Source organism: Gorilla gorilla, chromosome 3 (assembly GCF_029281585.2).
Source record: "Gorilla gorilla gorilla isolate KB3781 chromosome 3, NHGRI_mGorGor1-v2.1_pri, whole genome shotgun sequence".
Classification (NCBI taxonomy): domain Eukaryota; kingdom Metazoa; phylum Chordata; class Mammalia; order Primates; family Hominidae; genus Gorilla; species Gorilla gorilla.
In genome coordinates, this window is record NC_073227.2 from 146,706,627 (window position 1) to 146,778,715 (window position 72,089).

Consider the following 72,089-nt stretch of genomic DNA (forward strand, 5'->3'; position numbering starts at 1 on the left):
ATAAAATAGTTACTGACTTAGTATTTTTATAGCTTAATAAACAATTATCACCACCTAAGAAATTGGTGTGTTCTGAACATAAAAAATAAAGCATTCCAACAAAATTATTTTAAGCCTTCTTGAAACTATTTTAAACTGATAAATGGTAAAATTCAGTTTAATAATTAACCGACATAATTTTAAACTAATCCAGTATCAGTTTCTTCCCAGAACATTTTTGAGGCTATTATTAAAAAAATTTATCAATTCTGAGTTACAAAAATCAAGCATAAACATGTAACCACTATGTAAAATTAGTTTTGCATTTATTAGTTTCTAATATAAAACAGTGCTGAAAATAAGTGAATAATAACTGAATGTGCTATTAACAAAATAGCCAACAGTTGATGTGGTATCAAATAAATGCTATAAATTGATTAAGGTGGTGAGATTATTATGATATGTAAAGTGATGTTTTTCTGTTTTTTTCACTAGCTAGGAGGATTTCTTGAACACTTACTACATGCCAAAACTCTTCACTGGTCTCTGTCTTGAGGAGATTTTAGTCAAGTAAATTTAAAAACACTGCAAAGAAATTTTAAAAAGCATTTTAAAAGCATGGAGAGTGGGGGTTTTCCATTTAAATTTTAAAATTTAAATTTTCCAATTTAAAAGCATTATATTTTATGTAGATCTTTGAGTCTGTTTAGTTTGGCGACAATACAAATCACAATGTGGCCTACTGGAAACCATCTATAGACCTGTGCGAAATATTATCCATCAACTATGTAGAAGGTGGATTGCATTCTTCAACTCTTAATTCACAACTCAATTTGGGAAACACTATTGAAAAGGTTCAGAGGGAGCTGACCTCACACCCCTGAACTGAGGAAACAGGGCCTGCATTCAGCAAAGTGGAGACTCATGCACATCAAATTACAGAGTTTTGGTTGGAGTTAGAAGAATTGTTATGTGTAATATGCTAACTTGGCATATGGAGAAATATCATTTCAAAGTCATTTAGTGAATGGTTCAGATATTTGCAAATATTTGCATTTTCATTTGACATTTTTAACACTCTGTAAAAACACAACACAGTTGAACTCGATTTGCTTAGTGCACATATCAATTCATGAAAAAAAATTGAAAACTACTAGTTTTATATTAAGATGATGAAAATGAACCTACATTGATTAAATGCTTAAATAAGTTTGGAACGAGTTTAACAAAAGCTTTCCAAACATTTGTGAAACTTTTTATAATCTTCCTTACATGTGGGATTGGTAGTAAAATCTGATACGAGGGTTAGCTTTTCAAATACATTTCAAAAATAATAAGACCTGTCAGTATTCCATTTGAATCATTAACTGTATACGGTCCCTTCCCATATGTACCAATGGCTTCCTCACACACTTGTGGTTACAACATTACCTCCTACTGCTAAATGCATTCTCACCCCAATACACCTGCCTGCCTATTGTATATTTTGAGTTTCCTAGAAAATAAATTTAAAAGAATAAATGTAGTTTAAGGACTTTTTTTTGCCTTTTACTAGTATTCTATTTTTGTTCACACAAGATTATTTTTCCCCCAGATACTGGAAGAGAAAGAATACTAAATTCAGACTTAGAAAACTGTAGATATGATCATAGATAATATTTTGACATGGTAAGATTCAAATAAAAGTCTCAGGCTTTCAATGTTTGTCAACAGAAAGAGATGGACTGAAACTCAGAGAGGGATGGACTGAAACTCAGGGAGGGTTTCATCTTGGTGGCAACCTTAATCAATTTGGTAGTGGACGTCTGAGAGCTGTTCTGAGATAGATTCTGAAAACAAGCCCATTCAGACTAAGAATCCCAACTCCTAATGTGGATGAATGCCATGAACATGGGCTCATGATACTTGTGACAATGTTGCCATGTAGTTACCATATCTGCCCAAGATAATGTGCTAGGTTGTTTCCAGCTCTAACAGCCTATGATTCACTTATTCCACTCCCCTAAATTACTTCTATCACCAGAGGAAATAAGTCAATTCTTATTTTCACAGCTGGGGAAATTACTGTCAAAGTAAAATTTGGAAGTTATATAAGTACCCTTTGTACCCTTTCTTAACTTTACTTTTACTGATAATGTTTATACTCAAATAGAAGAGTGGACTAGTCATAAAAAAATAAAAAAACAGATGACTAAAAGGCTTTGCCAATACATGTGCTCAGATATTATTTCCAGTTTCCATAATACAATTTCAGTTTCTTACACAACAATTAAAACATGACGGTGCTCACCAAAACTACTTTCATCTTGCTATAGTGTACAGCTTTGCCTAGGTAAGAAAAGCATGGTAGGGTTGCTGAAAGTAGCTCAATGTGAAAACCATTGAATCTTTTCCTAAAGTCTTAATCTTGACTCATTGTGAATACTTATTAAAGGATAATTATTTGGCAGACTTCTAACAATATGGAATCCTCAGATCTAACTTTGAAGTGTTGATATAAGAAGCAAAAATTTATTCCATGACAATAACACTAATACTGCCATTAATCCTGATACTAATGTAATAGTAACACTAGTAATAGATAATATTTACCATTTACTTTATGCCACTGTGCTAATGGGTTTACAAGTATGAATCCATTAAATCCTCACAATAGCCTCCCTTATGTATTATCATAATTTGAGATAAATATGCAGCACATAATTTGTCTAAGATTATTTACATGGTTGAGTCCATGATTCAAACACAAGCATTCTAGTCCTATGGTGTCTTTAATTGGAAATTGTCACAGCAGAATAAAGTTCTTCAATTTATAACTAACAAGATATTTATTAGATGGCCATTGGAATAAAAAACTTCAAGAGCTTATAGGTCTTGGTTTACTTTGTCATGCAACAAATATTTCTTGAGTGCTTACATGCACCAGGTAAATGCAATGATGAGAAGATACAAGTTTCTTCATTTCACAGTATCTGGAGTCTAGCCTACTTCTGGACATAGAGGTCAAACCAACACCTGTGCTATGCAGGTAAGGAACATTATAATAAGTATAACACAGAAGAGGCTACTGAAGCAACCTGATATATAATAAATTATACACAGTCTTACCTGAACCTACAAAAATTGCAGTTTAAAGACTTTGTACATTAATAGAAAGAAGAATGCACAGAAACTCCCAAGAGCTTCCTCTGCAGAACTAGCTAACATTTTTTCATTGCTAGACATGTCAGAGTCTTAGAAAGGAGCAACTGGAATTCCATTTAACAAAATAGACATAAAAGGCAAAAAAATAGAGATGGCAGACTAACAGTCTGGTTTGTCCGCTAGTCAGTAATGTGCTGCCCTCATTCAATGCCTGAATTGAGCAATGTTCCCATTGTAAGCTAAGGTTCTTTCAGAGCTGTTGAGGTCTTAATCTTTCACTCCATTAAATCCTATTGTAAATAATAACAGTAAAGCTACCTCATTGCAATACATGGTGTATTTGGCTTTCCTGAATCATCCCTGGGTAGGGAGTTTCCTGTATACACCTAATTCAATCATGAATAGCAATTACTGCAGATAATAAAATGGGGTTTCTGCTGCTGCAGCTTAAATAACATGGTTGGGGTGTATTAAGCAGATATTTGTATATTAAGGGTTTTGCAATCTTGGTTGTAATATTGTGATATTACTAACACTTTGCAAATATTTACTTTAGCAATGTCACTCATTTTGAAGTAGAAATACTCATATAATTTATGAAACAATGTAAATCATCATAGTTTTCATTTATGAATGTGTTTTCACAGTGTAGGCCCTAAAAATGGTGGTAATACAAATGTGCTTCAGTGCCTCTGTATATATCTTTCTCTTAGATATAAAATTTAAGTTAGAAAAAAGTATATTGCAAGCATTAGAAACAGATGTTTTTATGCATACTGATTAGACCATTAATTGGTTTTCTTTTCAGTTCTTCCATAATTACTCATGACATGTCATTCACTGGCACAGTGCTACCCTGTCACTTTCAGTGACCCAAAACTAACCTTTTCCAAAGAAGTGCAGAAAACTCTACTTTTTCCTTTGGGAAAGTTGGAGGTCAACTGAAAGGTTGCTTTGGTGGAGAAGGGTTAAAATTCTACTAGCTAAAATCTCCGGAGGGATTACGTAACTCAAAACAAAGGAAGTTAAATGCTCAGCTTACCAAAGTATGCAGAATGACAGAAAAAGCATCTGTCTAGAGAGAACTTCATCCTCATGACTATAATCTACCTCTTTTTTGCTGGCTGGTGCACTGAATACCTTCTTGTAGCCTTTAACCCACCGGGGCTAAGAGTGGCCTTGCTAAGAGCCCAGACTGCACAAAGGTACCTTGAAAGTTGGCTGAGACAGAGTGTAAATCTCCACTTTAGCCCACCAAGATGACACCATACCTTCTTCCAAGTCTCGGAATCCCAAGCCAACATAGGAGATGAGTAGGAATATAAATTAAAACTCCTTCATGCTTAAACTCTTTCCTTTATGGTTCTTATTCCCACATATGGATTAAATTTTTACTTTCGCAGAAGGGCATTATTTTCTAGAAACATGCTCGTGTAACATAGTTCAAGTCCCATTTCTCTTTCATTTGAGCTTCAGGGTCTCTACTGAATGTCCACTGCTCTCTATTAATGTGACTTTAGCAAGTTTGTCCACTTGAGTAAATTTGGGTTCCAGGAACACCAAGGGGCTCTTTGCCCTTGTGTTTACCTTCAAGGTCGAAGCCATGGAAAGCCTGTCACACAGCTTCTTTCTGAACATGTTGGCTCATTTATTTCAAGGGCTCCATATTCCCTGGGAAGTTCTTTCCAAAGTCAATTTTAAGGTTAAACAAATATTAGTGCATCTAGCAGTGTGTCCCAGTGCTTCCTTCTTTGATTTCTTTTACATGCAAAATTCTAAGACAGTGTCATGAGTTCTTTAGAGAAAAGTTTCTCTGCACTTCTAACAGGTCAATTTTTCTTTTAGACATATTTTTCCATATGCCATAGTCAATGGATATTAAAGATGCCTTTAGAAACCTATAATTGATGAAAACAGAATCCCAGGTTTGTGATATCTCTCATAATAACATAAAGATGGAAAGCTCTGTATCTCTCATTTTCTATTAAACACATACACACAGAAATGGTTATGAAGTGTTCATAAAAATAGAAGACTATGGAAAACTTTCTGCCCAGCATTAGCTCCATTGGAATATCTATGAAACTTCATTCCATAAACTTGGTTTGTCTGGCCTCTTATCTGCATTTTGGGCTTTTCAGTTGACAATAAAGGCAAATTAACTTGCATACAAAAAGGGATTTTCTTTACTGAAAGGTAGTTAATACTTTATTTTAAAATGTGTCATAGATCACTGCATTTTGAAATTAAGGTCTCCGAAGAAAACCAGTTGAGATGTTAATGTCTTTGTCCATTTAATTGTCTGAAATGATAATATCTAGAATAGTATTTAGTAATTCTAAAACATAAAGAATGCTGCTTGCAACAGTAAATATTTTACTTCTTCAGGTCAACAACTTTTACACTAGAAGAACATACATACATATATATGTGTATAGAATATATAGATATATATATCCATATGCATGTACCTATGTATTATTGAAGCACATGTTTCAATTTAATTGATAGTTTAATAAACATGTTTATTCCATTTGATGAATTTATGGTGAATATCACCTTACTAAATATTTTTCCTTATGTAATTTTACACATATAAGATTGCATTCAAAATTGAAATGCTTTCAATATTGAAAGTTAGATGACCAAAGTTGAAGTCTTCATACTGCTATTTATCACTTTTCTCTCGGCATTCCTGAGCCTCATTTACCAGCATCACATTTTGAAATGTTGTCACTGTTTACCTCCAATACATTAAAAAGGTGCCTACTGTACATGGTTGCTCAAAGCCCCAAATAAGATACCACTTGGAAAAAGAATTAGTAAACTATAATGTTTACAATAACCTCAGGAAAATTAATTAATATACAACATTTGGCAAGCATATTTCATATTTAATTATACTGCTGGTGGGAATGTAATTTAGTACAGCCACTCTGGGAAACAGTATGCAGGTTCTTCAAAAAACTAAAAATAGAACTACATATTACCTAGCAAGCCTACTGCTGGGTATATATCCAAAAGAACGAAAATCAACATATTGAAGAGAGATCGGCACTCTGATATTTATTGCAGCACCATTCACAATAGCCAAGATATGGAATCAATGTAGGTGTCCATCAGAAGACAAAAGGATTAAAAATGTGATATATTTACTCATACAATGAAATGAAATCCTGTCATTTGCAGCAACACAGATAGAACTGAAGGACATTATGTTAAGGGAAATAAGCCAGGCACAGAAAGATAAACATTGCATGTTCTCATTCATATATGGAAGCTATTTATAAGGAAGCAGTGAATAGAATGGTGGTTACCCAAGGCTGGAAAGGGAAGTGGGTAGAGGGAGATGCAGAAGGGTTGGTTAATAGGAACATATACACAGTTAGAGAAGAAGAAATAAATTGTAGTGTTCAATAGCACAATAGAGTGACTATAGTTAAAAATAATTCATTGCATATTTCAAAATGGCTAGAAGGTAAGATTTGAAATGTACCCAACATAAATAAAGAAATGCTAAATGTTTGAGATTATAGATTTTTCAATTACTCAGATTTGATCATTACAGATTGTATCCTTGCATCAAAATATTACATGTACCCCATAGATATGTGTAACTATCATGTATAAATAAAAATAACAAAAACAAAATAATATAAATTATGTGCACTTGTGATGTGTGTAATATTTGTGTCCCCCTCCAACAGATACATATGTTGAAATCTTAACTCTCAGTGTGATGGTATTAGGTGGTGGGATGTTTGTGAGGTGAAAAGGTAATATAAATGGGGCCCTCATTAATGAGATTTGTACCCTTATAGAAGGGACCCCAGAGAGCTCTCTCACCCTCTTTTTTTATTTTTATTTTTTTGAGACAGAGTCTCACTGTATTGCCCAGGCTGGAGTGCAGTGGTGTAATCTTGGCTCACTGCAACCTCCGCCTCCCAGGTTCATTCTTCTGCCTCAGCCTTCCAAGTAGCTAGAATTGCAGGCATGCACCACCATGAACAGCTAATTTTTGTATTTTTGTAGAGACGGGGTTTCTCCATGTTAGCCAGGCTGGTCTCAAAGCCTGACCTCAAGTGAACCACCCTCCTCGGCCTCCCATAATGCTGGGATTACAGGCATGAGCCATGGCGCTCAGCCTTACCTTCTTTTTTGTCATGTGAGAGCACAGCAAGAAAATGGCCATCCATGAACCAGGTGGCAGGTCCTCTTCTGGTGCCTTGATCTTGGAGTCCCCATCATCCAGAATTATGAGAAACAAGTCTTTGTTGTTTAAACCTCCTAGTCTATGGTATCCTGTTGTAGCAAAGTGAACGAAGACACTGACATTTTTTGCATTACTTGTTGAATCTCTCTACTTTGATAGCAGTTCCTGAAGCATTGAAACATTTGTAAAACAACATTTTTCTGAGTACTTTTATAGCCAAAATGTTAGCTCACCATATTTTTATACAAAGGAACAAAATGCAGTTATTAATACCAGTAAACAAATTGGATATGTTTTGAGGATCTTGAAGGAAAATTAACTAAAAATGATAGAAGGCTTATTGATCCATTGACTCAAGTACATTCTTTTCAGTGAACCCACTGGAAGAGACTGCTTCCAGGTCCTATAGGCCTGTCCACCAAGTAAGTATTATGTATCTCAGATAAACCTACTCTTCTTACTATTGGCCTTTTAGTTCCACACAGCAGTAGGAAGCCATGGGCAATGTGGAAGGTAGAATCTCATAAGAAATTCATCTATTAGTAAAGGAGTTTGGAGTATAGAATCAAGCTAGACATTGGTTATGGTATATGAACTAATATAAATAAAATTCCTCTGTTACTGGAAGCAGTAAACCACGGGTCAGCTTTCCTTTTACTTTCTCTAGTATTCCTCAGGCCAGTTCATTTTTTTTACCATTTCCTTCTGCAGTAAGCATTGCTATATTATGCCTAAGCATAAAAATGAGAATCAAACTAATTAATTTGCTTAAGTTTCCTCAGGTTTTCTCCCAAGTCAATGACTCAACTTAGTTCTCTGCACAATGGCTAGCCAGTCAAGTCTCATTTTGTTTTTACCTCTTTCTGTTGCATTAACAAATGGTAAGGTTTTTACATGAGTATAGTATTATTTTGAAATTTTATGTGACCATATGTGAGGAAATTCAAATTTATGATTCCCTCATCAGTAAGCACAAGCTGACTGTATTCTGACAATCCATATATACCATAACAGCTTCTGTAAAAAGAGACTTCAGAGACTCACATTTTTATACTTTGGAAAATTCCAGAACCAACTCTTGTGCTAAAATGGTAGCTATTATTTTTGTTTTAATCATCATCATCAACAAAATATTGTTCACTCTCCAAAATATTTGGAATGTGACCCATTGCAGACTTACGGTCAAGTTTAAGGGCCATAATGACGAAAGGAACTACTTATTGGTATTAGGTCATTTCATCTGGGTTGGTGATTAGTGTGCTAACCCGGATCTGTCATTGCCTGAACAAATCTCAAAAACAGAGAACCAACATGAGGGCTTTGCTTATGAAGAATCACCATGCTCTTCTGTTCCGGTCATGGATTTATAGCCTCACAAACTGTCTACCCTCTACCGACTTTTGATGAGATACACAGAATAAATGTTTTTTCAGATTCCTTCCTTCTTCCTCAAATCCGTTAATTATTTTTGGAGTTTGTATCCTGCATGGAAGTCCATTTCAGCACTTCTTATTTTTGATGCTGATTGTTGCACATGATGCCAACTTGACCTGCTGTATCCCATATATTCCAGATTCGCAGCTGTGAATGGCTGGTTTTCAGATTAGGTCTTACAAAGTTCCTAACCTTGGTATCTCTGTCACTCTGTATGTGACCTTATCATGCAGAGTAAACACATAAATATGAGGTTCTCATGAGTTTATAAAGCCTTTTCCAAGAGGTCTTAGTTCAACCCTCCCCCTTTCTTCTCTTGGGCTCATACTCTTCTCCCTTTAGCACTCTGCCCTATCAAAACACTTCATGAAAATATCTGCTTAGCCCATCACACTGTGATTTATAAAGCTTGGTGTATTGTCATTCCCAGGTGCATTTGAACTTTAACCCCAGACAAGGAGCCTTAAATCAAAAAAATGGCTCTGTAATTAACTTTAATAATTTATGGTCTCTGTGAGCAAGTGAAAGATGGACTTGGGAAGTTAGGAAGTGGGTTTCTATTTACCTCTGAAACCATATATTAATTGATATGCCATGTCTGTGATAAGGACCATTTAGAGATTAAATCATTTACACATTCTTCTATCTGTTATGGAAATATAGAAATCTTTGCCTGAGAATTCATAAGAGGTGATGAAAGTAATAAAAAAGTTTTATATAATGGTCAAGTCAGAGTGAATCAAAGAGCCAGTTCCCAAATTTGAATATATTCTTGAAACCTCAGAGTCTTAAAGCTCACATGCTCCACTTCACCAAATCCTAAGTGACTATGTTTCTTATTCTACAATTTCCCCCACTAATAAGAAATCGAAAGACATGGAACTAAAGGTGACTATCTTAATACCTATTCCCAGGGAGGCTCCCTGCTGGATCTGTTTTCTGCATGGATGACTAAGTAGAATAACACAGAAGGGGATCTCTTTAAATTGGTGGTTGTGGAGGGTTAGAGAGTCTGGGTATTAATTTCTTAGTGTTTGAATGTGTCTGTCTCGGATAGCTGAATAAAGAGGTTATGGATACTTCACTATAACTTGTTTATAAATCTATGACTGATGTTGTTTCCGTAGATTTGACACTCTAGAGTTGTATGAAGCAATAGTGTTGCCTGTGGCAAAAAGCGATGAAACAAAACATTACAAATTAGGAGGAGCCCTTGGATAGCTGTTATTAGTCCATTCTTGCCTAAAAGCCTCCATTCTAGAGGCAGAAATGTGGTCCAATTTCCATAGAAGGAAACTGAGTTGTCTAATCAGGAAAAGACCAGAATTCTCAGTTTAGCGAAGTTGTCAAGTGGAGGGACTTTCAAATAAATGCATCTTGGCCCCAAATAAACTATGTTAAAATCAGTAATCATCATTTACTGCTTCTGTGACCATGAAGTAGTTATGTAACAGTGTAAAGACTCAGCTTTGTCCGCTATACAATGGGGATAATAATGATATCACCTACCTTAAAAGATGGTTGTGAAAATAAAATGAGGCAATACTTGAAAATTTCCTGACACATTTTAAATGTTCCACATTATTCTGTTGCTGTTGTTGCCATTTTATAATCCTTATCTCCAAGGATAATATATTGGCAAAGCATCACTTATCAACAACAGCCTTGAAGGAGAGAGTTGAAGAGAGTAATTTTTTTTTTGACATCACAAGGGTAAATATAAAGCTGTGTCATTAGTTCAAGTTTAAGCTAAGACTGCTCCAAATTTCCACACATTGAATGTTGAAACCATACTTGACTTTGGCATCAGGCAATGTCATTTAATATGTTCATATGGCTTTGCATGCCGTTAAGCATGCACTGTGTATTATTTTATGATGTTTGAGTTGGACTCATACTTTTTGGGTGCACGTATTTGTGTTTTTTCAGATTCTTGTGAAAACCTGGAGAAAGCCTGTTTCCAATTTCATGACTGTTTATCACTAATCTAAAATGACTGCAGCATTACCTACAGACCTACAGACAGGAAGCTCTAAGAAATGGATCCATCATATATTTGCACAGAAGCTCTGTTAAACCAGTTTTATGCTTGCATAGATGAAAGTGACAGTCTGATGGGAAAGAGGACAAAGTATTATACTTAGCTACAGAATGAAAAAATAATAATTTATGTAATTCAACAAAAGGTAAAGGAACAATGATATTGGTGCTTTCAGTAATTGCTTGATCACTGGAAACTTACTGTCTCTTGAAGTTTCTAATATTCTCTACAGAATCACCCTCACCTGGAGTTTTCATTCATGAACAAATTTAAGAGAAAGAAAGCCAAATCATGGTTTTCCACTTGGGATAGTACCCTTAATCAGGCATAAAGTGCACTTTTCCTGGAAAATCTTCAAACAAGTTTGGAAATATTGCAGCTGTGAAGTAATTAAGGTACTTGGAGCCTGTAAAGCAATTTATGTGACTATAATCACAAATGTCATCATGTTAGGGTACACTTAATGCTCAAAAACAGCTTGTGCTATCCCTTAAAGATTCCTCCTTCTAAACAAATGATCTGTGGTAGTAATGCAAACTTTCCTACTTCAATGATATTTTCATACGCTTGGTCTTTCACAAAGATATTTGATACAAATCTATAAAAATGATGCTATATTTAAAGCAACTCATTTAAGAAAATGATTATATTTACTCTATGTTTAAAGATGTTCTTCATTTTGTTTTACAAAGCAGTTTTGCCTTTAAATTCTTAAGGTCTACAATAAAATATTTTTAACAATTTAGCGTTTTGAACGTAAAAAAAGCTTTTGTGCAAAGATGTTCATAGTATCATTATGTAAACCTGCTAATATAGAGAAAGTCAAATAAAACTTTAGAAAATAGTTGAAAAATTTACAGAGAATACACTCATTGGAATACTATGTAACTGAAAAAATGTTTATAAATATTAGATAGGAAAAATAATTATAATGACAACGAGAAATACCATCACAAATTTTACTCTACATGATAATAAAATTTAGCATTAAAAATTTAGAAATGAGGCAATTAAATGCTATTTTTTTGTGGTAGAACTGTAAGTCATACAAAATAATTCTCCTATATAAATTGTTTCAATAGCACTCTATTTCTCTTAAAACAATTCCATATTACTAACCATTCTTCCCTTATTCTCTAAACTCCAGTCATACTGGCCTTTCAAAAGTTTCTTCTTGCTTGATGATTTCCATTTCAGCTCTTTCTTCTGCTTGGAATGCTTTCTCCACTCTGACCTTGACTTCCTTGAGTATTTAACTTGTGATAACTTTAAAATATTAGTTAATATTTCATCCTCCTGGAAGCCTCTAATTCAACATGGGAAGTAAGGTTGCCCTGGTATGTATTTGCATGTCCCCTTAAAATTCACTTTTTTATCTCTTCTGGCAATTGCAATTAATTATTTGGGTGATTATTTAATGTCTCTCTCCCACAGTGGAATATATCTATATCTATACCTATATCTATATCTATATCTATATCTATCTTCTATGAGATCAGATACCATATCTATTATTATCACATAGCAGAGTATATGACACACAGTAGATACTCAATAATTATTTTTTGTCTGTTTGAATAAAAGTTGTGGTTCTCTTATGTACATTAACTTATATCAGACAAACTCTCCTGCAGAAAAGTTGTAAACATTGGACAAGCTTGTACAAAATATATGCATACATATGTACACACACACACAAACACACACACATCTCTGAAGGCAAATAAGAAGCAAGCAGAAACTGGTGAGAAGTAAACAAGTTGGCAGAAAAGAACCACACTTGTCTACTTTCCTCGGTTTATATATTTTTTTTTCCTGAGGGAAGTTTCAGTCCCCACTGTGAAGGCCAAATCTTTCATAGAAATCTGATCTCTTACCAGCTTGAGGAATCAGAGGAAAAATTTCTGGGCTCCCACAGCAGCAGGAGAGTAAAGAGGAAAATCCCAGGAGACAGCAACAGAGGCTGAGCCTAAGTTTCTGGCTGTTCTCTGAACCATGCAATTATAGGGCAGACTTGAAACAGTACAGCTAAGGTTAAAGAAGGGAACGTAAGTTTAGTTGCTGCACACTGCAGAGGCGTACAACTTGGAGTTCAAGTTCAGCTAAGTTAATTGCCTGCTAACACAAAAAATCAACACTATTTTGGCCTGGGATTTAAATTCACACAAAAATGTCTCTGAAGAGGCAGTATTTCTGTTCATACGTGAGAGATTTGTAGGAATTAGGAGGAAAATAGAATAAAAATATTTTTGCCAGAGAGAAGCAAAGCATGTGTGAATGTCCAATATTGGAAAAGGTGGCACATTTTGAGACACAATAAAGACCAATGTGGCTGATGCATAAAAGTGACAGGGACAGAGAGCGGTATGAGAAGGCTCTGGTATGAGGCAGAGGGAGAGTAATTTGAAGTCTTATATGTTAGGTTACTTATTCTTCCTTTGTTCTGAGCACTCTCAGAAGACTTCAAAGGGAAATTAGCCGGGCGTGGTGGCGGGCGCCTGTAGTCCCAGCTACGCGGGAGGCTGAGGCAGGAGAATGGCGTGAACCTGGGAGGCGGAGCTTGCAGTGAGCCGAGATCGCGCCACTGCACTCCAGCCTGGGCGACAGAGCGAGACTCCGTCTCAAAAAAAAAAAAGAAGACTTCAAAGGGTTTTAAACAGTGTAATGATATAATCAGATTTTGTTTTTAAAGATCATTCTGGTTATACAATACAAAAGCAGCTGAGGGCAGAAGTGGATAGAGAGAAAAACAGAATCTCTTGATATTTTCCAGCTATAATCTAATGTGATGTGGGAGTTGGTTAGGCAGAGGAAAATGTAAAGATTGACACCCAGGTTTCTGTCACAAGCCCTGGTAGTTCTGTTTACCAAGATACATAAGATTAGAGTTGAAGAAAATGTGGAAAAAAGATTAAGAATTGAATATATATGATGTTGATGATGTCACTTGAATATAATTGGGCTGGAGTTCAGAAAGGAATTATAGTTTAACAATATAAATTTGGAAGTCTTCAACCTAGAAATGGCATTTGAAGCTATAAAAGTGGAAGAGAGTGTAATGAGAAAGGGTACAATGAGAAATAAAGTGGACTGTGAACAATCCCTTAGGAATTTCACTATTTAAAGTTTAGGTAGAGAAGAGCCAACAATGAAACTGAGAATTAGGAGCTTACAGGGAAAAGAGAATAGAGCCAGCAGGATGTGGTGTCATAATACCCAGGAAAAGACCTGCTTTCATGAAAGAGCAAGGGATGAGAACAGAGTAAGTGGTGAACTAACCCTTCTGGAGATGATGATTATAAAATCTTGAAACATTATTTTTTTGCAAATTTGAAGGCACAGACAGTAATGCAAGGGTTCAACCCATGAAAGGTGGGAACTGAACCTGTTGAAGCTGGGTGAGAGGTTCCAGGTTGTCTATTATACTTTCTATATATCTGAAATATTTAGTAATATTCATGTATGTTTATATATTATTTTAAAAGATAAAATTATCTCAAACATGTTTTAAAGCTGATCAAATCAAGCCCTAGAGTACTGAGTTCAAGATAGAGGATGAAGAATGAATAATGGAGATTCTCTGAATCCAATGCTAACTAACTAAATTTTACCATGCAATGATTACATAATGCTTATTAAACCACTATATTTCTAGTTATATTAAGATTTCAAACTATAGATGCAACATACCAGCTCAGTATCCAAACAGAGACCATAAAATAGAGTTTAGATAATAATAGCAAGACCATAGGCCAGTTTGATGAAGTGTACAATGCAAATGATCAAGATTTCAGAGATTTTCCATATTCCTTTAAATAAATGTTTATTGAAGATCATCAAAGTTCTTAAAAGCACAGACTCCAGACTTAGACTCTAATAGTTCCATCCTTTAGTGTCACTTGGGCAAATTTATTTAATCTCTTTAAGACTGAATTTACTTGTCTCTAAAATGGTGATAATACTACTGCTTATCCTATCTAAATTCCTGACCACAGTGCTTCATACATATTTCAACAATGATAAAGATAGTCAATAATCATAGTTCTGAAATAATCAGAAACTAAGAAGAATACATTTCAAAAATGTACAGATACACACATGTACACACATATTCACAGAAAGATTGGGAGTAGCAATGTAGTAATAAATAACACTGAAATAAAGAACAGTTAAAGAATCCATTATTTCCCTGATGAGTTTTTAAAAGTATATAACCTTGTCTTGCAGATAAAAGTATTTTATGAATTAGGTGACATTTAATTTGAACAGTATGTTCATATAAATTAGAAATTTGACCTCTGAAGACAATTTCACTGGCTTTATTTCTCAGCTCTACCTTTTACTCCTCATGAAACCTTGTGATATTTATGAAACTCTTCATGCCTCAGCTCGCTTATCTGCAAAATGGGGATAATAAAGTCCCTATGTCATGAGAATTAAACAAATATATATGAATGTGGCACAGGCTAGCGAAATGTTCACCAGTCCCATTGTTTCTTCTCAGTCTTGGAAGATTGCATCTCCTTGTTTCCCTTTCAGTGAGCTTGAGGTAACACCACTGTGTTCCTGCCGGAGGTGTACGGTTTGAAGTGATGTCTGCCCTTCCATGTCTGCCCACAGAATATTTGGCAGAGTCTTTGTTCTCTCAATTTGCTTGTCGGCCATTTGAAGTAGAATTGGAAAGAATCAGCATCCTTGATTAACATGTGGAAGGCTGCCTCTTGAAAATCCAATTAAATGAGACTTGGATCAGAAATAGACCTTCACTGTCTTAAGCCACTGGTTTTTGGTGAGTGCTTTATACAGCGCTAGCTATGTTTTTCCTGAGTACTACTACAGCACTTAGAGCAGTGGCTGGCCAGCTAGCTAGTATTCAGTAATTGCTAGCATTTAAAAATATTGCCAGACCACCATGAGGCCCAATTTCAGAAAATACATTGAGTATGGAAAAAGACTCCAAATATCACAAATAAGATTTCTTAATTATAAAAAGAAAACTTGAACTTAAAACCTAGCATGGAAAAGATTACATTCTGTGTTAACATCTAATATCAGTAACAGATTATATTTATTGAAACAGGGTTCCCACCAAATTTAGAGAGGTAAGCTAACAAGCTAGCATTGTTAGATAAATGGTGTTATTGCCTCTAGCTATTTGATCTCTGCTGAGTACCATATTACCTACTATGTGGATTGTCCTTAATTCAATGGCACTCTAGATATTGTTCCCAATTCATTAACTAATTTTCTTTTTCTCCAGATAGAAAGAATATGGTTTTCATATTTTTTACAAGTGCTGTAAATTGTATTGACTACATGTATAAGTTAGAAAAATATGAAAATATATCAAAAGCACAGAAAAATGTGCTTCTTTGTGTAACATTTAAACAATATATACCATGGTGGAACACCAGATATTTAAAAATAAAAATAATTACTCCATTTGGTATCATGCAACATCTTTCAAAGCACCATATAAATTTTAAATAAACAGCTGAGCAGAAATTTTCAACCAGCACAGGAATACACAAATACTTATATTTTTTCCATATGGGAAGAAATTATCTACATTACAGTCATTTTATTGTTCATTGCAGAGGGTTATGTGAAGCAGATTGAATTGAACTTTTTTATTTCCTTTAGAAAACCAAACCTGGAGTTTTGTTTTTTTTTTTTTTTCCCTGCAAGAAATTGCGTATAGATTTAGCACATTCACTGAACCCTATTACAGGCATTTTTTAACCAGAGCCAACAACTGCGAACTTCTCTTAATCGCTCACTGACTACAGGGTGTGTGTTAACAGGAGACACACAGAAGCCGTAAAGGAAATCGCCCCCAGCTGTCTATGACCTTAATATTCAGATATCCATGTTTCCATATCCTTTCCCAAAGCGGGGGTGCATGAAAAAGCCTCTAGTTCTCATGTGTTTTTATTCTTATTCATGGAAACACCTAAAGTAGTAACAGAATCTTATAGTGATGTTCAGGTAATCACCAGCTTCCTCATTAAAGGGATCCCTCCTAGTGTTATAAGCATTTCCATTCCCTTTCAGGACTTTTTCCTCTTAGTGGAACATGTTAGAAGTACTCTAAGCACACAGGAAAAACTATTCTGGGTAATTCTACTTCAAAATCTAAGTAAGGCTTTTTTTTTTAATGAAATCCCTTTACCTCAATATGATTTTTTCCAATTCTAAAACAAAAGTTAACAACAATGATAGAACAAAAAACAAAACTCAAGATCAGAACCGAATCTCCTTTATCTTTTTTATCAAATATGTGCTTTGTGCACTGTATAAAACTTGAGTTATTAAGAGAGGAGACCACCCCTCATATTGTCTTATGCCCAATTTCTGCCTCCAAAGAAAGAAAAAGTAAAAAGTAAAAGGCAGAAATGAAATCCACAGGCAGACAGCCCGGCGCCGCGCCCTGGGCCTGGTTAAAGATCGACCCCTGACCTAACGGGTTATCTATAGATTCCAGACATTGTATGGAAAAGCACTGTGAAAATCCCTGTCCTGTTCTGTTCCATTCTGATTACCAGCACATGCAGCCCCCAGTCACATACCCCCTGCTTGCTCAATCGATCACAACCCTCTCACACAGACCCCCTTAGAGTTGTAAGCCCTTAAAAGGACAGGAATTGCTCACTCGGAGAGCTCAGTTTTTGGAGACGTGAGTCTTGCTGAAGCTCCCAGCCGAATAAAGCCCTTCCTTCTTTAACTCGGTGTCTGAGGGGCTTTGTCTGCGGCTTGTACTGCTACAGTATTAGTTGTTTAACTTCCTCTCTTATTGAGATTGAATGGCCTTTATATTTGGGCACAGTGGTAGGTTCAAAATACACAAATATGAAGACAGAGTCTGGCCCTTCATGGAGCTCACAATTGAATTAGTAAGAAAACCAATGAGGAAATACATGATTAACAATATTTTGATTAATAATCAGTGATAAATAATATTGTTTGATGAGAATTATAATGAATATATAGACACATAGATGTATTTTGTGTCTACCTTCTGGGAAGACATCTTCCTCTTACCTTCTGGGAAGAGGAAATAGGAGGTCAGACAATACTATGATTCTTGAGACTTTGAGATTAAAGTTGGAGAACAGAAAGGCATTATAGCTACAGGTGAAAATCCATGTACAAATGTATGGTAATGCAAACAGGATGACCCTCAGAATCCTGAATTCAGGATGGTTGGGTTAGAGTAAACAACGGGTATAGCACATACAAAAGGAGATAGACGGGGTTTTATATGACCTACATATATTCAAATTTGTATAAAAGGTATTCTCCCAAATGATTCATATCCATTTCAGTTTTATATGAAACAAAACAAAATAAACAAACAAAAACACACCAAAAACAGCAGGAATGAAACAGAAAAGCAACTGTATTTGATGAAATAATTCAGAGAGGAAACATTGGAGCAAATATCTGAAAAATGGCACCCATTTCTGAGAATAAGTGAGAGAGGCAGCCAATATCTTTAATTTTTTTCTATTCCTCTATTTCTCTGGGATTATGATACCATAGAGAGAGAATTTGTGTAAGTTGCTTTCAATTTCTAATCAATGGCTTGCAGTTAGGGTTTGTTTTCATAAGTAACTTCCACTACTTAGAGTGCAATTGTGGAGCTATACCTCCTTGAAACTACAAAACAGCTGAACCATTCCTATCCTCATCCAAGTCCTCCTTTGAACCCCAAAATCCAAAGAAGTCCAAAGTTCAAAGAAATATGACCACTAGTATCTTTTCCCACATGGTCAGTTTGTTGACTTTAGTCTTTGTAAAATAAAGCAGCCTCAGGGTAAAATGGTATTCTCAAATTAGCTTTACTATTTCTAGATGAATATATTACTTTGGGTTTATTTTGTAATGAAAAAGAATACAGATTTAATTATGGTCATAGTCAAATGTGTTCTCTGAGAAAGATACGGCAGTGTCCTTGCACATATTTGCTTATAAAGTTGCCCAAGCTGACTTCATTTGCAGTCCCTCAGCAGCTTCCTTCTAACAGTCAAGTCAAAAATCATGAGGCTCAGTTGCTGTGGCAGTCTGCAGAACAAGTATGGTGGCAGTACGGCTGTAGAAACCACAAAGTATGCTGATAAAATGAGTTATTTGCTCAGTAATCTTTCAGAAGATAAATCTAGAACAGAAGATATGATACTCTACAAATATTATTTCTTTTCTCCCATTGTATAAGGTCTCAATCCTTAGAAAATTTTTAAAAGGTTTTACTAAAGATGTCTTGTGAAATAGGTATTGTTATATCCATTTTGGGAGAGGGCAAAGCATGCATCCCAAATACATTTACAGAACTGTAAGTTTGGAAAGGATATGAAATACATTGGCTCAACTCTTTTCTATGCCCCCCAAAAAAAAATCTAGCTGTGAGAGATAAAATGGCTTTCTCAAAGTCACATAGTGAATAAGCAGAGACGATCAGAGAATGCAGGTTCTTCTTCCATGCTCTTTCCTAAAGCTTGCAGCTGCATTGTGCTACTAAATATTCAGAAGAAAATTAAAATAATTTTAAAAAACTTATACCTTGGCCAATTTGAATGGTTTCCCACACAGATAAAGCATCCCCCTAGGTCATACACAGTATCCTCTTAGGCATATACTTGCCCGCATATATGCAGTCCTCACAGTAGAGTGTACTGCATAGATGAAGAAATAATTATACCTGCATATGGTTTATCTATGAATAGAAGAGCATTATCTCTAAAATTTTTAAACAAAGACTTTCATTTCTTTTGTACCACAAAAGCATTCTAAAATTTAGATTCTGGCATCAGAGCATGGGACTGAAAAGAATATTTCAGAGTGCACATAGCCAAGTCATCTCACTTTATATATGAAAAAAAGGCTGAGGTCATAAAAATAGAAGTGACTTGCATATGATCACACTCAGCCAAATTATGCCTGACAAATAATCTTTACAAAGTATTCATGTACTATAGATCTCTTGGATCCTAATCCAGGGATTTATTCCTCCATGGAGTTTTAAATTGTGTTTTCCCTTGCAGAGAATACATAAATATAAAATAAATAAAATTATTCAAGTGGAATTTAATCAAACCTAAATCAATTTTCTAGGTGAAGAAAATTAGTTCCAAACATTTGACCCTTGAAGCTCATCAGACCATGGCTTCTCTGCATGTTACATTTTCTAGACTCGGCATATTTTTATGACAATCAATAGCACTTCTAGAGTTTCCAACATATATGACATTTTAAGAATGCAAAATAAACACACATACACACAAAGCAATTTCAAGAATGGAATTCAATTTTCTTCTGGTTGATAAATAAATTAATCTTTCTGAAATGAAAGTTCTGTAAGAGATAATATTGTAATATCTTAATATTAATTAATATTAATAATAATTAATATAAATAATATTGTCTATTTTTATTTCTGTAATATACACAGTGTCTAGAATAGGGTTGGCACAAAGTAGTATTCTTAAAAATGATTACTGAATGAAGAATAGAATTACTGGAACAAAATTGCTGTTACTACACAGGAAGATCACATAAAAAAATCATAGAGTAGGGAGGTTTGATTTATATTAGCTTTCTCTAAATGTATTGAGAAAAACATAAGATCTACTTATAATATTAATTACTTAACACAATCCTTAAAAAACATGCTCCACATTTGATAAACTGTTCTGGATACTCACAATGAATTTGCCTATCTGGGAACCCACATTGATAATAATGATAAGGAAAAAAACTTGTTGAAATTATTTTAACTAACAATTTTCCTAAACTCATTTTACCACAGAATGCTCTTCTTCCCTAAACCTGGTATCAGACACCAATTGTGCTGTGGAAATTGTGATTGATGGAGTACATGGAAATGCCACAGAAAGAAAATGTAATACATTGGAAATTTTACAACTGTCAAAAACTATAAACAATTTAATTTTGTAAAGAATATTTTTCAAGCCTCTTTAACTTTTCTCAAATTCTTAAAATATGTATAGAGAAGTTTTAACCATAGTTAATCAAATGCCTGAAAGATAGAGTTCTTAACTCACATGAAATGTAAAATAAATTTCCTCAACTTGAACCACAATGAGATACCATCTCACACCAGTTAGAATGGCAATCATTAAAAAGTCAGGAAACAACAGGTGCTGGAGAGGATGTGGAGAAATAGGAACACTTTTACACTGTTGGTGGGACTGTAAACTAGTTCAACCATTGTGGAAGTCAGTGTGGCGATTCCTCAGGGATCTAGAACTAGAAATACCATTTGACCCAGCCATCCCATTACTGGGTATATACCCAAAGGACTATAAATCATGCTGCTATAAAGACACATGCACATGTATGTTTATTGCGGCATTATTCACAATAGCAAAGACTTGGAACCAACCCAAATGTCCAACAATGATAGACTGGATTAAGAAAATGTGGCACATATACACCATGGAATACTATGCAGCCATAAAAAATGATGAGTTCATGTCCTTTGTAGGGACATGGATGAAATTGGAAAACATCATTCTCAGTAAACTATCGCAAGAACAGAAAACCAAACACCGCATATTCTCACTCATAGGTGGGAATTGAACAATGAGATCACATGGACACAGGAAGGGGAATATCACACTCTGGGGACTGTTGTGGGGTGGGGGGAGCGGAGAGGGATAGCACTGGGAGATATACCTGATGCTAGATGATGAGTTAGTGGGTGCAGTGCACCAGCATGGCACATGTATACATATGTAACTAACCTGCACAATGTGCACATGTACCCTAAAACTTAAAGTATAATAATAATAAAAAAAAGAAAATTCAGAAAAAGAGTCAACAAAATAACTGAAGGTGTATGTTTGTTAATATTTGATTTGATTTAAACATTAGGTTATTATTTGAAGGATGGCAAACAAACCACTGTTAAACAGAAGTTATTAAATAAAATTCGAAGTGGCATATGGCAAAATTCTATACTTCATGGAGAATTTCAGGTGTGGATCTCATTTAAATTTTAACTATTTTAACTGAATTTGTTCTACAGATTCAGATCCAAATAAAAGACCTAATTTCTTAATGAGACAATTTTCTCTTTAATATAACTGTTCTAAATTCCACTATTATTATAAAGACATAACTGTAAAGAATTAAAGTTCCAAAGACATCCAGTTCACTAAATATTGACAAAGAAAAACTATGCATTAACTAGAGTTATAGATAAAAAAAAATGAACCCAGTAAATTGCAAGTCTCTCAATTCTTCTATGGTAAAAGCAGAAGAAGGATTTGAGGAACATCAATTCTTCTATGGTAAAAGCAGAAGAAGGATTTGAGGAACAGCATCTTAAACATGGCAATGGTAATGCAGTATCTTATTTACAAACAAGTTTTTAAAAATTACACTTTCCCCTAACACAGATTATTCCTAAACAGGATTGTTTATCAGTACTTATTCTGAGCACTACAGAAAGAAAGACACAAAGATGAAAAAGACAGCATTTGACGTAATTATCTAGTTGACAAGTTAAAAAAAAAAAGAAGAAATACACTATAAAATGAAACGTAATGGAATAGTTTAAAAGAATAGCAGGTGTACACAGAGCTCGGAGTTACTAATTTGGACTAGGAAGACAGGGAAGCTGCATAGGCACTGATACTTGAAATGAGTGTTGAAGGAAGAAGTTCCAAGCTCCCAAGTGGAGAAATAATAGAAAGGAATTCAATGTAGAGATAATATAATTCCAGGAAAGACTGAAATATAAAATACAAGACAAATTGAGAAAACAGAAAATGATGTGTGTTGCTGGATTCAGGATTACAAAAGTCGAGTACCAGAGGACAAAGCTGCAAATATAGGTTCAAGTCAGATAAGACAGAATCTTACATGCCATGCTAAGGGGATATATATTGAGAAGCTAAGGACGCACTTTATTTATAACCAGTTAACTTGTCCTTCTCTAATTACTTAAGTATATCAGAGACATGGGGAATTCAGTTAGGTTGATGCTCCTTTCCTAAAGTTTCTTACATTCTTCTTTCCCTCCTGGCACCACTCAAAGTCTATTAATCAGTAGGATGGGAGAGGTGCTATATCCTTGCCGTGCTTTTTAGGCATCAGAAAGTCAGAATACCACTCTGAATAGTGTATTGAACTTTTACCTCCTATAAAACATTAGAAAATCAGAATCCTTTTTTTGAAGAAACATAACAATTAAGTAATCAAAATTTAGTACTTTGGTATTAATAATATTAAAAGTTAATAGACAGAGAAAAAAAGATAATGCCTTCCTTCTAGAAAAGCAAAATGTTATAAAGCTAAAAATAGCTTTAGATTTAGATTTCAGAATTCAATTATTGAGTTTCGGAAGTGGAAAAGTTATGATATTTTATCAATATTATTCAAAGACCTTGGAAAAGCTGCAAACGTCTTTAATTCCTCTTGAAATTTCCTCTTTAGCTGCAATAATATAGAGCCCTGAATTTTCCCATTTTAACTATTGCCAGGTCTCCAATCAATTCTTCCGTGCTACTTTAAATTTTACCAAATCTTTTGGGGCTAGATCTGGCTAGAGTCTTGTAAAATGTCTTTATGTGCATTGCATTACTCTTTCACAGCTTTATATTAAGTTATTTTCCTTTAAGTCTGGGCAAGGAGACTGAATTCTTTGAATCATGGGGACAATTGTATAAATCTGGCATTGTATTAACAACAGTGCTGAGCTAGTTCCAATTCTGTAAGTAGCAACATCTCTTCAGCTCAATGGCACAGGGCCTAGGTCTTCAGCCCCAGAATCTTTTCCAGTATATTAATAACTCAGATATTCATACATCTACTTATTTTAATAAAACAGATTGAATTAGAGGCAAAAACCCTAACAGCCTTTCAATAAAAGATCTCACAAAGTACCCTAATTGTGGCATGTAATTATTGATAATAAGATGTAGATTCTATTTCATAGGGTATCTGACCATATATACATCAGGAAACTAAAAAGTTTGTTCATTCTTTACAAAGACAGTGTGTAGTTACTTGATGGGCTTTGCTTAACTTGAATTAAATTGAATATTATATTTAACATTTTAAAGAGAAAATGAAAAATTCAAAGCAAATAAAACTAGTTTTTCTACTATTGCAATTAGGTATTTACTGCAATGAATAACTCATGTCTCATGAGCTATTCTAAAAGTAAAAATGTACAACTCTTTTGTTGTTTCCTTGAATATTAAAATTTTTCCAGTGTTGGAAAGATAATTGGGTTAATGTTTTTGAGAAAACTTTGAATATTATAACTATTCAATTACTCAATTTTGATGACTAATTATACTATTCTGCTGAAGTAGTAGCTATGCTTCAGGAAATTGTAACTATTTCCCAGTGAGTGATGAAGTGAGATTTTAACAGCAATGAACTCTGTCTGGACATCACACAGAGATTTATAATGCTTCTAGATTCTTAAGTTTGCTTTTCTGCATCTCTGTTTTTGTTTTACAAAGTTCTTTTACCTCCTGTCACTGAAGGTTGATAATATCTACCACAGTCTCCATGGTGCAGGACAGTTCTCTCGGTGGCCTTGGACTGAACCAGTTCTTTCCATTTGTTTTGCTTGTAGTTCTAAAGAATAAGTGTAGAATACACTGAGAACATGACATCCAGCGATAGGGAGGGGCTGGTCAGGAAAGCCCAGGTTCAGTTCCTGTACACCCCTAGAAACAGGATGTCCTTCAGTGCTTTAGCCAGGATAGTAGTGTGTCCTTTGTGTATAAAACTATGACAGGCTGCTTTTCAGGTTACCTGAGCTGCAGTGCAAATGGAGCATTCACAGATGAGACTGTGGATAAAATACATGAGGAAAGGTGGAACTGTCACATTTATATTCAAAGAATAATATAATAAAATGACTCTGTGCTGTCTCTCCAAGCCTGCTAATAAAGACTATAAGAAAAGTTACAACCAAAAGTACCAACTCTTCTCTCACCTCCAGCATGTATGAAAGGAACAGAGGGCTTTACACTAATCTTCAGAGAGCCACATTTACGCATACCATGGACCTGATTATTGAGCAATTGATCACAACTTTATTGGATCCTTCTTTTAATTTCTAGCACAGCAGAAACTGCATAGACTTCTGTCAGGTTTTTCCGGTGAGCAAGCTTATACAAAAATATTGTGTTTCATGACCTGAAATAAGTATATTGGCACATTTATTAAGTATATAATTCCTTATGCCTTTAGAGAGAGTCTAGATTGAAACAAAAGGCCTCCACATGAACAATGGAAAACATATATCTTGTAGGTGAATGCCAATGAATAAAATAAAAATTTCTACTAATTTCCCAAAGCAGGCATGAACAATGATTACGTCCTGTCTTTCAAAAGACCCATATTGAAATAGCAACATTACAAATGGATTTACTATTGGGTTTTGCTGCTGGTGCTTAAATTTGCAGAAGAACAAATTAGTGTTTTATAAAAACTGAACTTAAAGAAACCCCTCAGCATTTAGTGCTATAAATTTCCCTCTACACACTGCTTTAAATGTGTCCCAGAGATTCTGGTACATTCCGTCTTTGTTCTCACTGGTTTCAAAGAATATTTTTATTTCTGCCTTAATGTCATTATTTACCCAGTGGTCATTCAGGAGCAGGTTGTTCAGTTTCCATGTAGTTGTACAGTTTTGAGTTTCTTAATCCTGAGTTCTAATTTGATGGCACTGTGGTCTGAGAGACAGTTTGTTGTAATTTCTGTTCTTTCACATTTGCTGAGGAGTGTTTTACTTCAAATTACGTGGTCAATTTTAGAATAAGTGCAATGTGGTGCTGAGAAGAATGTATATTCTGTTGATTTGGGGTGGAGAGTTCTGTTGATGTCCCCATAAGAGAAAGCAAGAAAGATCTAAAATTGACGCCCTAACATCACAATTAAAAGAACTAGAGAAGCAAGAACAAACAAATTCAAAAGCTAGCAGAAGGCAAGAAATAACTAAGATCAGAGCAGAACTGAAGGAGAAAGAGGCACAAAAACCTTTCAAAAAAATCAATGAATTCAGGAGCTGCTATTTTGGAAAGATCAACAAAATTGATAGACCACTAGCAAGGCTAATAAAGAAGAAAAGAGAGAAGAATCAAATAGATGCAATAAAAAATGATAAAGGGAATATCACCACCGATTCTCATAGAAATACAAACTACCATCTGAGAGTACTATGAACACCTCTACTCAAATAAACTAGAAAATCTAGAAGAAATGGATAAATTCCTTGACACATACAACCTCCCAATACTAAACCAGGAAGAAGTTGAATCTCTGAATAGACCAATAACAGGTTCTGAAATTGAGGCAATAATTAACAGCCTACCAACCAAAAAAAGTCCAGGACAAGACGGATTCATAGCCAAATTCTACCAGAGGTACAAAGAGGAGCTGGTACCATTCCTTCTGAAACTATTCCATTCAATAGAAAAAGAGGGAATCCTCCATAACTAACTTTATGAGGCCAGCATCGTCCTGATACCAAAGCCTGGCACAGACACAACAAAAAAAGAGAATTTTAGACCAATATCCCTGATGAACATCGATGCAAAAATCCTCAATAAAATACTGGCAAACTGAATCCAGCAGCAAATCAAAAAGCTTATCCACCACGATCAAGTTGGCTTCATCCCTGGGATGCAAGGCTGCTTCAATATATGCAAATTAATAAACATAATCCAACACTTAAACAGAATCAACGACAAAAATCACATGCAAATTAATAAACATAATCCAACACTTAAACAGAATCAACGACAAAAATCACATGATTATCTCAATAGACACAGAAAAGGCCTTCGACAAAATTCAACAGTGCTTCATGCTAAAAACTCTTAATAAACTAGGTATTGATAGAAAATATATCAAAATAATAAGAGCTATTTATGACAAACTCACAGCCAATATCATACTGAATGGGCAAAAACTGGAAGTATTCCCTTTGAAAACTGGCACAAGACAAGGATGCCCTCTCTCACCACTCCTGTTCAGCATAGTGTTGGAAGTTCTAGCCAGGGCAATCAAACAAGAGAAAGAAATAAAGGGTATTCAATTAGGAAAAGAGGAAGTCAAATTGTCCCTGTTTGCAGATGACATGATTGTATATTTAGAAAACCCCATCATCTCAGCCCAAAATCTCCTTAAGCTGATAAGCAACTTCAGCAAAGTCTCAGGATACAAAATCAATGTGCAAAAATCATAAGCATTCCTATACACCAATAACAGAGAGCCAAATCATGATGGAACTCCCATTCACAATTGCTACAAAGAGAATAAAATACCTAGGAATCCAACTTACAAGGGATGTGAAAGACCTCTTCAAGGAGAATTACAAAACTGCTCAACGAAATAAAAGAGGACACAAACAAATGGAAGACCATTCCATGCTCATGGATAGAAAGAATCAATATTGTGAATATGGCCATACTGCCCAAGGTAATTTATAGATTCAATGCCATCCCATCAAGCTGCCAAAGACTTTCTTCACATAATTGGAAAAAAATACTCTAAATTTCACATGGAACCAAAAAGGAGCCCACATAGCCAAGACAATCCTAAGCCAAAAGAACAAAGCTGGAGGCATCATGCTACCTGACTTCAAGCTATACTACAAGGCTACAATAACCAAAACAGCATGGTACTGGTACCAAAACAGAGATATAGACCAATGGAACAGAACAGAGGCCTCAGAAATAATACCACACATCTACAACCACCTGATCTTTGACAAACCTGACAAAAACGAGAAATGGGGAAAGGATTCCCTATTTAATAAATAGTGCTGGGAAAACTGGCTAGCCATATGCAGAAAGCTGAAGCTGGATCCCTTCCTTACACTTTACACAAAAATTAACTCAAGATGTATTAAAGACTGAAATTTAAGACCTAAAATCATAAAAACCCTAGAAGAAAACCTAGGTAATACCATTCAAAACATAGGCATGGGCAAAGACTTCATGACTAAAACACCAAAAGCAATGGCAACAAAAACCAAAATAGACAAATGGGATCTAATTAAACTAAAGAGCTTCTGCACAGCAAAAGAAACTATCATCAGAGTGAACAGGCAACCTACAGGATGGGATAAAATTTTTGCAATCTACCCATCTGACAAAGGGATAATATCCAGAATCTACAAAGAACAAATTTACAAGAAAAAAACAAACAACCCCATCAAAAAGTAGGCAAAGGATGTGAACAGACACTTCTCAAAAGAAGACATTTATGCAGCCAACAGAAACATGGAAAAATGCTCATCATCACTGGTCTTCAGAGAAATGCATATCAAAACCACAATGAGATACCATCTCATGCCAGTTAGAATTGCAATCATTAAAAAGTCAGGAAACAACAGATGTTGGAGAGGATGTGGTGGAATAGGAACACTTTTACACTGTTGGTGTGGGTGTAAATTAGTTCAACCATTGTGGAAGACAGTGTGGCGATTCCTCAAGGATCTACAATTAGAAATACCATTTGACCCAGCAATCCCATTACTGGGTATATACCCAAAGAATTATAAATCATGCTATTATAAAGACACATGCACACATATATTTATTGTGTCACTACTGACAATAGCAAAGACATGGAACCAACCCAAATGTCCATCAGTGATAGACTGGATTAAGAAAATGTGGCACATATACACCATAGAATACTATGCAGCCATAAAAAAGGATGAATTCTTGTCCTTTGCAGAGACATGGATGAATCTGGAAACCATCATTCTCAGCAAACTGTCACAAGGACAGAAAACCAAACACCACATGTTCTCAGTCATAGGTGGGAACTGAACAATGAGAACACATGGACACAGGGTGGGGAACATCACACACCACGGCCTGTCACGGAGTGGAGGGCTAGGGGAGGGACAGCATTAGGAGAAATATCTAATGTAAATGACGAGTTAATGGGTGCAGCAAGCCAACATGGCACATGTATACCTGTCACAAAGCTGTACGTTGTGCTCATGTACCCTAGAACTTAAAGTATAATTAAAGAAAAGAAAAGAAAAGAAACCCCTCAGCGTTATGCATTTAACATGAATATCATGGAAAACAGAACAAGTAGGAGAGGGAAGAAGATAAGAAAAAATAAAGAATTATTGCTGCCCAGATGGTTTCTTCCAACCACAGATAGGCTTAAAGAAATATAGGACAGGAATTTTAATTCTTATCAGACTCAAAATACAATAGAGTAAGGTTTTAAAAGTATTAGGTTAGTGCAAAAGTAATTGCGGCTTTTTGCCATTACTTTTAATGAAAAAAAAAAAACACAATTACTTTTGTATCAACCTAAACCATATAAAGCACATAAGAAAGTGCCAGTTATTTTTTGTGCTAAAATGTTTAATGATGTATTTTCAAGAAATAAATATACACACACAGATAAATTATAATGCTTTCACAATCTTTTGGAATAAGCTGTCGGATCAAAACAGACATGTAAGTAGAAACAACAAGAAATGTAATTATCAGCATTAGCATATTGTCAGGTATAAGGCTAGTTGAACCAACTATTACCAGTGAGAGTTATAGTCAGTCTAGTTGAATTATCAGCAAAACCAGATCTTACAGTATAATCATTGATTTAAAAGCAAAGTTCACTGGGGATCAAACCTGCAGGTCCTGAACATGTATCCCAGAACTTAAAACTAAATTAAATTAAAACAACAACAACAACAACACAGAGGCAGAGTTACAAACAGGGCCTGAAAATATGAGATCGATTCCAGAGGTAACCTTCTGAAAAGGAAACTATTGCCTTGATAACACATGCAGAGCACAATGGAAGGTAACTGCTATGGTCCCAATGCTTGTGATCCCTTGTAATTTGTATATTGAAACCTAATCCTTAACGTACTGATGTTAAGAGGTGTGGCATCTGGGTAGTGATTAGGTCATGAGGATGGAGCCCACATGAACGGGATTAGTACGTTTATAAAAGAGGCCTGAGGTAGCTTCTTTGCCCCTTCCACCATATGAGGACACGGGGATAAGATATCATCTGTGAACCAGAAGAGTGAGCCCTCACCAAACACAGAATCTGCTAGTGCCTTGATCTTGGACTTCCCACCATCTAGAACTGCAAGAATAAAGATCTGTTGTTTCTCAACCACCCAGTTTATGGTAATTTGTTATAGCAGCCCAAGGAAGTTAATCCCAGCAGATTGTGGTAGACCAAAAGCCAGACACCAAGAAAAATCAGTAGAATAAGTAGCAGTTTTAGAACAAGACTACTTTTTGGTATAAATAAATAAATCTATACTAAACTATGGGATGCTAAGAAAATTCAGAGTTGGTTTGAAAATGTACATTCTGCCCTCAGAGATAAAATAACTTCTGGTACCCAAAAGAAAAGAGGCATTTGCAATATGAGGATGAAACAACAACTGGAAAAAATAAACATAACCAAACACATGATCAAAGAGGCCATCAACTATTGAGCTGTCTCTTAATGTTGAGAGACAGAGGATTAACAGTTTTATACTTTAATTACTCCTATATGTGCCCAACTCAATTGTTAAACACACACACACACACAAACTCACACAAAGTATTGTTTTAACTCAATTCATTTTTTATCAAGTTTGATATTAAGAGGAGGTTGATATTTTTAATTATACATGTCTAAATTATGCTTGTTAAATGATTAGATGATCTAGTATTTTGTTTAAAAAGAGCCTCTGAGAGTCAAAATAAATCATGAGTTCACACCTCCAAAAAAAGTTTCTTGTTGAGACACATTCAGTGCACTAACTTTCTCTTATATCACCTTTAATTTTTCAACTCTTATCGGACTATTTTCCTCAGATCCCTAAATTTACCATCTGGAATCGAGAAACAGATATACTACAGTTAGCTGACCTCAATATCATCCTTTAGATATTATCCTGATAGACTATTTAGTTATAGCAGAGGAGAAGCAGGAAAAACAGATAAAACTCTCAATCCCAAGCCAGTTAGTTAGTAACTTTTTATGTTTCAAAAAGACATTTCAAAAGAATCAACAAATGGTAATATATTCCCTAAATAATGCCTCCTAATTGTGGACTTAAAATTGCAATATAATCTTATACAAAATGTTGGAAACATAAAAAATGAAAAGGCAAGAAACACAGTGCACTGTTTTGGAGATGTTAATGCACTTTTTAAAATCTCTGATAATGATATCATCCAGAAGTATCAAGGATTATACATATAGCCAACTTTTTAAATGCTATGCCCTAGTGCAAAGGAAATGTGTTTTCCATACAAAACCACTACATCCAGATATGTTGAGCCATATTTCCAGATACCCTTTACCAGCACTCCACTTTGACTTTGCATTAAAACAAAATTTACTTAGAGGCCTCATAAATAATAGCTCTCTAGTGTCCAATTATTGCTTGCAATTCAAGGAAATGTCTACTTATGGAAAGGCATCAGGCCAGTCACAAAGTCAAGCAATAGCCTTTGTAACTCAGTCCTACATTTTGATCATTTTCCTATAAAAACTTTTAGCAGGATACTATACATGGGTTAAAAAGTCACACCATTTTGCGCCAAAATAGTAAGCAAGAACAGTATGTTATATAGGTAAAAATCAATGTCAAAGCTTCTATATATACAGACATATCTATACACATATACATATATGTGTGTGTATATATGTGTGTGTGTGTTATATATATTTGTAAATATAACTAATTGATAATGAGTTATTAGGAGACGTCTAAAAACAAATCTTCTTGGCTTCTGGTTCCTGACAAATAGAGAACTAGCTTAAGTTGCTGCTTTTCCCCTTGAAACAAATTATAGAGAAATACCAATAACTTAAAACTATGAAGGCAGCCTAGACTTTAGGGACTAATAGGAAAAACTGTGAATGACTACTTGAAAATAAAAGTCTAATTTTGAGCTTATGAGAGCTAAATGCATACATTAAGTAGATTGCCCAAAAATGAAGTGCCAAAGGAGAAATAAAGCAATATATAATCATAAACAAATATACAATCATAAACATTTAATAAAACACATTAAATGGTAGCACAAGCAGGCATCAAATCATTAGGTATATAGAATATTTAAATAACGTAATTCACATACCTGACCTAGTTGACAGACAATGCAATACTGAAAAGTATGTGTTCCTTTCAAATGCATACAGGATGTACAAAATGATTGAATACATGCTGAGTCATAATGCAGATCTCAAAAAATATTATACTGAAGTTACACAGAAAATGTTTTCTAACCCCAAAGGAATTCTACTAGGAAACAACAACAACAAAAAAGGTAATCAAAAAATCCCCAGACATTTGGAAACTAAGCAAGGCAGTTTTTAAGGCAGAAGCATACTGATCTCAACTCTTCATCTACTTTTAACTGCATCCCCAAAATTTTGATATATTGCATTTTCATTTTATTTAGTTCTCTCTCTCTATATATATATATGTTTAATATGTATTTTTATATATATTAAATATATATATATTATATATATTTTTTTCCCTCGAGGCTTCCTCTTGACCCATGTGTTAGTTAGAAGTACGTTACTTAAACTCCAAATATTGGTGATTGTTTAGGTATTTCCGTTCATCATTTCTAATTTAATTTGGTTATTAGCTGTGAACATACTTGTATACTTTTCATTCCTTTAAATTTTAGGGTTTTTTTATGATTCAGAATATGATGTATCTTGGCAAAAGTTCTCTGTGTTAAAGAATATTATATATTTTTGTTTTTGTTGGGTATAGTGATCTATAAATGTTATTAGTTCAGTTCGTTGATAGTATTGTTTAAGTCTTCTACATGCTTAGCAATTTTCTGTACACTTTGTTCTATCCATCAATATTGAGATTAAAGTATCAAAGTCTTCAACTAGAATTGTGCATTTTTCCATTTTTTTCAGTTCTTTTTTCTTTTTTTTGAGATGGAGCCTCGCTCTGTCGCCCAGGCTGGAGTGCAATGGTGCAATCTTGGCTCACTGCAATCTCCGCCTCCCGGGTTCAAACAATTGTCCTGCCTCAACCTCCAGAATAACTGCAACTACAGGTGTGCACCACCACGCCCAGCTAATTTTTGTATTTTTAGTAGAGACGGGGTTTCACCATGTTGGCCTGGCTGGTCTCAAACCCTGACCTCAGGTGATCCATCCGCCTTGGCCTCCCATAGTGCTGGGATTTCAGATCTTTTTTATAAATGTATTTTGAAACTCTGTTTTTTGGTGCAAAATGCTTAAAATTGTCATATCTTGGAAAATTGACTGCTTTTTCATTACATAATAACCCTATCTATCTCTGATAATATTCTTTGTTCTTAAGTTTATCTGATATTAATATAGCTACTTAAGTTTTCTTTTAGTTAAGGTTTGTATGGTGACTTAGTCTGCCCAGACTGCCACAACAAAATATCATAGACTGGATGTTTAAAGCACAGAAATTTATTTTCTCATAGTTCTGGAGGCTAGAAATCTGATATGTTGGCAAGTTTGAGTTCTGATGAGAGCCCTCTTCCTGGCTTACAGATGACCATTTTCTCGCCGTGTGCTCGCATGGCCTTTCCGTGAGCATGTGCATGGAAAAGGAGAAAGATATCTCTCTTCCTGTAAGTCCACCAATCCCACAGGATTAGGACCCTATCCTTATGGCCTCACTTGATCTTATTTACCTCTTAATAGCCCTATCTCCAAATACAGTCATATTGGGAATTAGGGTCTCAACATACATAATTTTGAGAGACACAATTCAGGTATAACACATACAATATATTTTGCCTTCCTTTTCGCTTGCATCCTTTCCTTAACTTCATATTTGAAAAAGGTTTCTTGTAGATAGCACATAGTTTAATTTGTTTTAATTTTAATTCAATCTAACAATCTCCATCTTTTAATTGGTGTACTTAGGCCATTCACATTTAATATTACTGGTGGTTGGTCAAAATTTACCATCGTGACAGTTGTTTTCTGTTTCTTCCATGTGTTCTTTTAAAAATATTGTTCTCTTCTCCTTTTTCTGTTTTTCTTTTAGATTAATTGGGCAATACTTATGAGACCCTTTTATTACCTATATTGACTTCATTATTTTTAAGAAAATTTCGTGGTTGACTTAAGGCTTACAATATACATATTTAATTAATCATAGTCTACATTTAAATAATATTTACACTGTTTCACACACAAAATATCCAAAGAAATGTTAAATCTTGGGAGGCTGAGGCACAAGAATCACTTGAACCCAGGAGGCAGAGGTTGCAGTGAGTTGAAATCGTGCCACTGCACTCCAGTCTTGTTGACAGAGTGAGACCCTGTCTCAAAAAAAAAAAAAAAAAAAGAAATGTTAAATCTTTCTTATAGAGTATGCCTCACACAATAAAGCCCCTTAGTATCTGTCTGAAAAAATATATATACACCACACACATATTTTTTCCAGCACTTTATAAATGTCACTTCATTGCCTTCTAGCTTGCTTGTTTTCTGAAAAGAAGATCATGTATTTAAATAGTACATGGATCGATGTGCCAAAAACTGAATATTTAGTTGATGATGTATGAATATTGGCTCACTTTATGGAGAAAATAAAACTGGATGTCTATCTTATGCCATACAAAAAGGTACACTTCAAAAAGAGTTCTCATTGTGAAAGGTAAGTATATGAGGTTAACAGAGGGAGGATCAAAGCAGACACGATGGCGTCGAGCAGCAGGGAGCTAGGGAGTTTATTTGACCACCACGTCCAGAGAGCAGTATGCAACACGTGGGCCAAATATCGGGAGGGACGACGGCCTCGTGCTGTCAAGGTATATACAATCAATTTGGAATCTCAGTACTTATTAATACAAGGAGTTCCCGCTCTAGGAACCACGAAGGAAATAGTTGAGCGATTCGCTTTGCATGGTGCAACTGAACAGTACAATGCTCTAGATGAATACCCTGCAGAAGACTTTACTGAAGTCTATCTTATTAAATTTATAAACTTACAAAGTGCAAGGACAGCCAAGAGAAAAATGGATGAGCAGAGCTTCCTCGGTGGATTGCTTCATGTGTGCTATGCTCCAGAATTTGAAACAGTTGAAGAAACTAGAAAAAAACCAGAAGTGCGGAAGGCATATGTAGTAAGAACTACTGAAAATAAAGGTTTTAAGCCACGTGAATATATTCCCTTCTCAAGGAATAAATTTTTGGAGTAGAATTTGTTAACATTTTTAAGTGATTTTTTAAATTATATGATTCTGAATGATGAAAACAATACATGAGCCACTTCTGTTTTCCTTCCCCTCACCTTTTAAATTGTAATATAAAGACCATTACGTGACAAAGAAATTGGTTACAGAGCATAAAGACACAGAGAATTTTAGACAAGACTTCCACTCAGAGATGTCTGGGTTTTGTACAGCTGCTGTGAACACTTCTGCAGGGAACTCAAATCCTTATCTTCCATATTCCTGTGAATTGCCTTTATGTTATTTCTTCTCAAAATGTATATGTTCATCCGGGGGGCATGTAGACAGAGCATCAGACTCTTCTAAGGATGGTAGAAACCATGGTAAAACAATGGAGCATTATAACCACAATGATTCTTTGCAGAAAACACAAATAAACACTTTTAAAAACTCAGTGGCCTACCCTGGTGCACAAAAGGCTATTACTCCTTCAGAGGCAGTTGACAGACAGATTTATGCCTAGGACAACAAAACTGCAGGAGCGCCAAAGAAGAGAAGATGATCGTAAAGTTGGAACTTTTCTTGAAACAAACTCAACTAGTAATGAGGTTATGACTGGACCTCTGTTACCAGACATATCTAAAGTGGATATGCACGATGATTCATTGAATACAACAGCAAATTTAATTTGGAATAAACTTAAACAGGTAATTTCATCTGCCAAAGCCTCCGGGGACAAGCTGGCAGAGGTACATACAAGTCATCCATTAAAACAAAGAAGAAGAATATAGAGTGCCAGCAGCAAATTAGTATTTTCAAAAAAAAAAATTTTATTTTTAGCCTGTCATTTTAATTATTCAAGAGATTTTACTGCTGGTATTTTTTAATGCACTCCTATTTGTAATTTTATTCAACCTACTTGTCTAAAGTCATTTCTTCTTTTTTTGATCCATACTTAATGTTGCAGAAACTATTCTTATAATTATAACATTACCTCTCACGTACGGTAATTATATGTAAATTAATTAAAGCAAGTATGGAAACTTTACAATATAAATCAAGATAGGCAACCAGGAAAAAACATAATAAAATAATAATAATAAAGTTAACAGAGGTTAATAAATGTTAACAAAGATAAACTGCTCATAGATTCTATAGCATCTAATACAGGCTTTCTGTCAACAAAAGGACACAATGAACAAAGTTAAGAAAACAGTTTATTATTTCCAGAAATTATTTGCAATATCTAAAACCACAAATGTCTAATATCAGAATATACAAATAATTCTTGCTAATTCATAATAAAATGATAGCAAATCAAAATAGGAAAAAATGAGCAAAAGTTGTGAACCATTATTTCACAGAAGTGAAGACTCAAAAGAAGGTTATTACAAAAAAGACGTATTAATTTGCAATTATTACAGTGGCAACAATGAGAAAGTTATATAATGCAAGTGCTGCCTGGGAAGTAGGGATATGAAAAATTGTAGACATCGCTGGTAGGAGTTTAAATTGGCCTAGGTATTCTGAAGAGTAATGTGAAAGTATTAAATTAAAGTTAATTAAACATAGATATATGTTATGACTAGATATAGTCATATTCTGGATGTGTATTCTAGAGCAATTCTTGCACCAGTATGAGAGAAAACACACAAATGTTCATTACGGTGCTGTCTTTAGTAGCAGTGATGTGGATGCAACCCAGGTGTTCATCGTTGGAAGGAAGGGACAAAATGTAGTGTACGAACACTATATAAACTGCATAGCAGTTAGTGAAAAACAGACCAACTCTAAATACAGGACATGAATAGACCTTTAAAACATGGTGCTGAGTGGAAAAAAAAAGTTTAAAACATAACAGCATTTGTGTAAATTAAAGTTATATGCACATACAAGGAAAGCACGTGAAAATAAATTATAGATATCCAATGTGTCAGAATTATTACTTCTGTTGGGAGAAAAACATAAGTGGAGAGAGGTTAAACAATAAGAAATGCAGGAAAGAAAAAAGGATGGTTTGAAGAAAGGCTGAACAAGAGAGGTGCCCTGCATAAACACTTAATAACAGTGTTCCAGAAATTTGGGATTATGGTTAATCCAACATTTCATCTCGAGAAAAAAATAGATGAAGTGATAGATAAATATTTACATAGGTATGCAAATGAATGAGAGATAGATTAATAAATATATTGGTAAGTAGGTAGGTGGATAGATAGATGAAAAGAGCGGGAAGAGAGAAGAGAGAGATATGGTAGGTAGGTGGATATATGAGAGATAGACGATGGATAGAGAGAAAGACAGAAGATAGGTAGATAGATCAGACATAAAGACAAGTAGATAAAAAGCACACAACATACTCCTTGTAACCTAATGCCCAAGTAAAAGGCAGAATGGGAAAGCTTGACGAACTGTAGCATTTCTTACAATGTAATGGAAAATTTATTTTAAATATATATTTATTTAGAAAACTATTGGCAAATTTCTCCTGCAAAGACCCAGGAATATGTGTGTCCAATAAGAAGGCAAATTTTGTCTTTTATAAATTTCCTATATTTGACCCTATATTCAACAGAGTAACTCTAGAGCAACTGGCAATAACCTTTATCTATAAGTTGCTAGCATAAACTCCTGAGACGAATGCCAGTGTATTTAAGAATGGCCTGGCAATGTACATTTTTTTTTTTTTAGAGAACTTACCATTACCTTTATTTTACCATTCTTTGTCATATTCAGGGAGTACAGATAATTAGAGAATGAGTGTTAGTGTTCCAAATCATATAAAAAATACATGTCTTATCAGTCGTTATGTTTTGAAGAAAATCAGCTAGTTTTTATTCTGTAATAAAATACAACAATTCTGAGTTATTGCATCTTAGGATACACTTTACTTTTTTCTTTTTTTTTTTTTTATTGTTTAAACCATCCAGTCTATGGTATTTCTTTTATTATTTTTATACTTTAAGTTTTAGGGTACATGTGCACAATGTGCAGGTTAGTTACATATGTATACATGTGCCATGCTGGTGTGCTGCACCCATTAACTCATCATTTAGCATTAGGTATATCTCCTAATGCTATCCCTCCGCCCCCACCCCACAACAGGCCCTAGAGTGTGATGTTCCCCTTCCTGTGTCCATGTGTTCTCATTGTTCAATTCCCATCTATGAGTAACAATATGTGGTGTTTGGTTTTTTGTCCTTGTCATAGTTTACTGAGAATGATGATTTCCAATTTCATCCATGTCCCTACAAAGGACATGAACTCATCATTTTTTGTGGCTGCATAGTATTCCATGGTGTATATGTGCCACAGTTTCTTAATCCAGTCTATCATTGTTGGACATTTGGGTTGGTTCCAAGTCTTTGCTATTGTGAATAGTGCTGCAATAAACATGCATGTGCATGTGTCTTTATAGCAGCATGATTTATAGTCCTTTGGGTATATACCCAGTAATGGGATGGCTGGGTCAAATGGTATTTCTAGTTCTAGATGCCTGAGGAATCGCCACACTGACTTCCACAATGGTTGAACTAGTTTACAGTCCCACCAACAGTGTAAAACTGTTCCTATTTCTCCACATCCTCTCCAGCACCTGTTGTTTCCTGACTTTTTAATGATTGCCATTCTAACTGGTGTGAGATGGTATCTCATTGTTGTTTTGATTTGCATTTCTCTGATGGCCAGTGATGATGAGCATTTTTTCATTGTGTCTTTTGGCTGCATACATGTCTTCTTTTGAGAAGTGTCTGTTCATATCCTTTGCTCACTTGTTGATGGGGATGTTTGTTTTTTTCTTGTAAATTTGTTTGAGTTCATTGTAGATTCTGGATATTAGCCCTTTGTTAGATGAGTAGGTTGCGAAAATTTTCTCCCATTTTGTAGGTTGCCTGTTCACTCTGATAGTAGTTTCTTTTGCTGTGCAGAAGCTCTTTAGTTTAATTAGATCCAATTTGTCAATTTTGGCTTTTGCTGCCATTGCTTTTGGTGTTTTAGACATGAAGTCCTTGCCCATGCCTATGTCCTGAATGGTAATGCCTAGGTTTTCTTCTAGGGTTTTTATGGTTTTAGGTCTAACGTTTAAGTCTTTAATCCATCTTGAATTAATTTTTGTGTAAGGTGTAAGGAAGGGATCCAGTTTCAGCTTTCTACATATGGCTAGCCAGTTTTCCCAGCACCATTTATTAAATAGGGAATCCTTTCCCCATTGCTTGTTTTAATGTACATTTTTAAACATACAAAAATAATAAATAATCTAATATCTTGAATCTATGTATGTTATCACATATGATACCTTATATACCCCACTGAACTAGAAAGGCTGTATTTTTTCATTATGAATACACTGTGTGTAACCAATTGATTTATTGATATGAAGATAGATTATTGTGATATTTACAAGAAATTACTTTATGTTTTAATTCTTTATTATTCTTTACCTTTGTCATGTTGTACATATATATAATTATCAAATATTAGCACTATGAGTACATTATAAATTTTTATCATGTGTATACATAATATTATTTCTAGGGATGATGTGGAAAATCCAAATTCACAAATCAAATTCCTTTTATTCTTAATTCAAAAGTCCCAAGTTGACCAAAAGTGTTCTTGGAATAGTCTGGTGAGATTGTTTTAACAGTGACTGTTCCAATTAATGCTATTTGTATGTTCTTTCGATGTATTTTGTTCCTATCTCCTCTGTGGTGGAAAAAAAAAAACAAAACAGAATGATCCAATTTGAGCTGCATGCCTGTTTTTCTAAATGAGATTATTCAGTGGTTTAGTTAATCTTGAGTTGCCACAGGGCCTCAAATAGAATGAGGTAATATATTCTATCCTCACTAGCTCAGCCTCTTCTATTTTAATTTTTTAAAAGAAAAAAATTTATGTTGTGGGAGAGGCAGAGGGTCTTAGACGATAACCATGAAGTATTAGGATCACAGGGGAGACAGTCTGTCTGTATGTGTGAATGTGAAATCCTATCTGTGCAGGTCACTGCCAGCATTGAAGGAGACAGGGGCACGGAGCTTGTCCAGGAACTTCACTTTTTACTCCATCCAAGTGGGGAAAAAAGGAGTAGCCATTATGACCAATGCTACACATGAAATCTTTGGTATTTTATGGATCTTTCTGCTGTGTGGAGGCACTTTTCTGGACCAGCTGACAGGCTTTCAATAGTCATGTCAATTCCCTTCTAATCTCTTTCAAACTGTTAAGACACAGCCAGCATCCTGCCTCCTCTCATCCTCCCACCCCCTTCCCATACCTTTATTCTTGATGAAAGCTACTCTAAGGCTGTCCCTAGTCAAGGGACAGTGCTTTCAGGGAAAACACATTGGACTGCATACGCATTTGATCAAAAACATTTGAAATGTGCACAAAAGCAGCCAAGTCAGAAAAAGAAAAGGACAGCTGCATAAAGATGTCATAGCTATAAAAGAGCTGGTTGTAAAAGCTCTGGCTAACCGAATGTCTAAGCTAAACAAAGCACAATTAAGGCCATCCTGTCCATTTTTCCCATTCCATTCTCTCTATCTGTGCATATTAAACTCACTAATTAGTGCTGCATTGTTTTTCCAAATTCTAATTTCATTTCCATTTTCTTATGGTCCTGCTTTCATGTTTGCTAATACAGGCAAAAATATATCTTTGTATATTCTACTCTCCAATATATTTTACCCACTCTTCTTCTAAAGGTGCGCATTTTTACTAGGAATAAATATAGGAAAAATTGAATGTCTTGATGATTGACATTTTTATAAACTCAAAATTAAATGTAAGCCTATGATGCTAAGGCAGCATTGTTCAACGTTTTCCAGGATTATAACAAGCAAACCAAACAAAACAATAAAAGCTTAGCTAATTTGTCCATGAAATAACCTAAGGTTTTGTTAGGTTTCCTATGAGTATGTTCTGATCACTGATACACTCAGGAGAAAGTGGCATTGGGTTATGTAGCCTGTCAGCTCCAAGGCAACCGAAAAAACAAAAGTCTGAGTAGAATATCAGCAATCAAACAAGATAAAATTTAACAAGGCAAATAGCAGTGTACAAAGTAAGATGTGATACAATAAGATAATACAAACATTCATCAACAAGGAAAATCCCTGCACCTCCTATTACGCCAAACGAAAGCACAACAGCAGCTACGTGGAATGACCTTGAGATTCAGTCTCAAAGGTAATTGACAAATTACCTGAGTCTCAAAGGTGAGTCTCATAGGTAAGTCTCAAATTGACAAATCCAGTCAATTTGTCCTCTAAATTGAAAGTAATGTTAGACCCTTTACCCTCTAGGCAAAAACCAATTCTGAACGACTGTGGCCTTAAGCCTCTATGAGACTAAAGAGAGATGATTGATAAAACAATGGGTTTGGGAAGGTCTGCAGAGGAATTCCTCTAAAAGGGAAATTCATATGCTAGTATCATCTCCAATCTTGAAATTTGAGAAACTAGAGGGCATAGAGTTTCCCTGACATTTGGAGATAAAGCATAACTGTAAAAATACTGAGAATAAAATAATAATATATCTATTTGTCAATCTATCAGCTATCACTCAAATGACTGCTAATTGAGATATTTTATTTAAAAAATACTAAATTAATGGAAAAATAGCTCAAGAACATAAAATAACTTGACTTTTATTTTATGTTGTGATGTTATTCCTATCATTAGCTCATATTATTTAAGAGCTAAAAGAGACACGTTCATGTGAACAGACAAGTTACTATTCTTGTACCATTTTTATTCATGAATATTTTATGGTGTGTTCAGTAAGTCAGCATGCAAAATATACATCTGTAATTATTTTTCTGTAGTTTTCATTATTCTTTTAAATATATATTAACCGACACTCTAACCAAGTGCATTGTGAAAATATGTTAATATAAATGTTTACATAATTCTTTTGTATACTTGGTAATGTTGATTCTCCTTTTTTATTCAATTTTTTATAGACACTTTTATTTTGCTTTCAGAGTATACATTAATATAAATGAGCTCTTCTACATTTTATTTCATTATTAAGCATAAAATAGATTGATGATTGGTTAATTAACATAAATATAAAAATATTTTGTTTCTAACAGTTTGATTAGAAAATGAATCTTTTTTTTTGTAATTGAGGAGAAACAGTGTCAATATTTTAGTAATATTTAATGAAGTCTACAATTAAAAATTCAGAAGGACTTGGATTATATAAATTGTTCCAGGAATTAGGTATTTGGATTAACCACTTGTAACTTAAAATATTTTTATTAAAATATTTAAAATCACAGTTGCATTTTCTTCTGCTTGAGAAAGCATACTCCAGTAATTGCAGCTGGCTGGTTTTTCAAATTGTAACTGTTTTTATAATTCCCTTTGGAGTCGTGGTCTTAAAGTACTTCAGGATTATCAATTGTCACATTTTACAATCTTACTTAAGAATATGAGGCTGAGTGCATACTCACCCCTGAACAACATACCAAAAAATCTCTTTGGTACTCTTTCATTTTTCCAAAGTTGTTTCTCTTTCATAAAGAGGAAAGTGTCTGTGTATGTATTAACATATGCATAGCCATCCTTATCCATATTAACAGACAAACATTGTTTCTATTCTTGTTAGTTGGTTTTTAGATAACAAAGGATTTTTTAGACATATTTTAATTGCATGTTATATCTCCTAATATCTTTTACATCTTCTAATACTCATACTAATAATCAGATCATTCCTAATTATGCACTAGAGGTCTAATTCTTAGCACTCACTATAATAGACTTTATAGACACCAGTTGCTTTCATTCCAGAACCATAAAATGTTCCCAGTGAATTAATATTGATCAAATTAATGCAACAAAACATCTCATTATTCATTGTATATTCTAAATACTGCATGGTTAAAAATTTCTGTCCAGTCTTCATTGATGGTTACTTCTCTGATGAATACAGGCCTGATTAACTAATCACCCTATTTGAATTTTTTCATTCTTTTGTAATCTATATTTTGAAGTATTTGTGGCTTAAACTGTTGAGCTTAGTACCCAATTTTAATGATCTGACTTGCTTTCAATCAAATTGAAAAAAATTGTGAACACATGTATCTACATTTCTATAAGGTCCATTATGTTATTCATAATTGTTATTTTTAATGACTTCTTATGCATTTCTTTAACAAGAAAAATAACACTCTTGTATTCACTATTCAAGTGATAATCAAAATCTTTAACAGCTTGCTAAATCGCACTAAGGGATGAAAGTCAGAACTACATTGCAAAACCTCTGAATCCTAGGCAAATACTTGGCAGACCTGTTGCTCCTACCCAATGGGCACCTTTGATAGCTATCAACAAGCATTTGCCACAGTCTCCACTGAGCACATACTCTGCCTACCAATCTGTCTCCACGGTTTGCCGCAGAAAGCCACAATCAACTGAAAGCAGCTGGCATGTAAGATAAAACTCGATGGCCATCCAAGATAGCATATTACAATTTCTGTGATGTGACCCCTTCCTGGCTTTACAAAAGTATCTCTTTTAACATATTTCCATATTTGTTTCCACTATACCAAATGTCTCATGGTTTTCTATCAGCCCACCTCATTTTTAATACTCCATTGTAAAAATGAAATATTACTTACAAAGCCTTTAAAGGTAAAGTGGGGCATTTCTTACATTTCTTTATTAATCAGTCAGCCATTTGTTTATCTCACTAACTACACAATGAGACTTGAAAATATGGATAATATTCTATTCACTTGTCAATCATAGGCCAAGAAATCAATAACAGGAGTGCCAGAGGCATATATTAGAGAATTATTCAATATATCAAAAAGTTAATGACTCAGTGACATCTAATTCTCTTAAATTTATATAGGGGCACCAGATTTATAATTTACTATTAATTAAATTATGATAACTTGAACTGTGCTTGGCTAATTAATTGCATATTAATACATTATAACTATTATAAAATAATAATGTATACATAAATACTTTTATCATTTGTTACTAATAAAAAGTTATATTTTTATTACAAAAGTAATAAATGAAAGCTGTACCAGTTCGAACTAGCAAAAGGTAATGTAAAAGTCAACATTCTCCACTCCTATCTTACTCTGCCTAAAGTAACCATCATTAACATTTTCGTATGTATGATTCCATGCATATATAATATCTTCTTATTCGCCTTACTGTTTTAAAATACAGTATATATTTTTATTATATTGTAGTTCTATTTCCAGACAGCAAAAACATGTAGAGAATTTTCCTTCTTTTTAATGGCTACCCTATGAAGAAGTATCACAATGACCTCAATCAATACTCAACTGAATATTTTGGTAGGTTATTTTAAGTTATCTTATTTTGTTTTGTTATTATTACAAACAAAGCTTCAATGATACATTCAAATATTTATTTTATTTCTACTAAATAGATCCTTAGAAGTGAATTTGATCCACCAAAGTTGACATGCATACTGATATTTTGATAATTACTGACAGATCATGGCAATTTATACTCACACTAAAACTTCATGGCTTTAGTTCTGAAACCCTGACATTTCCTGAATGCATCAATATTTTTTGTGTGCAGAGGGTATTTTTAAGTTACTAAGCATTTATCTTATAATGGTTTTAGGTTTACAGAATTATTACAAAGATAGTGCAGAGATTTACCATATACCCCACGCCCAGTTTTTTCTAATATTAACTTCTTACATTAGTATTGTACATTTTTTACAATTAATGAACCAATATTAATACATTCTTATTACCTAAAGTCCTCTTTGTAACATTTCCTTAGTTTTTTTTTTCTTTTCTAATTTGCTCTTTCTAGTCTGCAATACTACAAGGCATTTAGTCATCCTATTCATTAGGCTTCTCTTGGCTGTAAGAATTGTTCAGACTTTGCTTGTTATGAGTCCACATTGATATAAATAAATGATTGAATAAACAATAAATAGAGATGAATAGTCAAATCTCCTATACAGAAAAATTCCAAATACTTTATGTAGATAAGCTGACCTCAGTTAGGGGGAGTATAACTCCTTACCCTTCCAGCATGGGTTGTACGTAGACACCTTCTTTCAAAAAGTATTATGAAAAGGGAGAAAGCAAAAGAGTAACTTTACAATGGATAAATTTGACAGATGCTACCCCAAACTATATGATCAGTTAATTATGTAAACAGTGATAAATTATATTGATACTGTACTCTTCATATGATATGATGAAGATGGCACTTTACCTCTGTAGACTCCCTTTCCCAAAAACCCATCATAATCATGAGAAAAATATCAGAAAATTACAATTGAGGATCATTGTATAAAATACCTGACCTATAATTCTCAAACTGTGAAGTTTTTAAATGTTTATGAATCTGATTAATTTTAAAAAACAAATAGTGCTATTTCACTAATTCTATTTTGTAAAGTGCATAAGATCTGAAAATTGAATTACTAATTCCCACAGTATATTGTGCATCTTAGGACTTAAAAACAGTTTAATGCATGAATGAATCAGCTGTTCCTTAGTCCTTGTTAAAGACACTAATCAAATAATTTCAATTTGTTATGTTTCTTTTTTCATGTCCTACTTAAGCATTCCAAGACTCTTGAAGAAACACAGTGCATGGGGAGGTAGGAGATGCTCTGCATTGTAATATTGTAAATTTGATTCCCTTTGAATAGTGGCTGTCATGTTTGGAACACTTTTTTTGTAAGCTTCATAATTTTTATATCTATTTGGATATTTACAGACTGTTCTAAGTACCAGAATGCAAAATACTTTGCTTAAAATCATGCACACACATTACAAAATCCCATAAACAACGTTTTGTTTTTCAGTTTTAAGCATAAAAGACACAAACAATATCACATATGGGGGAGCAAATGGAAAGAGCATTTGCCAATGCCTGGGGTGTTTGGCAATATTAATGCTTGGTGCAATCTTTTGAAGAATTCCAAAGCATGTGGCAAACTGTTCCCATGCACGTGTTATAGCCAGGGACACAGCTGTACTGTAATGATGGGTCACTTGGAGTATATGTAACACTGAACTAAAATCTGGAAAGACTGGATTCTCCTCCTTACTCTTCTGATTTGCTAAGCAACTTGCATTCTTCCTTTATATCTTCACTCAAATATCCCCTTATTAAAAAGAGTGTTATAAGATTAGTAAAATCTATTCTGCAAAGTACTTGGAGATCCCAAGAAACAAGCTTTGGGTAAATACTATGTGTATTGTGACCAAAATCACCAATAATTTCCCTGATAATTTTCACAAATTCTCTTTGGCATAACCCTCATACCACACTTCCTACTAGCATAAACATAAAATAACATTTTTTTTCTTGAAAAAATACAAGTATTCAGGATTTGGCACTATCATTTAGTGTTTATTATTTGTGTTTTTGCATGTGTATGTGTTTCCCCTGAAAACTTTTTGACTATTTTTTTAACCTTTCCGAATGCCATGGGAAATATATAACAGTGAAAACAATACAACTTTTCTAGGTCAATGAAAACCTGTCATATACAATAATGTAAAAATGAAAAACTTATTTCAAACAAATGCAATAATGTGTTGCCAAATTGACCTTCTCTTCAGGAAGAATATTATAAAAATTGTACCAGTAGTTAGATACACATGATATGGGTCATATCTGTCTCAGATATGGAGAAATTTGGCCAAAAGGAAAAATGTTAGGAAAGCATATCCAGCTATATATTAAATAAAGTTGGTTTAGAAAATCGTGCATGAATGGAGAAGTCAGCTATTAATATTATTAAAAAACCAGAGGCATATTAGCACATTAGTTAGAATGAGATAGATTGGCAATAAATTGTGAATAAATTTCTTTATTGCAGGTACCTATGGCTAGCATGACTATTTCATTTGCCGTATACTAAATGACATTTCACTAATCCTTGGCTTTTTTTATATATGAACACTACTAACCTACTAACCTTTCATAGACTGATATGAACACTGATATTTTATACCTCAGTACAGTCTCATGTTATCACAAGTTAATATCTAGTAATATAATGAAAAAATTTATCTAAAGTCATGAGCAAACTCCTCTTACAATTACTATTTGTAGGAATGCAATACAGCCCTGTAAAGAAAATAGATCAGCCAACATCAACAATCAAGGACTCACAGAATATATAACAATCTTTTTAAATGTTATGAATTCAAGCTTGAACTCTGTACTAATTTTTATATGTTCATGATAACATATCAGGCTTTTTCATAAAACACATCCTAAAGAACTCTGATTGTCACTTTGGCAGTTTCCAAGAGTTGCAGGTGTCTAACTTTCACTAGAACTTAATTGAAAACCTACTCGTTGATCAAGCATTGTATGAAACATACACACACACACACACACACACACACACACACACACACACACACACAACAAATATAAAATGTTTAAACATGCTGCAGAGAGGAATTTTAAGGGAAAAAAAGATGTTTCAAACATTTTTAAGAATTAAGTTAAAAATTACCTGCTTTAACTTGATGAAAACTTCATTAATGGTTTTATAGTTGCAATAAAAACATATCCTACATAGCTGCTTCTCTTTTTTTCTTTTTCAGTTTGAGGAAAGGCCAAAGAAAACCTAGAAGCAGGGAACTAATTATAAGACTTTATTTTTTCTTTTTCTTCAGTTTTTGGATATAATTTAGAAAGAGAGATACTAGAAAATGAAAGCCACAGGCTTCTCAGAAACTTAAGAGTGTTCATCAGTTAAATTTAGTGTAAAGTAAGTGGCAGACATTGCTTTAGGGAGACCAGAAATGTAGAATATATCCAGTTATTGGACTAGCTGACAATATAAAGGTATTGATGTGAAGTCTAGAAGACTTTATGCCAATTCACCATGAAATTGGAGAAGCTTCTGCAAGTCTTCTTCACACCTTTCCCACAGTACATTTTCAATTTGGAATGATATGGGATATATAAAACATTAATTAATCTATTACTCTTAAGTCCATATGTCTCCCACTGAGTAGTTTAAAAACACCCAGATTGTCTTGAAATTGTCCCCATGGCATATGCAATTAATGGCAGTAAGGCATGGATTTCAGTATCTTTTTTTAGTAGGTTTTCTTTTCAGAGCAGTTTAAATTTCCAGATAAAATGCACAGAAAACACAAACAGCTGCTCAATAATTGCCTCCACCCCCCCCACACAGTTTCCCTCATTATCATTAATGTATTGCATGAATGTAGCACATTTGTTACAACTGATAAACCAACCTTGATATATTAATATTATTAAGTAAAGTTCATAGTTTACATTGGGCTTCACTCTTTTTGTTGTATGGTTGCATGGGTTTTCACAAATGCATAATTCCATGTATCCACCATTAGAATATCATATCAAATAGTTTTGGTTACCCCAAAATGCCCTATACTCCACCTATTCACCCCTTCTCCACCTCTTCCTGAATCCTTAGCAATCCTTAATCTTTTCACTGTCTCTCTGGTTTCCCTTTTTTAGAAAACCATGTTTTCTAGAAAATTGGTTGTGATCATACAGTGGGGAGCCTCTTCACATTGGCTTCTTCCACTTTGCAGTATGCATTTAAGCTTCCTCTATGTCCTTTTGTGGTTCAGTAGTTCATTTTGTTTTATCCCTGAATAAAATTCCACTTTGTAAATGTACCATAATTTGTTTATTCATTCACTTACAGAAAGACATCTTAGCTGCTTCCAAATAAGTGGCAATCAACAGTCAACATCCATGTGCAGGTTTTGTGTAGACCTAAGTTTTCAACTCCTTTGGGTAAATGTCAAGGAGCACAATTGCTGGATTATATGATAAAAGTGTGTTTAGTTTCATAAGAAACTGACAAACTGTTTCCCAGAGTGATTATACCATTTTGCATTCCCACCAGCAATTCACGAAAATCCCTGGTGCTTTACATGCTCCTCAGCATTTGGTATTTTCAGTATTTTAGATTTTAGCTATTCTAGTAGGTGCGTAGGCATATCTCATACTGTTTTAATTTGCAATTCTCGAATGATAGAAGATGGTAAATATTTGCCATCTGTTTATCTCCTTTCTTAAGGTGTCTAGATCATTTGCCCATTTTTAAATTGGGTTTTTCATTTTATTGTTGAGTTTTAAGAGTTCCCTGTATATTTCAGATACAACTCTTAATCAGATATGCTTTTTTCCCAATATTTTCTCCCAGTCTTTGACTTGGGTTTTCATTCCCTTGGCAGCATCTTTTTTGCAGGACAGAACTTTTAAATTTTAGTGTAGTTATCTTATCATTTTCTACTATATTATCTTCTACAAATTATATGGTTTTACATTTTAGATGTAGGTATGTCATCTTTTGAGTTAATTTATTTGAAAGTTGTAATGCTGTACCTAGATTCATTTTTTTTTGCATCTAAATGTCCAGTTGTTTCAGCAGCAGTTGTTTAAAAACACTGTCCTTTCTCCATTGATTGTTTTTACATTATTATCAAATTTTGCCTGATTATATTTTCATGAGTATATTTCTGAGATCTTTATACATTTCCACTGATATATTTGTCTGTTGCTTTACCAATGCCACACTGTCTTGATTGCTACAGCTTTATGGTAAATCTTGAAGTCACGCAATATTAATCCTCTGACTCTTTTCTGCTACAATTATGTGCTAGCTGTCTTGAGTCTTTTGCCTTTCTATATAAACTTTAAAATGATTATTAAATGACTATTCTTATGATACTATAATGGGATAGAACAGTCTTTTCTCTCCTTAATATCTATTTTCTCTGGGTCATGTCTGTTCTATTTGTTTATCTTGATCATTTTCTTTTAAGTTCTTCCTTTCTTCAAATGGTGGTTTTTCTAGGTTGTCAATTTGTACTTGATAATAAAGCAATGAAAATACTTTGCTGCATCTATATGGGTGTGGCTTATTTGCTAGTGAGCATCTATACTTCTGTCTGCATGTATGTGTAGGAGCTGAACTTTAATTTTTTCAATGCCCCAAATAAGAGAACACTGAACATTTATTTTTGGACCTCAACTTTCACACTAGGTCCCATCAAAGTGTTCATTAAATTTTTCAGAAGCGTCTCTGTCTGTATTTGTTTTCATTAAGTTTAGCTTCACTTGGTTTTGCCTGAGGGGTAGCTGTAAGCAGATGTGGTTGTCACTTATTCTTCATATAGATTTTCCAGTGACCTAATGCCTGTCTCATGCATCATTTCTACTTTTCTTCACACCTGATAGCTCTAATATTTGAAGGGTCTCTGTGTTCTTCAGAAGAAGCTACCTCCCTCCATGACCATATGCATTGTGACTGGGCCATTCGCAGCTGCAGATTCCTCAGTCCTGCTCCGCCACTAACAACTCATCCATCCATGTTCTTTTCTTCAGATATTACCCTAAATCTCTCTAGTATTTTTGTCATTTGTGAATTTTGCCATTCTAGATATTTTCATATATCCTAAATTAATGTTCCCAAAGCCTAAAATTTTTTTAACCACTGACCCTATCCATGGTTAGACTGTGTCTGAGAGGTGATTAAATGAAGCGGAATATCATTGTATAATATATATGTCATAATTGCAGCTTACATAATACAGATAGAATGGTCCTGGTTTTACCAAGGGAAATGCTCTCTTACTGTTACTGTATTTTCTGGGATCCGATGGTTTGGTATAGGAGACTGCCCCTTCCTGCTATCACTCTATAGGGACTATAAAAAAATTAGCAAATATGTATGAGGGTATGCCACTCTGCTTCATTTCTCAATGGACTACATGGTTAAGCCATGTGGTTTTTCTTTTCTTTTTTTTTTTTCAGACTGAGTCTCGCTTCGTTGCCCAGGCTGGAGTGCAGTGGCGCAATCTCGGCTCACTGCAAGCTCCGCCTACCGGGTTCACGCCATTCTCCTGCCTCAGCCTTCTGAGTACCTGGGACTACAGGTGCCCGCCAGCACGCCCGGCTAATTTTTTTGTATTTTTTAGTAGAGACAGGGTTTCACCGTGTTAGCTAGGATGGTCTCAGTCTCCTGACCTCGTGATCCGCCCGCCTCAGCCTCCCAAAGTGCTGGGATGTGGTTTTTCTTAATGGTATTCTTACATTTTGTGTTGACATATCTGGTTATTATGACCCACTGAATAAAATTTAGCCTATTTTGCTCAAATATCTTTCCCTTATCTAAGATTTCAACATAATATTTTGTTGCACCAACATCAACTGCTTTTAAATGCTATTATTTACCATTAGTTATGTAATATTTTACACTAACTCATTAACCAGAGCTAGTTTCTAGTTTCTATTATGCTTGTAGTAAACAAACATAGCATTGAAGTATTGTGCTTTGGGAGGAAATTTTATCTTCACTACTTGTAAGGATCCCTTTTTCTTCATTAACAACCTCAGGTTCAAATAACCTATGTTCCAGAGAATATTTTTCACCCACTCTTTGGTCAGTAAACAAGAAATTAGGGTTATGTAATTTTTGGACACTGTGGGTACAGCCTCCAGAGATACTTCAGGTTCTCAGTCACGTTAGCTCCTTTTTTTAAGAGGGTCTGGGTATGTATGTTTCATCCCACATATCTAACATCCCTAGTAATATGTCAGTGCCTGGTGAGGTGAGATTTCCAGGAAAGCTTTTCAGATACTTAATCTCAATCAACAAATACTAGAATTTTAGAACTAAAGAGATGTTTAAGTCATCCCTTTGGTTTTTGTTAGGATATAGTGAGGTTTTTTAAATTAGTCTGCACATTCTCCTTGCATTTAATTCATTACTTTCACAAGGATGTATTGAGCTTCTGCCATATAGGCACTTTTTTAAGTTCTAATGCTCCAATGGAAAAATCAAAGTCCCTGCTCTCTGAAGCTGATAGTCTTGTGATGCAGAAAGCAAATTGAAAACAATAAAAAATAATAAAATGTCTAGTTGTGTTATATGTTGTTTAAAAGTAAAATAAGGTAATGTATAGAGAATGATGGGGAAAATTGTTAAAATGGTTGGTTAGTAAAGGAGATGTTTAAGAAAAATTTTAAATGGAATGAAAAGTGAACAGTATGTAGATCTTTGGATCAAGAATGCCAGGCAAAGAGCAGAAAGAGCAAAATTCTGAAGTGAGAACAAACTTAGTATTTGTGAGATAAGCATAAAGGTAATGGTAGCTTGAGCTGAGTGAGAATAAAAGTCATGAGATGATTGCGGTAAGATACACATAAGAACACCATAGGCCTGATTGGATCTTACTCTGAATGAGCTATTCCACTAATTAAAAGTTTATGCTCCAAGGGAATGACATATCTAGCTTATGGTTTGTTTTTTTCTTTTTTAAATCAACTTTTAAGTTCCAAAGTACAAGTGCGGGATGTACAGGTTTTCTACATAGGTAAACGTGTGCCATGGTAGCTTGCTGCACAGATCAACCCAACACCTAGGTATTAAGCTCAGCACCCATTAGCTATGTTTTCTGATGATCTCTTTCCCTCCACCCCCACTTCCACTCTTGTCCTACATCTACAACTTTTTCTCAAGGGAGTCAAATGGATTTTTATGTGCTTAGGCACATGGATTTTTATCCATTTGACTGCCTTGAGCAAAATTGTACATGTAGGGCAAGAGTGGAAGTAGCAAAATCTTTAAAAGTTTTTCTTAGAACTAGAAGAGAAATTATGGCGACTTGGACTAGGGTGCTATAGCTTTGAAGATGATAAAAGTGGCCATATATGGAACATATTTTGGAGGCAGCAATGATAGAAGTTATTGATACATTTTATATGGTTATAATAGAAGGAGAGGAAGCAAGGATGGTTTCTTTTGGCCAAGGCAGCAGGTGGTGCCACCATTTGCTAAAATGCAAAAGATTAGAGGTGTAATAGATTTATCAGAGGAGTATAAAGAGTTCCAGTTTGGATGTGTTGGTTTTTTATTAGCCATCTAAATGGATATTTAGAGTAGAAAATGGGCTATGTGAGTGAATCTGTAGTTCAAAGGAGTGCTCAGGGCTAGACGATACATTTGAAAGTCATCAACATATAGATATGATATAAAGACTTACCTCCATTAAAATCATGTGTGTAAACAGAGAATTATAAAAGGCCAATATTTTTTCTTTCTTATTTTTAATATGACTGACTAGAGACATTGAACACCAGTTCTCCTCAGAAAGAAGAACCAAAGTTACAGGTGAATAATCATAACTCGAACAGAATATTAAAGGGAGAGTGCTGGAGCCTATGGAAGAACTCAAGAGAAGAAGCTAGGGCACAGAAAAATAAGGAAGCAAGAATCTGGCAGAGATGGAACCCCAAAGAATTTGGTGTTCCAATGAAAGGGCAGGTGGGTTTGTTTGGTTTTTTGGCTTTGTTTTTTGTTTTTGCTGCCTTCACTCCTGCAGCATACTACTGCTTTCTAAACTATCAGAGAGTTCCTCTACCCTTGCAAGCTCAATCACTAGTGTGGGCAGCAAATTGGGAGCTTCTTGAGGGCATTGCACCAGGCTACCAGCTTGCCCAGGTTCACTCACCACTGGCCCAGAACCCAGCTACAATGATAGGGCACCATATAGAATGCGTACCCATTGTAGGATTCTTACCATGAGATGATTGTGGTAAGAGACACATGAGAACATCATAGGCCTGATTGGATCTATCAGTCCTTGTGTCTCCACATCACAGGATCCCCCACAAACATACCCCAGCACCCACTAGGATTGCAGCAGCCACACAGAGCTTGTTGGACCAAGGGGAGCTGTGGATTCCCGGTAGTCTAGCCCACAGGGCATGCTGCTGCCAGGGAAAGGGAGAGCTGGGAGCTCAGGGCACCTGCCTAGGGGGGTGCCAAAGGAAACCAGAGGAAACCAGAGTATGTGCTTTCTTATGCCCAAGAGCTCCCACTTGTGGGCAGAGAGTGACTGTGGCTCTTCCAGCAGAGATGTAGGTGCTGTGTTCAACTCAATGAGGGAAGAGTGTGGTTCTGCTCCAGTGGCCAGGCAGCCACAGCGCTCCGGCACAGGCCTGAAGAGTTGGATTTCTCCTCCCCACTAGTCCACTGCAGTAGATGTAGCCATGGATGCCCTGCAAGAGGCTGGCATGGATGCACAAGAGGATGGCCATTCTGAAGGGCACTGCATCCCTACTGGTGGTGTGCCCCCTGGGCCTGGGCAGCCTTCCTGCAATAAAGATCAGGAAAGCCACAAAACTTGGTGTCTTGGGCTGAGAGAAAAGATTACACACTGAAGCCATTTCAGCAGAGAGTTGAGGGACAGGCAGCTTCTATGGCACTCAGCTACATTGCAGCCTGGATATAGATAGCAGTGTCTGTCTGAACTGAGAATCCCAAGCCCTAGGACAGGATATGAAAGTAGATTACATTCCTACATGCACAGCTGTGGAGTTGGGGTAACCCCTTTACCCCCTGCAGGCTTCAGTGCATTTTACTAGGAGCTCCCCGCACTGCCCACATCAGGACTGGTGCTTATGCTTGCCACTGGGTATGTGAGGACAAGCTTGACAGTCTCCCCACCTGGAGCTGAGCTGGGAGCTCAGGGCACCAGGCATTCCACAGACTAGCCCATCACCTGAGACAATAGAGAGCTCCTCCTGGTAAACAAAGATCAAGCATATACCCTTCTGCTTCTGCTCAGCCAGCTCTTACCCATAAGTGCCACCTACTGGCCTGAAGGTTGACCTGCACAACCCAACACAAAACTTGCTGACAGCTGCACTGGAGAATGAGAAAAGCTTCCTGAGACCTCAACAATCCCAACCCGGAAGACAGTGAGCCTGACCATACACCTATATATCACTACTATATCCACCATTTTAGAAAGCCACTACTCAAAAGCCACCTATTACCAAGGAACTTATACAGAGTATTTGCCATTGAAAGCACCCAGAACCAAAGCCGAGTGACCATGCACAACATACATTAGAGTCACATCTAAAAAAAAAAAAAAATCCCATCCAACAAAAGTAAAGTAAAAAAATAAAAAATAAAAAGAGATAGCTTATCCAGATGAGAAGGAAGCAGAGAAACAATTCTGGTGATAAGAAAAAGCAAAGTGTTACAACACTCCCAAAAGACCATGCTAACTCTCCAGCAATGGATCCTAATAAAATGAAATATTTGAAATACCAGATAAATAGTTCAAAATATTGAACTGATTCAAAAGACTGATTTTAAAGCAGCTCAGTGAGACCCAAGAGAAAGTTGAAAACCAACAAAAAGAAATCAGAAGAAATTCAGATTATGAATAAAAAATTCACTAAACAGACACACACACACACATATATATATATATATATATATATTTTTTTTTTTTTGAGATGAAGTCTCGCTCTTGTCGCCCAGCTGGAGTGCACTGGTGCTATCGCAGCTCACTGGAACCTCCGCCTCCTAGGTTCAAGCGATTCTCCTGCCTCAGCCTCCCGAATAGCTGGGATTACAGGTGCCTGCCATCACGCCTGGCTAATTTTTGTATTTATTTTTTTTTTTTAGTAGAGACGGGGTTTCACCATGTTAGCCAGGCTGGTCTTGAACTCCTGACCTCAGGTGATCCGCCTGCCTCAGCCTCCCAAAGTGCTAGGATTACAGGCGTGAGCTACTGCTCCCGGCCTAAATGGATACATATTTAAAGGAAAAATTTCTGGAAATGAAAAATATGTTGAAGAAATTACAAAATACAGCTAAAAGCTTTAACAAACACTAAGCCAAGTAGAAGAAAGAATTCCAGAGCTTGGAGACAGGTCTTTTGAATTAACCCAGTCAGACAAAAGTAAAGAAAAAGGAATTTTTAAAAATGAACAAAATCTTCCAGAAATATGGGATTATGTAAAATGTCCAAACCTATGAGTTATAGGTATTCCTGAGAGAGAAGATAGAAAGTAAAATGTTTGCAAAATCTCTTTGAGGGAATAATTAAGGAAAAGTTCTCTGATTTTGCTAGAAATTCAGATATACAAGTACAACAAGCATAGAGAAATCCAAGAAGATACATTGCTAGATGGACTTTGGCAAGGTAATACAGTCATTAGACTATCTAAAGTCAAGGTGAAGAAAAAAAATCCTAAAAGGAGCAAGAGAAAATCATTTAATCACTTATATAAAATCCAATTAGACTAACAGCAGAATTATCAGCAGAAACCCCCAAGCTAGATGAAGGTCCTATTTTTCAGTATTCTTAAAGCAAATAAATAAATAAATAAATAACTATCAGCCAAAGATTTTTGTATCTTGCTAAACTAAATTTCATAAATAAAAGAGAAGTCGTTACCAGACAAGCAAATGCTAAGGGAATTCATGAATTCATCACTAGACCACACCTACAAGAAATATTCAAAGGACTTCTAAACATAGAGATGAATGATCAATATTCACCCTCATAAACACATACAGAAGTATGTAACTCACATGTCATGTAAAACAATGACACAATTGAGACTCAGAAGCAAGTAGATAACAATTAACATTATGACAGGAATACAACCTCACAAATTTATAGTAACCTTGATGGTAAATGAACTGAATGCTCTACTGAAAAGATATAGATTAGTGGAATGGATTTAAAAAACAGAATTCTTTCATATGATGCTTACAAGAAATGCACCTAAGTGATAAAGACACTTACAGACTCAAGATAAAAGGATGGAGAAAGACATTTCACACAAATGGAAACCAAAATAAATCAGCTATATATATAAATATATATATATAGCTATTAATATATATAAATAAATATATATAAATATATATATGTATATAGATATATAAATATATATATGTATATAGATATATAAATATATATCTATATAAATATAAATATATATTTATCTGATATATATATATCAGATAAAACAGATTTTAAAACAACAGTAGTAAAAAGAAAGACAAAGAAGGTAATTATATAATGATAAAGGATTCAATTCAACACGAAGATTTAATTATCCTAAGTCTACATATGCAACCAACACTAGGCATACAGATTTATAAAACAAATGCTATACTACTAGACCTAAGAAAAGAAAAATACAACAATAGCGAAGGACTTCAACAACCCACTGACAGCACTAGGACAATAATCAAGGCAGAAAATCAATAAAGAAACTTTGAACTTAAACTGGGCTCTAGACCAAACAGACCTAATAGACATTTACAGAATATACACAGAATATACATTTTTCTCATCTGCACTTGGAACATTCTCCAAAATTGACCATATGCGTGGCCACAAAGCAAGTCTCAACAAATTAAAATATTTATATTATATATATATATATATATATATAAAATACCTTCTTAGACCACAGTGGAATAAAATTAGAAATCAATACCAAAAGGAACCCTCAACAATATGCAAATACATGGAAATTAAACAACTTGCTGCTGAATGATCGTTGCATAAGTGACGAAATTAAGGCAGAAATTAAAAAAAAATAGAAATGAATGACAATAGAGAGAAAACATAGCCAAACCTCTGGGACACAGAAAAAGTAGTGCTAAGAGGAAAGTTTATAGCATTAAATGCTTAAATCAAAACCATAGAGAAATCTCCAATTAAAAATCTAACATCTCACCTCAAGGAACTAGAAAAGTAAGAACAAACCAAACCCGAGACTAGGAGAAGAAAAGAAATTAAAAAGATCAGAGCAGAACTAAATGAGATTGATAATTAAAAAATGGAACAAATTATCAACCAAACAAAAAGCTCGTTCTATGGAAAGATTTAAAAAATGATAGATCACTAGCTAAACTAACCAAGAAGAAAAGAGAGAAGAGTCAAACAAACACAATCAGAAATAATAAAGGTAACACAGCAACTGATACCACACAAATACAATAGATCATATGAGACTATTATGAGCAGCTCTATATGCACAAATCAGAAAACCTAGAGTAAATGGACATATCCCTGGAAACATACAACCTCCAAAGATTGAACCAGGAATACATAAAAATCCTGAACAAACCGATACTGAGTAATGAGATTGAATCAGTAATAAAACATCTTAAAACAACAATGACAACAAAAAACGCTGGACCAAATGGATTCATGGTTGAATTCTACCAGTCATACAAAAAAGAACTGGTACCAATCCCACTGAAATTTTCAAAAAGTCAAGAAGGCTGGACACAGTGGCTCACATCTGTAATCCCAGCACTTTGGGAGGCCGAGGTAGGAGGATTACTTCAGCCAAGAGTTTGAGACAAGCCCAGGCAACATAGAGAGACCCTGTTTCTACAAAAATTGTTTTCAAAAATTATCTGGGCATGGTGGCCTGTGCCTACAGTCCAAATTACTCAGGAGGCTGAGGTGGGAGGATCAGGTGAGCCAGTGAGGTTAAGGCTGCAGTGAGCTGTGATCATGGCACTGCACTCCAGCCTAGGCAGCAGAGCAAGACACTGTCTCAAAAAAATTAAATAAATAAATAAAGTTGGGAAGAAAGAAATCCTACCTAACTCATTCTATAAAGCCAGTATCACCATAATACCTAAGCCAAGTAAGGACACAGGAGAAAAAAACATATCCCTAATGAACGTAGGTACAGAAAATACTAGAAAACCAAATCCAACAGTACATCAAAAATATAATACACCGCAATCAAGTGGGTTTCATTCCAGGGATGAAGGGATGGTTCAACATGTGGAAATTAATAAACGTGATTCAACACATAAACAACTAAAAGCAAAATCATATGATCATCTCAATAAATGCAGGAAAGCATCTGAAAATATTCAGCATCACTTCATGACAAAAACCCTCAACAAATTAGGCATAGCAGGACATACCTCAAAATAATAAAAGCCATATATGACAAACCCACAGCCAACATCATACTGAATGTGAGAAAGTTGAAAGCATTCTCCCTAAGAATTGAAACAAGATGAGGCTTCCCACTTTCACAATTCCTATTCAACAGAAGTCATAGCTAGAGCAATCAGGCAAGATAAAGAAATAAAAGACATCCAAATCGAAAAAGAGAAAATTGAATGTTTATAATCCTTTGGGTATATACCCAGTAATAAGATTGCTGGGTCAAATGAAATCATTCTACTATAAAGACACATGCACACGTATGTTTATTGCAGCACTGTTCACAATAGCAAAGACTTGGAACCAACCAAAATGCCCATCAATGATAGACTGGATAAAGAAAATGTGGCACATATACACCATGGAATACTGTGAAGCCATAAAAAGGATGAGTTCATGCCCTTTGCAGGGACATGGATGAAGCTGGAAACCATCATTCTCAGAAAACTAACACAAGGGCAGAAAACCAAACACCACATGTTCTCACTTATAAGTGTGAGTTGAATAATGAGAACATATGGACAGAGGGAGGGGGAACATCACACACCAGAGCCTGTCGGGGGTTGGGAGGCTAGGGAAGGGATAGCATTAGGAAAAATACCTAATGTAGATGACGGGTTGATGGGTGCAGCAAATCACCATGGCACGTGTATACCTATGTAACAAACCTGTATGTTCTGCACATGTACTCCAGAACTTAAAATCTAATAATAAAAATAAATAAATAAATAAATACAAAGAAAAAGAGAAAGTCAGGTTATCGCTGCTTGCTAATGACATAATGTTATACCTAGAAAACTCTAAAGACTCCTCCAAAAGAATTCTAGATTTGACAAATGACTTCAGTAAAGTTTCAGGATACAAAATTAACATACAAAAATCAGTTGCATTTCTATACACCAATAATTATCAAGCTGAGAACCAAGTCTAGAGCTCAATACTATTTACAATTTCTACAAAAAAGTAAAATACCTAGGAATACATTTAACCTAGCCAAGGAGGTGAAAGATCTCTGCAAGATGAACTAAAAATCACTAATGAAATAAATCATAAAACACACAAACAAATGGAAAAACATTTCATGTTTATGGGTTGGATGAATCAATATTGATAAAATGATCATATTGTCCAAAGCCCTCTACAGATTCAGTGCAATTTTTTGTCAAATTACCAATGTCATTTTTCACAGAATTGGAATAAACAATCCTCAAATTCCTATAGAATAAAAAAATAGTCTGAATAGCCAAAGCAATCCTAAGCAAAAAGAACAAAGCTGGAGGTATCACATTCTCTGACTGCAAAGTATACTACAAGCCTACAGTAACCAAAACAGCATGGTACTGGTATAAAAATAGACACAAAAATCAATGGAACATAATAGAGAACCCAGAAATAAAGCTGCATACCTACAGTCAACTGATCTTTCACAAAGTAGACACAAATATACACTGGGGCAAGGACATTCTATTCAATAAATAGTGCTGGGAAAGTTGGATAGCCATATATAGAAGAATGAAACTGGACCCATCTCTCTCACGATATATAAAAATTAACTAAGATGAAAATCACACGTACATGCACACGCACACACACACGCACACACACCATTGACTATTACTCAACTATACAAAAGAATAAAATCATGTGGGCTTTTTTTTGCAGTAACATGGATGAAATTGGAGTCTATTATCTTAAGAGAAATAACTTAGAAACAAATGTCAAATACCGCATATTCTCACTTATAAATGGTAGCTAAAAAATGTGTACACATGGACATACAGAGTGGAATAAGAGACGTTGAAGACTCCAAAAGGTGGGAAGTTGAAAGGGGGGCAAGGGATGAAAAATTACCCATTGGGTACAATGTACATTACTCAGCTGATATTCATATAACAAAACTGCACTTGTACTCCCTAAATTCATTTTTTAAACCTCACAATATCTACAAAGGCCAATAACGAGAAGTGCAATAAAATGAAAAAATAAAAAATAAGGCCAGCTCAAAAGCTTGAAGCATTCTAACATTTAGAAATGAAAAAGAGAAAGTACCAGCAAACATCAAAAAGGTGTAACCAAGAAACTTATTTACTAAAGCTTACTTTCAAGACAACTCAGTATCTTAAAAATTGTCTATATTTTATTTATCAAATAAACTCTGATGATACAGGTCATGGATCTCTATTTCCCACAAATTGAGTATAATTACATGTCTGTTAAGACTTCCCTATTGATATCAATGAATAATACAAAGATTTGTAAGAATTTGCAAAAATCATCACAGGTGTAATCACCAGCTGGGTGTCAAGCTTTTTTAAAAAAAAAAGATTTATTCAAGTACAACACACATACATACAATAAGCACAAGTATACTAATTTGTTTTTTTTTTTTTTTTTTTGAGATGGAGTTTTGCTCTCGTTGCCCAGGCTGGAGTGCAATGGCGCGATATTGGCTCACTGCAACCTCCACCTCCCGGGTTCAAGCGATTCTCCTGCCTCAGCCTCCGGAGTAGCTGGGATTACAGGTGCCTGCCACCACGCCTGGTTAATGTTTTGTATTTTCAGTAGAGATGGGGTTTCCCCATGCTGGCCGGGCTGGTCTCAAACTCTCAATCACCTCAGGTGATCCCCCTGCCTCGGCCTCCCAAAGTGCTGAGATACAGGCGTGAGCCACCACGCCCAGTCAAGTATACTAATCTTAAGTGTATATCTCAATATTTGTTTGTAGATATGGAAGTGACATATCTACATGTCAAGTGACACCAACTCTTACACGAAATTGTGTGATTTTCTGACTCCAACTGCATGTCCAACAGTTCAATTCAATTCTGAAACCAATTCCAAGAGTTTTCATAGACTGCACAGATTAATGATTTAGTCCTGCAAAACTCCCCCTACTTCAGTCATCTGTCCAAATTCCAGGGCAGGACAGGTCAGTGGTTATGGCCTGAAGTTCAGAAATACGGTACCTATATTTCTGAACAACTGGCTGTTAATTAGGAGTTCCACAACCCTCTCCTCAGGCTTGACAATTCACTAGAAGCACTCACAGAACTCTGGAAAACACTTTACCTGCATTTACTTGTTTATTATAAAGGATACAGCTTAGAAATAGGCATACGGAAAATACGCATAGGGCAAGGTATGGGGGAATGAGACTGTAGACCACGCGTGCAACGTTGAGGCATGGCACCCTTGATGTGTTCACTGATGTGAAAACTCCCTGAATCCTATATTTATGGTTTTTATGGAAGTCTCATTATGTAGGTATGATTGATTAAGTCATCACCCATTGGTGATTAAACTCAATTTTTGGTCCTTTACCCCCCTCTCTGGAGGTTGGGAGATAGCCCTAAAAATTCCAATTCTCTAAACATGTATTGGTCTTTTTGATGACCAGCCCATATCCTGAAGCTATCATGGGCCCCAGCCATCTGTCATCTAATCAATCAGGATAAAAGACATTCTTATCAATCCGGACATCTCAAGAGTTTTAGATTTGTGTCAGAAACAGGTGAAATAGACCAAATATTTCTTTCTTATTGCACCAGAACTTATATATACCTTGAAGCAAAAGTCAGATCATAATATAGAATATTTTGGAAATTTGCTTCCTGGATGTCTTGATAATTCTTCGAAGTCCACTTCATTCTTAGCTCCAACCTCAACAATCCTAGTGGTCCTGAGAAAGCCAGACTGAGATTCTAGTGACATCTCAGAAACTAGACTGTGAGAGGTTTGATCTATGGGACATTCTATAATACATATTGAATCCCAAAAAGGTGTTCAGTTGTCTGCAGTTGGCAGGCTAGGGAGAGTGATGGGAAAGATTTCTAAATAGAGTCTACCAGTTGTTGGAAAATAATCTATTCTACATAAATATAACAGCAATGCAAAAGAACATCTTTCTACCAAAGACAACAAGTTATCTCTTTTTAAAATTTTTTTCACAAGACATTTTAATGTTTTTCTGAAGTGCTCTAGAATATTTTCTAAATATAGCCAAGATTTCCAGATATATCAGATTTCCTAAGCACTTTATTAGTCACTAGAAAAATATGGAAATCCAATAATGCACTGAGGCATTCTTTCTCTCCAACAGGTCAAATCTAGAGGTCAAAGACTATTTTCTACTTAGGTTTATCTGGTAATAGTCCCTCCACAGTTTCTAATGTGACTTTTAACATTAAGGGTTATTAAGCCAGGAAAACTCTCAGTTTCCACTTCAGTACATGAGAAGCTGGAAGGAGCCACTCTGTCCTAACTCAAAAGAAGCTGAACAAACTGAAAAAATCAACAACTCTTCTTAGATCCATCAGAGAGGTGAATTCAACAGGGCAAATTATTGCCCCAAATGCAAAGGTGAATACAGAGACTCTCAGCTTGCCAAAGCAGAAACCTCCAGGAGAACCAGTGCTGGGTTAGGAAAATCTGAACTATAATTGATGAATTGCTAGAGACTCAGCATAAACAAGTCTGACATAAAATCTCCAGGGAGACCTAGTTATCAGTGCCCCCACACTTTTATGGGTTTTACCTTCACCAGCTTAAGCAGATCCTTATAGTAAATATGGGGAAAAAAATTCCTCATGCTTCCAGCAGAGGGAGGGGAAAAGGAACCATTTTTAAATACAACGGAGCACGCTCTTCTTCTTAACAAGATCTGCACTCAGGAAAAACTATTTAACGAGAGCATAACTTAATGGAGTTTTATCAGAAATTAAACTACCTGGAGGAAAGGAAATACACAAATTCAGTCCCCTCTAGTCTTCCATGTAGAAGAAGGAAAATATTCAACTACAAACCACTCTAAATGTACCAATTAAAAAACAGAGATGGTCAGAGTGGATTAAAAAAATAAACAATATCAACTATATGTTGCCTAAAAGAAATCCACTTTAAATGTTTTTTAAAAATGTAGATTAAAAGTAAGCGTATGGAGAAAGAAATATGCTAACACTAATCAAAAACAAGCAGGCATAGCTGTATAAATTTCAGACAGCTCAGACTTCAGACCAAGAAAAGTTATCCGGGATAAAGAAGGGCATTACATAATGGTAATTGCATCAGTTTTCCAAACCACATAACTGTTTTTAATGTGTACGTGCCCAACAACAGAATGTCAAACTATGTAAGGTAAAAACTGATCTAACTGCAAGGAGAAATAGATGAAGCCACTACAGGACTACAGGTTGTAGGCCTATATAGGGAACCTCCATTATAATCTTAAGGAACCAGTATTTATGTGGTCTGTCATTGACTGAACATCATTATGTGGCACATGAATTCACTGTCAACTGATTTTTGACATAGAAGTAAAAACAATACAATGGAGAAAAAAATTGTCTTTTCAACAAATGGTGCTGGAAAAATTGGACATACACATGGAAAAAAATTATACCTAGACATAGACCTTACATCCTTCACAAAGTGAACTCAAAATGGATCACAGACCTAAATGTAAAACAGAAAATTATAAAACTTTTAGAAGGTAACATGGAAGAAAACATAAATGTCCTTAGGTATAGTGGTGACATTTTAGATACAATACCAAAGGCACAATCCAGGAAATATATGTGATAAACTTGACTTCATCATAATTACAAACTACTGTTCTGTGAAAGACAGTATCAAGAGAATAAAAAAAAAGCTACAGATTGGGAGAAAATATTTGCAAAAGACACATAAAAATATGCCTCACATCATATGACATCCATCAGGGAAATGTAAATCAAACAGCAATGAAATAGCCCTATGCACACATTAAAATGGCCAAAATCCAGAACACTGACAATGCCAAGTGTGGGAATGAATGTTCAGTAACAGGAACTCTCATTCTTATTTGAAATACAAAATGGTACAACCATTTTTGAAGACATTTTGGCAGTTTCTCCCAGAACTAAACACACTCTTACATTATGATACAGTCGTCATGCTCCTAGACATTTACTCAAAGGACTAGAAAACATAGGTCCACATTAAAACTTCACACAGATGTTTATAGCAGCTTTATTCATAATTGCCAAAACCTGGAAGTAACCAAGATGTCCTTTAGTAGATGAATGGATAAATAAATGGTGGTATATCCAGAAAATGGAATATTACTTAGTGCTAAAAAGAAATATGCTATCAAGCCATGAAAATACACATGGAAACTTAAAGGCATATTACTGTGTGAAAGGAGTCAATCTGAAATGGCTACATACTATATTACTTCAACTATATGACATTCTGGAAAATATAAAGATACGGAGACAGTAAAAACAATTAGTGTTTTCCAGTGGTTAGGAAGAGGAAAGAATAAACAAGAGGAGCACAGATAAGTTTTTGGACAATTAAACTATCTGTATAATACTTTAACGGTTGAGATATGCCATTATAAATTTGTCCAAACCCATAAAATGTACAATACAATACCAAGAGTGAACCTTAATGTAAATTATGGACTTTGTGTGACGCTGTGTCGAGGTTAGGTCACCAGTTGTATCAAATGTACCACTTTGTTGAGAGATGTTGATAATGGAAGAAGCTCTGGATGAGTGAGGGCAGAGGGTATATGGGAAATCTCTGTAACTTCCACTCAATTTTGTTGTGAAGCCAATATTTCTCTAGAAAAATAAAGCCAATTTTAAAAAATCACATAAAAAACAAATACTAGTCCACTTGAGGATCATAGAATTTGGAACAAAATATCTTCCTCAATTTTAATCCCTTTTATTCTCTATTATTATAGTATTTATTCTGCAGTTTCTCCCCTGCTTCATTCTCCATCCTACATGAGTTTGTCCTGCTCTGTGACTTGAGATGGGGCAAGAAATATTAACTTATTTAGACAGTATCTCCCCAGTTTCACTTAACCTCTGCCTTCCAGTTGGCATCAGCCAATAAAGATTTTGGCAGCACATAAGAGAACAGGTAGTAAGAGGTCAGGAGGGTCTCCTTAAATAGTTTGAGCTTTTATTGGCTTTTATAACCCTCTTTCCTTGTATTGTCACTTTAGACCTTGTTGTAATAATGTTTTCCTATTGTTATTTCCTTGGTGTCTCAACATTCTATATTGGTTCCTATAACCATGCCTACCCCTCTTTAATTAAGGCTAGCTGTGCCTTCTGTATTCTGTCAAGACTTTGACTAATACAATTCTTTAGCATATATTTGATTTTATTCATTTTTCTAATATACTAATATAACCAGAAATGTTAATGAATCTGGAGACCAAGATAAAATGTCATTGATTAAGCATTTCTTAATATGTTCCCTTATTTCATTGGCTTACACTGTTCCCTATAGAATTGTTCCCAAATGCTCATTGGTCCTGAAACTCTTATCTGCTTCTCATTCTCGAAATCCACATTATACTAATCAGTAGAGAACACTTTCCTCCCTCCTGTGGCTTCTTCTGTAATGTATCTTTCCGTAGCGTGCTGTACCTGCTTATTATGGCTCTGTTGAACAGGGGAAGTCTGTGGCCGACTTCCTAGGCGTCCTGGTTTCCACCCCATGGGAAGCATAAACATAGAGAACGTTGCTTTCAATTAGTGAAAGCACCCTGGGCAGAATCCCCTGGATCCTGCACATGTTCACAACAGCAACTATTATTTTTCTTATCCTGACAATTGCCTTTGACAAGTTGGTTTTTGTGTATTCGATTGTTTTATTTTTTCGTCCCTCTCAAAGATTCTACACACTTGCATAATATTTGAGTTCTTGGTATGTAAACAATGAGCCCCAGGTTGACTTCTTATCCAATAAATACAACACACCTTATGTAGGTGCATTTGATTAGCATGTTGAAAGAAATATACCCATCAATTAGAAATATTTCTCATAGACTTTCAAAAATTGTAGAAATCTAAGTTTATGTTAAAATTCCAGATTATTTAATGCACATCTCAGAACATTTCTTCATAGACAATAGTCCCTGGATAAATTCAGCTAGAAAATGTTGTGGGTCGCATTATTATAGACTCAAAAAGTAAAGTATCGTCCAAACTCTGAGTCAAGCATGCATTTTTTGCTTTAGCTCATATCTACTTATCCCACTACTTCAAGGGCTCTAGTGTGTTTAACACGTCCATCTCTACAGTTTTTTTCCTCCCTGTGAGAATTAATTTATTCCTTTTACCATACTTGCTTATCTTGGACTGACTCCTAGACCTGGACATCATTCCGATGACAGTTTGGTGATATGATGCAGGGTATCTAGCTTGTTTCTCCAGTGTTTGTTGATTTAAGCATGCCAGACAATATCCTAATGTTCAAAACCCTGAAAGGTAGCCTTCACAAATATTGCACATCCATTATGCACTATAAATTCTGGAAGGATATACAGGTATAGTTCCTTTCCAGGAAAGAAACAGAAAAGCAATCTTAATATGAGTGGATCACAAACACACACAGAGCCAGAGAAAGATCTAAACTTTTCCTTCCTGTACATATTGAGTTGCCTTTTATACATAAATAAAACCTTTCAGCTGGGCACAGTGTCTCATGCCTGTAATCCCAACACTTTAGAAAGCTAAGACAGGTGGATTGCTTGAGCCCAGGTGTAAAAGACCAGCCTGGGCAATACGATGAAACCCTGTCTCTACAAAAAAAAGTACAATAATTAGCCAGACATGGTGACATGTGCCTGCAGTCCTAGCTACTAGGGAGGCTGAAGTGGGAGAATCACTTGAGCCCAGGAGGCAGAGGTTGCAGTGAGCCGTGATTGCACTCCAGCCTGGCTAATGGAGCAAGACCCTGTCTCAATAAATGAATGAATGAATAAATGAATGAAACCTTTGAATTGATATACAGAAGCCTGCTTCTCCTTGCACAGAGTACAAGTCCAGGCAGACTTGAAACAGGCTCCATTCTGAGAAGCAATTAATAGAGAGCTTTTACTGTTTGTAGACACAGAAGAGAGATGGTGTTTCCCATTTTATGTGGTTAAGACTAATAGTAATACTCCTTGTCATACTCATACTAATGTAATTTTAAAAGAACATGATGAGAAAGCAGTCCTAGATATTCAGCAATTTCTTAGCTAATTTAATATTTGTGTATAAACATTTTGTAAACTAGAAATGTAAATATTTTTAACTTTTAAATGGGATTTACTCTTATGTTTTTACTTATTTTTAAAACTATAGTATGATTCCTTTGATAATTTATATTTAATTTTTTCTTAAATATACCACCAACATCAAAGTATTTATTTCCACTTGTTTTATAGTATGTTTCTAATTTTCAGAGAGAGAAATATACATTCTCATTATTTTGTCTCCCTATAAACAATACCATGAATTTGCTCTGTACCTAGGCATAGAAGTCAAGTATGTGGTCTCTATGCAGATTTGGTCATTCAATACGTAAAATCAACTGATCCAGTAAAAGTTTCCTTTCATGACCTTGGGCTCCTTGGTATTATTTTCTAATCTACATAACTAATTTTATAACTTTTAGACTATCAATGTATAGTATTATAAAATTACTTAGATGCATTTGACATGATTGGACATATTTTGTGTATTATTTCTGTATGTATGATCTGAAGTTTTATTATCTATTTATCCATCTATCTATCTGTTTAAAGTTGGAGATCCACCAGGACAGTTAAGATTTAAAGGGCTGTGATCTTGAAGAGGAATTCAGTGCATAAGTGTTAACCTTACATTCAGCATGTCTTTTCCATATATACACACACAACTTACATACATATATGTGTGTATAAGGGGTGTGTGAAGGGGTGCCTGTGTGTGCGTGGGTTTTATATATATATATATATACACACACACACACACACATATATAATACATATATATGTATATATATTATATATATGTAAAGTATATATATTACACACACATATCTTTGATCTCTTTTACTTATCATGGAAAAATGGAAAAATTCTGAAATAAAGCTACTTAAGAAAATAGCAGTTTATTTTATATGCACTCTTTCCAAGGATAAAAAAATAAAAATATGCTTTAGGAGCCATATACTGGCTCTTGAAGCTTCACTCAGAAGTGACATATATCACTTCTAATCACCATTACTGGGCAAAGCAAGTCAATGACTAAATCTTACCTTAGTGTGGTGAGCAAAATGTTCCTTTTCCTGGGAGTAGCATCAGCATATGTAGCAAACTGTAATATACCCTAAATCAGATTACTGCCATTGAGGTTATCACTTAAAATATCATAGTTGCTTAAATTTAAGGCAAATGATTCTTCAGTTATTTTTTCTATAAATTCAATGTAATAAGTTATGAATCATATTTTTATTTTTTTTATCCCTGGAGAAAAAATTCATATGTGTGGAAAAACAAACACAAAATTAGTGCTTTCAAGATGGGATATGCCTAAGTTTTCCCATTAATGAGCTAAATGATTTTTTTAACAGACACACTTGGAGGCTGAAGTAGCTGGGGACTGATGGATGCAGATGGATGGTGAGCTAGGGAATTGGAGCTGTTCTAATTTGCACAGAAGCTAAGTATGAATGAATCTTTTTGTGGCATATTTTTCTAGGGTTCATTTGAATGATAAATATAAATGAGTGAAAATATGTTTCCAATATAACACTTAGGCTTCTTCCTCTCCCCATTAAAATTTACTTAGATAATTAGTAATGTGTAATGTACCCAAGAACTACAAGAACTTTGTCTTTCCTGTTGCACTTACATTCTAAAGCAGAAGGTCCTGTCAAGAGCAAAAATAAAATAAAATAAAATAAAAAACCTTCTTATAAGTGAAACAGATATCCAAAATGATAAGACCCAATAGAAGGAGAAAAAAACAGAACTACAGTGTAAATATAACTAACAAGTAAATAAAATAGCCACCAAACATATTAGCTTTCTTTGTTAAAGTTCTTCAGAATGATTGTCCACACAAATCGAGTCTGAAGTTCCAGTGCAAAGGACACACTGAAGGACAACTCTGGGCATTTGTGGCTCAGATAAATTAAAGAGGCTGTTGGGTCAATGCTGGGTTTCTCCAAAGAAAGGTGAAAGACAGCTGTCCATTTATGTATATTAAATGAGTATGGATTACTCTTGCTAACCAATATAACATGCAATAGTATTTTGTGCACATGGTACCCATTAGTGAGAAGAGTAATATTGAGAGAATTTATCATGAGGACAAGAATTCTGCCTCAGAAAGTGTACTCATAATTAATAGATTTAATAGGTGGGATAAACCTGCGTTTTAAAGACATTTTATTTTTCCATAAAGAATCAAAATAATATTGACATATTTTTAAGAGCATAAAATGCAATATATATGTATTTTAGAAAAACATAATCTATTTTCATACTAAAGTGAACTCTAATAATTTTTAATTCGCTCATTAGTTCATATTAGTTATTTCCTCTTTCAGAAAATCATTTCGTTTTTCTCCACATAATTTTCCTACAGATTGCCTCAGAGTGAGGGAAACTAAAGGTGGTAAAAGACACAGTGAAATTAAAGCTCTGTTCCAAAGGGGTGACCAACAACACCACGGATAGGTGTTGGAATTATTTTTGAAAGCTGTGTACTGTCACTCCTTTATGAATCTTTGAAGCAATCTGAAACCAAATTAGCTTTTATTTATTAATTTTCTTAGATCTTCTGGATCCTGTCTTAATACAGTAGTTGCCTTAGTTAGACTAGGCATCAGATTCAGAATTCTGGGTCTTTTTCATGTCCTGATGATCTTTGAATGTGTGAAAAGCTTATCATATCAATTTTTTTCCAGCTGTAAGCCTGGGTTTAATAATACCACCTAACATTTGTTGAGTATTCACTATATGTCTGGCTCTATTATAAATGCTTATTTAACCCTAAAAAATACTCTGGGAAACTAGTACCATTATCATCCACATTTTACAGATTTAGAAAAACTAAAGCTGTAGAAATGTTCTTAGCTAGGAAATGTATAGCCAGGACTCAAGCAGGCCATTTTGTCCCAGGGCCCTTAACTATGACCATCTCTACTTACATAAGATTCTATAAGAACAAAAATGTTCATCATAGCTAAGTTTTTCTAGGATATTCAAACAAAAGTAATAAATATGAAAAGATAAGGTTTACATTTTATCGTTATTTCTGACAAAGCATGAGTCATTTCTTTTAGTCATCTTTTTATATTACATAATTCCAGATGGAAAAGTATGTATTACACTGTACTAACACATTCAGAAATACAGTAAGTAGAATTATTTAACCACATTATGTTCAGGAGAGACTAAAGCATTTATGCGCCAAGAATTTTTCTTCATACAGTTTGGTTTATACTAGCTTTTGGAAGCTGTCTTGTCCATTGAAAAAGTGTTTGTGAATAGTACATAGTGAATAGAAAATATTTTTGCAGATGTTCAGTGGTATTCATGAGTTCCCGCAAACACCCGCAAACACCCACAAATTTTCCCCTGAGTCTTGGCTAATTTTCACTTCATAGATCTGTGAAATATTTTAAAATAAAAGCAGCACGTCAGGAAATCTTTGGTTGTCTGGTTCTTTCTTTCTTGGTTCCTGGTGTTTTATCTCTTACCCTGTTTTGCCACCAGGTTTCTTTTTCTATGCAAGAAACATGTATGTATTTGATCAATTTATTAAACACTTCCTGATGAAAAAATTTTCAACCTACAAGAAACGTAAAGAAATTTTAGAGTAAGTATTCTTAGATTCATCACCAATGTTGTGCCATTAAAATTTACTATATTTGTTTCATCACATATCTTTTCATGTCTCTGATAGAGCCTTATTTTTTACACATTTCAAAGTAGGCTGCAAATATCTCTAGCTTGCCCCTAAATATTTCTGCATGCATATAATTAACTATAGTTAATCTTGTTAAGAGTGTTGTTTTTATTTTATGTAAAATTTACATGCAATAAATGAAGAAGTCTAAATTGAACATTTGCAGAGTTTTGATATTGGAGTTGAGTATATCTTATCCCAAATGATTTGGAGCAGAAGTGTTTTGGATTTTAATTTCATCAGATTTTGAAATACTTGCATACACATAATGAGATATTTTGGGGATGGGACACAAGTCTAAACACAACATACTTAGTTATTACACATATACCTATACCTAAGGCATATATACCTTATACATATAGTCAGAAGGAAATTTTATACAATATTTTTAATAATTTTGTATATTAAAAAATTTTTATATACATTGAACCATCAGAAAGCAAAGGTATGACTATCTCAGTCATCCATGTGGACAATCTGTGGTTATCTGGCATCACCATCATTTCTGACTCTGAATGTATATGCTACCTATAAGAAATCATTTTCTTCTACTTATTCAAATGTAAGTACTTAAAACTAAAAT

The 72,089-nt window shown here is 34.8% G+C and overlaps 1 pseudogene; it reads left to right on the forward strand.

Moving 5' to 3' along the window:
• The first annotated feature begins 34,501 nt into the window (after nucleotides 1–34,501).
• On the forward strand, nucleotides 34,502–35,778 carry LOC101141112 (RNA-binding protein 48-like; annotated as a pseudogene).
• The last annotated feature ends 36,311 nt before the right edge of the window (nucleotides 35,779–72,089 follow it).